The following is a 60,948-nucleotide window of genomic DNA, read 5'->3' on the forward strand; positions in this document are numbered from 1 at the left end:
CTTCATTCAGCTATCCTGGCTTTTCTTTGAGCTTTCTGTTGTTGAGAAAGGTCTGATTTTATTTTTATGCAACATAGGAAGATTATTTTAAATTATCTTTTTGGGGGGAAGGCAGGAAAACTGTTTTCCTTTCAATTTTAGTTTTTTAATATTGAACAGTAGCATGCAGAATAAAAATGTGCTTGAAATAACACATGCACTAGTGATTCCAAAGAATATAGCTAAGAAAAATGTCAAATGTCAGATGTGCTTTTTTTAAAAATGTATGTGCTTTGATTTGGTAAGGCAGGGAGAAAGTCCCAGTCTCCAGCGCAAGTGTATTAATACCAGGGATTTCTTTCTATGCAATATTATGGTGCACCTGGTTTTTTTTTAGGGATTAACTTGATTGGTGTAGTTGATGTATTGGCGTGTTCTGTAGAGATTGTTCTGTTAAAAGTGTCATTAAGGAAACTATGTCTTAAATAGTGTTATGTCTTTAGGCTCTTTTTTGTCCAATCTGACTTCACTAAATCATAATCGTGCTCCTTTGAATAACAGTAACAAGACAGTATTTCAAAAAGTTGTGTAATGAAGCCTCACGCATTATACTTTACTCTTTATCACCTTCTAGGACAAAAAGTTGTGTTACTGTTGTGAGTTTTAAAATTTTTGTATTTCTGTATCTTAAAAATAAGCCAAATTGTATTATACTTGTAAATTCAAAGAGCTAATATATATGTTTTTAAAGCTGATTAAAGTAGTAAAACTAAAGTTGGTTGGGATTACTCATAAGTCCAGTTTCTAAACTGTGGCATAACAAACGTTTGTGTGCATCCTGTAGCTGGCTCCGTGGAGGTGCACCCTGACGTGGAGGTCGTGCATTTTACGGTGGATACAAAATGAGCCCTTCCTGGGTGCAAAACCTACCTACATCTGGACGTGAGTCCATGTTGTAATGCAGGAAAATTGACTGCTGTGACAGAAAATTACTGTTCTTGGGATAGTTTAAACAAACCTAGCTCCTCCCTTATAATGTTACACAAATTATTTCTCTGTAATGGAGACGTTGTCTGTTGAAGACAGTGTTCTTTAACATGCAAGTTTTTATTACTGTTTCTTTGATTTACCTTGACTTTGCTTAAAAAAAAAAAAAAAATTGTTTCTTAACTATTTACTTGACTCGTAAATTACTTTTGGTTGTAGTTTCTTCTGCAATGTTTATATTTCACCAAGTAATGTTTGTTTCTAATGTTTGTAAAAAATAATGTAATATCACCAAAAGTTCAAAATCAATGTTTTCTAATAATGCCTTGTAATTTACCTAGCCTTACGGTATTTCAGACAATTTTCCACCAAAACCGCACCTAGTCACTGGTTGTCACAATTATGAAAAATATATATTTATAAACCTGTAGCTTCTAGCTGTCATTAAAGATTAATGATACAAATTGTGAGCACGTGGTGAATATAAACCTCCTTTTTTTTTTTTTTAACTGACAAACCATGAGTTCTTTTATTGAGAATCTGAAACAATTACGTTCCGATTCATCCATAGTGCATGTCTGAAGACATGTCGTGATGTACTCGCGCATCTGAAGACAAATATCTAATATTTGGGCCAGATTTTCCAGCCAACTTGTCTTCAGGCAGTCTCCATTAAGCGCGTTCTCTATGGCAGCTGCAGTGTACTGAGTTATGTTGGTCATCTGGTCTTCTGAAATGTAACCATCTTTCAAGAAGATAGGATGAGATTATCGGTGGGTGTAAATGTACGTAACTGGCCTTACAGTCTTGTGTCGTTAACACCTCTTCGGACGTAGTTTAGCAGTCTGTAGTTCGGAAGGGGATGCCTGTACTTCAGCTGTTTGTGACTTTCCTCCTTCCCGGCTTTGCATCGTTACGGTCACTAGTAACAGCTGAAACGTTCTCAAGTGCAATTCAACATTTAGCTGCCAAAAGCCTGTGCTAGGTGCTAGAAAGTACAGAAACACCAGCCTTTCAGGAGAGGAGAGAGTGGCTTTCATAGAGGGAAGAGATGAGATATGTGAAAAGAACTGTGATTTTTATTTTTTAAAAAATAACAGTTTACATTTTTCAATGCTACAGGATGAGGAGGAAGGTTTCTAAGCCCCATATATTCAGCAGTAACTGCAGTCAAGCTGTTTATTTAACCAGCACATGCCTTTTCTTCCAGTGGTGATGCCGAATTGAGGCTATCCAGGTATTAGCTAAATGAATCGGAAGGACTCTTCCAAATATTCTGTCTCTGTTAATTGCTGAGTTCAAAATACTTGTTTCTTGAACTGTTATAATGCATGAGTTTTCACAACCTTTCACTGCAGACAGCATCTATCTTACAATGCAAAGAACAGTTTTCAGCTTTCTTTAACCAACACTTTTTAAGCCTTCTTTATAATACAGATAAAAGCCGTATAGTCATAAGGAGAAAAAATGTTACATGTTCTCATGTAATTAGTACAACTTATTTTTCTATACTCTATCAGAAACATCTGCTTAGCTGTCTCATCATTATTATTATTTTCATGTGTTTCTTTGGAAGGGCAAAGTAATTAAAATGTAGCCCCAGGTTTCAGTTTTTTTCAGAGGGAATGTTTTCTGATTTAATGTCTATCTAATCTTTTTGTTCAAGTAAAAATGAACTCTTAGCTCACATAAATTACAGAATCCAGAGCTGTTTACTTAAGGTGCCATTATATAAATATTAGGCTGTGATAATTAGAATAATAGAGTGTAATTTCCCTTTTCTTTTTGGTAAGGCATATGTTTTGAATTTAAAACTGCTGTTATGCTTGAGTAATCCTGAAGTAATGAGATTACAGTTCTGGGTGAAGATTATGATGAAGTCATGGTGCTCTAAAATGGAAGAAAAAAAAAAAAAAGGAATAGCTTTACATTATTCTTTCGCCTTGGATTAATCTTTCTTTTTTTCACTCTTACATGGGACAAAACATGACTACAGCAATTCATCTGGTTATTGATCAGAATTACAGTAGATAGAGTCTTATTAATAATAAGTGTTGAAATGTATGAAGTATTTATATAGTAGTAGTACTATTAATAATGATGATAATGATCCCTATTTCTTAACGTCCCTCTCTGGGTGCTTCTGGGAGTCTACCAGCAGTTTTTGGTCTGAATGATGAGTTGAATTGGCTCAGGGGCCATACTGAATGCCATCATCTCAAACGGGGAGCCTCTCACCGGCAAGAGTGAGGAGGATCAGGTACGGAGAGGAGGGAGCGGGAGCAAGAGCCTGGTCTTCCAGCAGCAGGGAGCTGCGAGGTCAGCTCGGGTTCTCATGCAACCTCATCCCAAGAGCTCGTGCTGTTGTCATGATCTAGAGCCATGGTTCCCAGCCTTTTTTTGACCTCGGGATGGCTGCCTCTTCTTCCTTGCAACTCTCCATGTATACAGGGGCAGGTAGAAAGGATAAATAGGGGTTGTCTCTGCTACCTCTCAAGAGCAGCCCTTTGCAAGACTGTGTTAGATTCCCTATTAGAAATACTACTTTAGATCACGTAGAAGCAGGGCCATGCATGAAAGGACCACGTTGTCCTTCAGTTACTCTTTAAACCTATGGAAGATATGGGAAATAGACAAAAAAAATTCCTGTCCAATTTTTGACCGGCTGAATTTCCTTCTTTGTTGCCTAACACGTTTACCAGGCCAGCCTGATGTAAGAAATGTCCCTTAGCCTAATAGAAAGCTGCAAAAATGTTTCAGTTGTAGATGAGGATGATACACTGCAGGAAAAAAAAGAGCCACACAGGGGTGATATTACACCCGTTTTGTCACTGGCTTTGCCTTACCAGTTGTGGCACAAGTGAGGGGTTGTCAGCGCAGACAGGAGTTGCCAAGAATACTTCGTCCTGTCTCATTTTCTCCTGATCCAGACCTACGCAGCGAAGAGGAGAGAGGGGTGTTGGCTGAAAAACAGAAGTACTCTCGAGCCCTAAGAAGTGCAGGCTCATCCTCCTATCTTGTGGATTGATTTTTATGGTTAGAGAAAGGTGCAAGTGCTCGACCTCCATTAAAATACCTCTCTAAGCAAAATACATTCAATAACATAAATAATTCAACACTATAAACAAATGAAAAAGAAAACAGCCTAATAGCAGAGGATGTAGGACACTTGTACTGCATTAAAATAGATCAGGTCTGAAGTGACTGAATTATGCTTCCTCAGAGGGATATCGATATCGTGAGGCAAACTCTGCCCAATCCAGATACTACCGCCAAAATTCTCCTGCCAAGGACGGTTCCTCTGAGACTGTGTCTCAAGTAGGGCGGGGAAAGTGGAGAACATGACACTGAGGACACAACTAAGCTGCTCTCAAAGTTTGTCTGGGCCATCTGCAGCATATCTTGCTGGCAATTTACACTGATGGACGTCGCTCAAGAGTCTTTCAATATTGTCTTACATCCATGTATTGTCTTGCATCCCCCAGGAACGGCTTGCCAAAGGATGTTCAGCTTTCCATCGGTGCAGTCACATTTCATCCCATTAAAACACATTTGTCTGTGGAAAGGGCACTGCGTTGTGTAGGTGACTTTTGCAGCCTCTCTAAGACTGATGCAACTTCATTAATGTAAAAGCAGTTTCACCTGTGACTTTGGTGGAAGAACGTTTTTCCCAAAGCTCCAGGTCAGTCTCTGCTCTGTTACTGAAAGGCTCCTATTGACTTAATGGCTGGCGTCGTGTTTGGAACTTGGTGAAGCTTTAGGCTGTCCATGCACACCCCTTCCCCCCCAGGCCCGATTTTAGGCGTGCTGCAAGAAGGGGGAAGAGGAGACGGGGAGAAAGATGATGAGGTGATGGGTACAATAAAATGAGGTTTAAATGAATTCCTTTGTTACATATAGTGCTATGAGGAGTGGTTTTCAAACATTTTCAATGAAGCAAGATGTGCTTAATATTTTTTCTGATCTTGAGGTTGACCTAGGAAATTAAATTGCACCGAAGCTGAGATGTGACTGCGGTACCTTTTAGCGGCTAAGAGCTGAACTAGAAAACCTTCCTTCCCTCGCCATCTGTAACGTTTTGAGTGCCACCGCGTGGTGAAATTCTGCAATAATGTCTTTTTTAACTTGCAGTTATTTAAATCGGCATGTCACCATTTGATAACCTGGAGCTTTCCACCCACTGGTGAACTCGTGTTATTAATTAATTATGCACTCAGCTTAGGTTTTCTTTCTCTTCTCCAAAATGTGCAGCGTAGGTGGTGGCATTTCCTTTGCCTCCTGCTGGGTGAAGTCTCCCCACATCCCGACAGAAAAGCCTCGCGTGCTCAGTTGAGGAGCTGAGGGTCATTCTGCATTGATTTGTTGGTACAGGTCTGCTTATTCACATGACCAGGCTGACATGAAGATAGATGTTATGTCCTTTATGTGTCAGTTTGGCGTATTAAAACTCTGTGATGGGAGCCATTACTACAGGAAGATTGCAAATTCCCAGTCCATCGGTATGAAGAGACAGGAGAGAGGATCCTTATCCGCAGGACGTCAGCTGTCTGGAGACACCAGTAAAGGGGGGCATTAGAAACTCAGACCTGCTGCACTTCTGACCTTATAATCAGAGCTGCTTAGGTAATCGTCTTACTGCTAATTTAATGACAGTGAAGTCGACATTCCCCTTACTTCACGTTCATCAAAATACCAAGTGTTAATATTTATGTTTTTTTTCCCCCTGATCAGAAGTAACAATTACATGATTTGTATTTATATACATGATAGATCACGATTCACAGGGGGAGGCAGCACTTCATTAGTTGAAAAACCTGACAAAATTTTACGTATGCAATCTTTTCGGGACTGATGTTGATAAAAATCTTCAAAACTAGACATGGATTGAAAAAAACTAGCTCCGAGTTTAGTTTATATTATTCAGTTAGATAATTTGAAAGAGAAAGGGTTGGTACTTGTGGAACAGAAGGAAGTGTTGGCAAGAAAGAAGGTGATGATAATATAATTAACCCCTATGAGATAGACCTAATGAGTGGTTGTGGGAGAAGTATGGAAATCATAATTTGCCATAAACCCAATCTCTCTACTGAGTCTATAATGTTTAGTATCCAGTAACGATGAGTGTTAAATTCTTAAGCTAAGGATCAAGACTTAAGAGGTCACAGATAAAAAGTGGTTATTTATTTTGTAAAAAATCATTTCCTTTATTCATTTTCTGTAGGGAGCACACACTGGTGAACAAGTTTAATGTTTTCCCCTACGATTTATACAAAAGCATTTAAAATTGTGTCACAGACCAAAGCTAATACAGATTCATTGCATCTTTTATTTTGGCAGAAGGCATTCATTAGGGATTCCTGTTGGCAAGTTTTGCCTTCGTGCTCTTGCAGAGTCCGTCTCCAGCCTGTGCATGGTGGTCCTCTGAGGCCTCCTGCTGCTGCTGAAGGTAGTGCAGTTACGGGATTATTTGAAAGCCAGGAGCTCTGCTTGGGTAGCATACATCAAACAGGGAAGAATATGTTCCTTTTGCAGCGTAATTCAGGTAGTTGAGTGGACTGTAGAAAGATATAAGAATACTTACTCCAATAGACATCCTTTGGTCTAAATAACTGCAGAATACCAGAGCTCTCGGCATAAACCACACAAGAAAAGCACCCAAGTATTGTTGTTCCCATTTTAAGAACTGGGAAGTTTAATAAATCACTTTAAGGTCATAAAAGAACTAGGGATTGAGAGGTTTCTGGTCATCCTCTTTAAGCAAAAGAACATCCATTCTCCAACCATACACCATGAAAGAAAGGTTGACTTCTGTTTCAGATGGTTTCTCAAGAAAGTGGTCATTTATCCATACTTGTGTGTAACCTTATGAACACTGCTAATAATAATACACAGATGAGGGCAAAGCTTGAGGAAGAGATCAGATTTGCCAGTTTTTATTATTCCCCAGGTTCCTTAGGGGATTACAGAAATGACTATTATTTCAAATGTCATTGATGAAAAAGAAAGAATATAAACATCTTAATAAAATTTTTCCCTTAAAATGCATTATAATGCCCTGGACTAACCTTTAAAGGGAGATCCACAAGGGTCATATGTAACATGGCAGTGAATGAAGGGCCTATTACTTTCTAATGAAGTTGAAAAAAATAGGGTGGAAGAAACAATATCAAATTGAAACATTTTTATGCATTCCTATCGCCACTTGCCTGCACTCATTCTAATTTGAAGCAAACTTTCTCTTTCCCTTTGGCAAGTGCAGAGGGAGGTGGAAGACCCAGACTGACGCAGGGAGCCTGTAAGAGGCCAGGCTCAAGCTCCCGGCTCTCTGGGCCCTGAATGTTGTGACAATAAATACTGCACGATACCACGCATAACGGGTAAGTACCGACAGTTTGTGAAGCGTTGGCACTAGGTTTACTGGAGCCTTTTGTTTATCGGCCCCTGCCGGGTTAGGACTCCGGTGGAACAGCCAAACCCGCTCTTGCCTCTCAGTCACTTTGCAGTTTAACTCCTGTGGAGAAAAGAGTTTTATCTTAAGTACACAGTGGAGTTTATCTGTGACTTGTGTAGGAAGAGTTAGCTCCTAGGATTTAAAAGAAACCCACCAATTACTTTGACATCCCTTCAGATCTTAAAAGAAAGACCTACGTTTTTATACAGCGGAAAGGTTTCCGTATAGCCTGCAGTGTATTTCTGCCCTTTACAAGGGCTGTGCTTTTGAAAGTAACTTCCAAAGGAAGATGAATTTTGCCTTTGTCATCTTACATGGATTAAACGTTCCCCTGGTTCCTCTTAGGTCAACTTACAGATACTTGGGTTTCGCTCCTGTTTTGTGCTTAGCTTCTAATCACTATTTTAAAATTGTGGAAAAAAGTTTTAGACCAGAACTCTGCTGTACTATTATGTTTTTCTAACGTGCAGGTCTGTACAACTCAACCTTACCTGCAGATGTCACATCAACTTTGAGTGCACATTTGTGGAGTCATTAAATATGAAATCTAATGGCATCAGCTGCTTTACTTTACTGGTTTGCAAAGTGGAAGTTTTAGCTTCATTCCTGTGAAGTCATTACAGCAGCGTGCCTACTTGATCTTAAAGACAGAGACACGTGGATGCATTATTTGTCAAACTACTACTGATCACACAATTTTCAAAAGTATCTACTCTTCTGAAATCACCACAATTGCTAGGCACAGGAAGTAGAATTCCTTAATTACTTGACATAGGGAGTGTTTACCAAACAAAAAATACAGCCTAAACAATCCACTCGAGAACCTTGATGAACTCTCATAGCATGAGTTTTGCATACTAAGAAAGCATACAAATCAGAAGACAAGGACCATACCCTTCAGCCTCAAAGGCAGAACTATTTGATAGTAAAATGAAGAAGGAAAACATAAAGGATTAGTAAATTCTGTAACGAAGTAAAAACCATGCAAAGAGGTAGTTGAGGCTTCTCAAATCATGCAAAGAGGCTTCTCCTTTTTTAGTATCTTTGCAACTATCATCAGGAAAAATACTAGGAAGTTAGGGAGGCACTGCTTTTCAGTATCTTGGGAGCAATAGAGAAGTATTTCAGGGAAAGCTTAGTCCAGGTTACGGGAACAGTCACGTGCCTGCAACAGAATTACCATATTAAGGCCGTCGTTACTAAATTCGATTGTCAAATGAATCTTCAGAAGTATATATTTTGGCAAATAAATTTTGCCTCCCAAAATATCATACATAACATCCTGAAGTTACATAAATCAGACAATCTAGAATAAAAAACTCTTGCAGGTATGTAGATGTTAAACATTTTTATCACTGCAATTATTTATGGCCTTGTATATGTGATCATAAGTGGTATTTTTCAGGTTGCCAAAACTTGATATTCCCTATTTCAATGATTGATGACAAACTACACTGAAATATTTTATATGGATTTATTTCATTATTCCAGCTCAGTCCTCAATGGATTTTATGTATTTCTCATAGGCATCTTCATTCATCAGATCATCAAGTTCAGCAGGGTTTTCCACAGTCATCTTGATAAGCCAACCTGTAGCGAGGAAATTAAAAAGAAAAACAGTTGCTAATATCTGTCAAGAAGGATTCATTCACGTTACTCCCTCAGAACAGTACTTCCAGTATGCATACAAGCCCTGTAACACAGGTAGAATCAACAGGACTTCGTGTGCAGGCAAAACGATGTTTTGATGCTTTAAAAAAAAATGAATAAACAACCAACCTGTCATAAGAAATGGCCTTCTGAGTCAGACCAGCTATCTAATTTAGTACTGTCTCTGACAGTGGCATTAAGGAGACAGTGTCTAGAAAGAGTAAAAGAGCCTGATCTCTCAGTATCATGAGCTGTTACAAGATCAAAAAAGAGAAATGCAATCAAGGGAAATAGATTTAAATTCAACCAGTCTATGTCTGAAAAGAACACACTGTAAAGCAGCTGTCAGCAAAGACTGCAATAAGACTTTCATGTTAAATTTTATTGGGCTTGAACTATATTCAATATATTCCATTTAAGCCTCCCCACCATTAAACTGGAAGAACTAGGAATTGCAGAGCCATGTGTGATAGGATAGCGAGAGTCCAGGAGGTATTCATTACCGAAAGATAAAAATGATATCTTACCATCTTGATAACAAGATTTATTGACAAGCCCTGGATTATCTGCCAGGGCAGCATTAATCTCAGTCACTTCTCCTGAGAAAGGACAGTAGAGTTCACTAGCAGCTTTCACACTTTCCAAAGCTCCAAACTCATCTGAAACACGGAATATAATTGAACGCTTTTAAGAGGAAAATACAAAGTGCTGTAGGTTTTTTTAGTCAGACATTCTGGTGATGGCCTAGCCATTGAAGAACTGTCTTGATCTCGAGCAAGGAAAACTGTCAGAGATGGAAGTCACCAACTTTATGACAATGATCAGCAGTATTAAATTTGATTTTTATGCTCCTGAATTCTTCTGGGGAACTTGCATAACACTAGCTAGCTAGCTGGCTGCTACAGAAGGGACGGAAATTTCTTACATTTGGCTAATCCTTTGGCTAAAGCCCTACAGTATATGATATGATAAAGGGTTAGAAGGAACCACATCCAGCTCTTGCTGCAAGAGACATAAATATGCCTTCTATCCACAATTTATACCTTGTTATACATAATTTGGTTACAAAATAGACACAGCTACAATTTCAGGAATCCCAGTTTTTCTTCAAGTTAACATTTGCACTCACTGGAAAACACACATTAGTATTCAGAAGCACCGCACTGGAATCACCCAGCCGCTCTTCCCTTTTTTCTGTTTTGTAGGAAATGGTGCCTGGAGCAATGTTAGTCCAGAGTAACTCTAAGCCGCAAGCAAACAGGACAGAGGCTGGGGGAACACGGAGCTGTCAGAAGAGTAGATAGGCATCAGCACAAGGAATCAGAGAACAACATGTTCTGGGAAAGCTTGGAATTAGACTAAGGCCAGAACGGGTAGAAAAGAGAAGAACTAAACGGAAATGAAATTCCTTCAGATAAAACAAAACTACAAGTTGGTTAATTAAAACCCTAAAGAGAAAGACAACTTTTGTCTAACATTCACCCTTCAAAGTGATGTAATAATTTGGCCAAAACAGTTCAATATGGACCTATTCCACAAGAAGGATGGCAAAAGAAAGGCCTGCTACTTTACCTCAGTAAATCTACATTCTTGTTCTGCAACGTCTGAAGCTAATGACAATCTTCTCTTCATATACTAGCGAGACAGCTCTCCATGTAAAGGCTTTTCCTTTCTACCTATAAATGCTCACTCTTCTCGAACATGGAAAATTACAGAACTTAATCATTAAGAATGTAACAATTTGTACGTCACTAATGAGCAAAAACCTATGATTACAGTTGATACCCCAAAATTACTGAGTCTGTATATTCATAGAAAAATTAGAGCTTGACATCAATTAGATGTTTCACATCGTGCGACTCGTGAGGCGCGTAACTGCAGACTTACAAATAAGCTAGCCTAAACACTAGCAAGTCCAAATCAAAGCATAAATATTTTAAAAACAGCGTGTAGATAAAATTATTACAAAAAATAAATTTCAAATGTTTGGTTTTTAAATAAATGTCTTCACAGTTTAATAAGCAGGTATTTTCTGCTACCACACGTGGTCTGACAGTGAGATGTTGAAATTACAGCTGTCTCTTGTAAAAATACCCGAATTTATTCTGCATCCAGGAGATTTATAATGGTATTAATGAACATAGGGATTACTTCATAAAATTCATCTTTGCAAAGGGAGAGTGGGATGAGTAATCACTTAATTAGAAATTAGTGCTGAAACTTACCATGTTTATTCAATTTTGTCCCAACTTCTGGAAGACTACAGTAAACAATGTCTCCTAATGCTTCCTTAAAAGAAAAACAAAAGCATCATACATTAAAGAAACTATTCATGGGAGATATCTGATACAGTAACTCTAGTATCACTGTATATAAGTAATCTCAGTCTCTAAATTTGGTTCTCAGTCTTTAAGGACTGCATATTTTTCACTTTTTCTTTTTAAACATTTAAACTGAAAAAACTGTTTTGTTATCATGCCCCGAATGCCAAATTATTGTTTATCTGTTACAGTGTTAATAACCCTCAGGCTGAGTTACAAGGCTTATACACAGATTTCTTCAGGCAGAATGAGAAATAACATCCACTGATCTTCTTAGCATCAGCTAGAGTAACAACAGTTTTAAAGGGCAAAGTTCCCAATGATTTGAGGGATTTCTCTTTTTGTTACAAAGCACAGAGGACTTACTTCCAGTGCGATTTGAAAGAAAATGCAATGATTCCTCCCCAGAGACACGGACAACTGGAGAGCTGTTCGCATACAGTTTGTCCTTACTGATTTAATAAGGAGCCTTATCACCATGAGAATCGGCTCAGCCAGAATAGGCTTCTGCCTCCTCACTGACAAATGTACCCTGTCTCACAAAAGGCTAGGAATCTTACAAAGTACTAGTGTTATTCACAGAAAACTGAGATTACGGGAAATGCTGCTTGTCCGAAGAAACATTAATTCCACTTCACTGATAGCTTCTCACATTAGATTTTCTGAAGTTTCCCATACAGTGAATCTCTGTCCTGAATTTGCCTGTGACTATTCCAAATCAAGTACTTGCATGAGAACAAAAAAAACCCCAAAATCCAAAAGAATTCCTATCCTAGGGTAAGAAATATATGCCACGTTGTACTTCTGTTCACAATTGTTCTTTAGCCAGAGGGATTGCACTGTATTCATGTTCAAGGGAAATGTGGCCTAAAAAGTGCATGATATCCTCTTCATATAGCCGTGAACCCCTCACGCCTATAAGACCTGAAGTAATAAAGGAAGTTTTAAGTTCTGCTGAACCATTAAGTTTCTCATCAAGTTTAGCTCTCCACAGGCTCAATCTGAAGCGATGAAGAATTTATCAGAATGCTGAAGCAGCATTCCCTTCACAAATAATGTGATAGATCCAAGTCCAAAAATCATGCTTAGTGTATAGCATATGCAATTAGAACAATAAAAAACAGCAACTGTCCAAAGAGCAAGGACAAGAACAGGTATGCATAAATAAATATTGCAGACTTGGGTAAGGGGGGAAGGATCAATACCTGTGCAAAATTGCTGATTCCTACTGTTCCAATGCCGTTTTCAACAGATACCCATTCATGCTTGTCTGTGAATTTGCGGGCTAAAATGAAACAAACTTGATATTTCAGAAATAAGTGACATGTTGCTCACTTAAATACAGTAAGACAGTTGCAGGCTTAAACTGTGGGGTTTTTTTACTGAGGTTAGTTTTGTTTGTTTTTCTTGGAAAATATTTTAAACAGCAAATACAATTTACAGAAGCATTTTGTTCTGCTCATGACATGCTTAGTGACACGCTAGAAGCTCACTAGAGGTTCTGCTGAGAGCATTACTAGTTCCTGGGCAATCCTCTAGAGACTGTTAAAGCACAGGAGCAAAAGGAGTAGTTCTACTTCAAACAAAAGTGTAAATCTGAAGCATATATGCATACTTTACTCATAGTTATGCATTTCTATGATAGCTTAGCGGCTTTTCAAGCATATTTAGTGTTCGTTTCTGACAACCACTTTGTTATTCCCGGGAAGGCCGGTGTTAATGACCAGAAAGCGTGTCTGCGTTACAGCATCCCATTCAAAGTACTTCAACAGAGCCATCAGTTGAAGTAAAAAAAGATGCAACCTAGCTAAAGTGACTGATTCTCTTCCCTCCCCCTGACATCTCCGATAGAGTCTATTTCTCCCTGGTTAAGGTTGTCGCAGACCTATGTAAAATTAAGGCAAATTAATACAGGGCAAATTAAGTGACTCATACAGGTAACTGTTACCTAAGAGAATCTGCTCTCTGTTAATACTGTTACTGCAAGAAGAACACAGTAGTTATTCTGTATAGTTTTAAAATAAGCATATTTAAGACCCTGTTAAGTCTCTGCATAGAATCATAGAATGGTTTGGGTTGGAAGGGACCTTAAAGCTCACCTGGTTCCAACGCCCTGCCATGGGCAGGGACACCTTCCGCTAGACCGGGTTGCTCAAAGCCCCGTCCAGCCTGGCCTTGAACACTGCCAGGGATGGGGCATCCGCAGCCTCTCTGGGCAACCTGTGCCAGTGCCCCGCCACCCTCCCCACCCAAGATTTTCACAGCAATCTTACAATTCTACATATATTTTAGATCTGTAAGATTCAGGGCAGCTTGTACTAGCTTGTGTTAGAAGTAATTCCTTTTATAAAGTCATACGGAAAAACGTCAAAAGAAGTAATTGAAACAGGCAACATTTTTCTTGCTAACATTTTACCTGGAACTGTTCTTACTCTGAGCATTTTCAGCCTGCTTTATCTGTTTTCTCACTTCCATAGTTTCCCCATAGATACGTTCTCCCCCCACACTTTTTTTTTTTTTTTTTAATAATTTATTTTTAATTTTCACTTATAGCACCTATCCAATCAGGCAAGGGATGTTGCAGAAGCTGGAGAAGATAACTTCTTAAACAGAGCTCCCTGTGTGATTAGTGCCAGAGCAGTACAGCTGGACCTTCCTTTTGAGTTCGAAATTCTCATCTCGGGCTCCTCCTCTAGGCTGGACTCCTTATACCTGCTAGAGAAACTACACTTCTGCAAATCCTTATATATTTTCTAAACTTGTACATGAAGGAAAACAGAAGTTCTGACTGTACACCTGCTGAAAACTTTCCACTGTGAGTCAGTTGTATTTTAAGCCGTTTCAATTGTAGTGATCCTCTTATTTATGTCTGAACACGTATAAAAGAAGCAAGCCTCAGATAAAATGGTTTGTCTTTGAAGGTGGCCTCAGTTTTACAGACCTCAGTAGAGCAATGCATGATTTTGCAAGTACAGTACACAAAAAATTTTGAGTAATATGCAAATATGAAGTACTTTTCCATGAATTATCACTCAAAAAACCCAGAGAATTTCAGCTAGCATTATTTATACCTGCAAAAATCTCTCAGGACACATTCTAATGAACAGAAGAAATCAAATGTCTTAAATCATTTTAGGTCAAGACATTAAACCCATAGGAATTTCATTGGAAATGGAAAGAAGAACGGAGAATGACACACAATCTCAAACTCAAGCTGAACATTTGTGACATTACACATCACTAAGAAGCCAACCAGTATCTTTTTATGTAGGGTAATAATATTGTATAAGATTTGTTTACAAAACAAGGTTAAAAAAAAAGAAAAACAGAAGACTTCCATGATCAGTTTGGAACACAGCAGTAAAATGTTCTCAACAGTTAGAAGAGCACATAAGCTCCTTGTAGGACAAAAAAAAAAAAAAGTGAAAAATGAAGAATTCTAACCATGTAACAAAAAACACTGCAAATAAAGGTCAAATTAAAGAGAGTTAATAAGTAATCTCAACATTTGAACTTTGCACTTATGTGATCAGCTCATTAAATAAATCAAATTAACTGAATGTGAAATGTCAAAGCATACCAAATTTTTTTCTGTGAGCATTCTTTTTCAGAAGAGCAACTAAATTTACTCCAGCTTCATTCATTTCACCATGACTTTGGTTTCAGCTTAACTAGCACATTCTGAATTCATACCTTCATTTAGTTTAGCCTGCTTCTATTAAATATTTCATAAATATATACCTCAAGAGTGAAGGAAAACTCACACTTGCACAGAGGCATACAAAATTTTTCCTCTCTGCCTAAAACAAAAGCATAATTTATGTTATTCCTTCAAGTTATACCTACAGAAAAACAATGGGTATATTAAACAATTGGAATAGTGAAAAAAGCTTAGATCTTGACTCAATTTACAAATACTAACTAATAAATGTTATTTTGTTCGCTTGTAGCAGAAGGCAGCTAAACAGACAGGTTAAAAGACCTGGAAGGAAATTTATAATCTCTTCTTAGTGGTAGTCATTACTTTTATAGCATATTCTCCTCCCCTCCTATCTTTTCAACATTCCTGTCTTCTAAAGTACCACAGATTCTGTTTTTCAGACTTGCGTGGCTAACTTTCATTCAAAGAGAGCTTCAACAGCAGCAGATACTTTCTGAATTAACTCCATTAAGTGCAAAATCACGCCAAGCACCGAGGTGCAAGTCCATCTCCTGCCCTAACGCTTCCGTAGCGATACCGACAGGAGCTGGCGAGGCCCGGCCAAGCTCCTTCAGCACCAAGCAGGCCCTGAGCATCTGGCTGGGCTTTCCCGGCAGCCCAGGGCAACCCAAGCGCTGGGGCTGCCGCAGGCCTGCCTCCTCCATCCAGCCCTTTCTGCTGCTGCTGCTCCTTGCAGCTAGCGACAAGCTGCTCCAGTAGGACGATCCCAGGGAAAGCCATCCACTTGTTTCGCCAAGTTCGTTTTCTCCACGCTCGGCCCACACAGCGATGCCTGCGGCCGGGGCCAGAAGGGGACAGGGCCACTTTGCTGAAAAACTGCAGCGTGGAGAGGAGGTGAAAAGTTTTCTGCCGGTTAATGGAGATGAACCAGCTCCTCACGGGAGGAGGAACCGGGAGAGCGCCAGCGCCAGGCCAAGGGGCAGGTGGAACCCGCGCCGCCGAAAGCAAGGAGGCGTCAATTGCCTCCTGCAGCTCTAAGCCCTTGCAAGGCTTCAGCCATCTTGCGAGGCTTCTCCCCGGTTCCCGCGCCGGCAGCCCCGCACCGGCGGGCGGGGACCACCCGCCGCAGAGCAGCGGCAGCGCCCGGGGCCGCGGGGCAGCCGAGGCGCCCGCACGCCTCCCCACGGGGCGCTTCTGCGCGCCGGGGCCCGGCGGGCCGAGCCCCAAACCCCGCGGCTGCCCCCGCTCGCAGCGGGGCGATCGCTTCAGCCAGCGCCGCTCCTCCGCCGGCCGGGCCGGGCCGCCGGGCCCGCCCCCGCCCGCAGCACCGGCCCGGCTGCGGCAGCCCACGCTCCTCTCCCTCCCGGGAGCCCCGACAGGAGGGGAGCGACGACCCCCCGCAGAACCGGGCTTCCCTCCCGCCGCCGCCACTCACCGGACAGCACCAGCGAGCTGGTGGCCAACCTCCGGGCCGCGGGCACCCGCGGCGGCGGCGGCGAGAGGCGCGGGCAGCGCGGCGCCAGGACCGGCCCGACCCGCCGCAGCGCTCGCCACGCCATCTTTGCCGGGGGCGGGCGGCGCCGCGCCGAGCTCCCGCCTACGCGGGGGCGTCGTCAGGGGCGGCCGCTACCGGCGGCGGCCGTGGCCGGGGCTCCTCAGCGGGCGGCGCGGAGCCTGACGGGGGTTAACGGTCCCCGACGGGGGCGAGCGGTGCCTGACGGGGGTTAACGGTCCCCGAGGAGCCGCCCCGCAGCCGAGCTGCTCCGAGCCCCGCCGCAGGCCGCCGTGCCGGGGGCGGGAAGGAAGGCGGGCCCCGGGGGTCGCCATCTTCCCATGGCGCTTGCTTGGCGGAAAGCGAGGGGTTTTAGCCAAACGGTGCAAGGAACGCTCAGCGTTTATTGAATACAGATGCTAAGTCTACACGAAGTACGCGCGGGACACTTTGTCTCCGGTTTAGCGTTATTTCTTCTCTAATGCTCCGTACCATCAGTCAGCAACAGTTTACTGGTTGAATGCCGCAGCATTTTAGTCAGAAGCCACGGTAACCTAAGTCTAGCCACTGCACCTAATAGTTAAAAAGTAAATCTTTCACCCACAAAGTGACTTTTCATCGTGGTTATCATTTAATCATTGACGGGTTGTGTCGGTTAATCGTTAGTGACTGGCTTCTCCTCCTTCTTGCATTTAATCCCGAAGAAACTGAAAAGTTTCATTAGCATTAGATCAACAATCTCCTCTTCTTCTGAAGCCTAAAATAACGAGAAGCAGGATGTTACAGGGATGCGCAGACCAGGAGCGGATTCAGTCCCTGCTGAAGCCAGAGAAAGTTGCAAGAAAAAAATCTCTGCTTGAGGTGAAATAAGCCAACTTTCACTCTAAACAGCGTGAGTAACTGCCAAAGCAAAACAACACGCAAGTATTTTTATCAAGACAAAGGTCCCAGCCAGGTGAGCGTGGACATTATAGATGAAATTTTGGCTCTGTCAAAACCCATGGAAATCTTGCTACAGGAGCCTGGAGTTCACCTGCCAGCTACTAAACAGCTAGTGGTATATACAAGGAGCCACCCACCATTTCTAGATTAAGTCAATGAGAAAAACTAAATTTATCTTGTTTTCTATTGACCATATCCTTTGTTTTCATCTCCCTTGACTTTATTTAAAACGTAGAGGAAGTTTGGACAGTGCTGGAGTACTAAGCTGGATTTCACACCATGCTATCAATAGCTGGAATGGGTCAGGCACTCACGGCAGCATTTTTAAAAGGAGCTGTAAAGCCCTCATGGGCTTTAGTAGCAGTTTGGGCACTGATTTCAATGGAGCTGGGACACGAGCCTAAGACTTTTTTCCTGGATTTAGTATGTGAACAGAAGGCTACAAATCAGATCTTGTACTAAATCTGATCAGGGACTCGTCTGAACAGGAATGGACAGCGTAAATCTGGAAAATCTGAAGTGTGCTTGGTGAGTCGATGTTGACTTCTTAAGAGTTGGACTGAGTTTACGTGGGTTTCATCCAATGGTAGAATACCTAAATCATGAGTAAGCACTGCACAACAAATGTTAAAAACAGCAGGAGAGCTTAGATGAACACACCTGGTAGTGCTTCTGCTCCTCACTAAAAGCAACCAGAATCACCGAAATGAACAGATTCAGTACCACAAATGTCATGAAAATTATGCAGGATCCAATTAAGAAGGAGCCTAAAATTGGGTTGTAGTCCAAGACCTGTAGTGTTAATAAGGTAAGACATCATATTTTGATTTAAAAAAAAAAAAAAAAAAAAGCACATAGTACAAGCAGTTAACAGACAATGAGTTTGTCTCTCTGAAAATCCTTGTGGCTAATAAATTATGCTATATATGTTTTATATATATATTAATTTTCTCCTTTAGTCGCCTTCCTACATTGATGTGATATAGTGCAGAGATGATAGAATATTTTATATATGTGATATATGAATCTGGGCAATCTTTGGGGCTTTTTAAGTGTTTGCATTTGAATGTAATGGCATGAAAGTTTCACGTGAAAGTTGACAAGCCTGGAGATCTGTTTATCCACAGAACAGCTGAAGGTCCATCATGCCTCAGCTTTCAAAGTATAGATGAAATCTCTGTGTGCTTTTATTTAATAGTGTCTTTACAAAGAAGCCCAGTCAGACTGTCATGGACACATATCAACTAAGGGTTGTGCAGAAATCCAAACCCTTCATTTTCATGTAAGCTATAATGTAGGAATATATTTTCATGATTAACAGTAGACGTGAAAATCTTTATGCCCAATTACTGATCTTCAAAGCTACCCATACCCTGTTGGGGTGTGGGTGTGTGTTCAGAACAAATGCAGGGCATCGCTCACATTTCTTTCTGTAGCTTTCTAAGGAAAGTGCTCAAAACTCTCTGTAAACAATAAGTAACATATCCAGTTAAAATGTGAGCACCTTTCTCAATGAAAGGTTCCTTATGAGTCTACTGATGGTCAAAATGGGATGTGAGATATATTTCACTTGGTATCTCTTTCTTGTCTTGATGAGAAAAGGTGGCTGCTTTAGGAAGCTGTGGAGCTTGCAAAATAAGGTTAATCTCTAGCACTAATTGGAAGTCTTTCTATTTGCTGGTTCAAAGCATATTTGATAGCTGAGCTGCTAATTACACAGTGATAAACTCAAAATCAGAGGTGGTACCTCCTCATAGTTGAAGATTCCCAGCTGAAGACTGACCATGGTCTCTGCTGAATCAAAGAGTGTTTTGTAAGAGTAGAGCTTCCAGCCAAATATCAAGTTTGTCTGCAGAGGAAAGAAGGTGTATCTTGGGTCATGATCAGAGTACTTGCTGCAAAATCAGCTAATGACTGCTGTATTCAGAGAAAGCCCTCCTAGCTTGTCATCAGAGCCATGAAGCTTTTTTGTGTTTTGGGGTTTTTGTGTTTACAAACAGGAGAAACACCAAATGAGGTCACAGCAGAAGACTAACCCAGAGCTAAGAACTGGATTCACACTTTCTGAATGTGTTTAGCTGTAAGACCTTTTATCGCGGATACGAGAATGTCTTATATCTGCTCAGCTTGCCACTAGATATGTAAAAAATCTGCAAATACATGACAAAATCATGAAAGTAATTTAGCCCACCTCCAAGGAGCAGATTTATCCCTGCATAAGTGATCAAATTAATCATAGTCACAAACACTTGCCTTTCAGTGCACAGATCCTTCCCAATAGGCAACTTCTTTGTTTGCTCTCAGTAACCAAGGTGCTATTTTCTTCATTTATATCTTGTGGGCCTGCTGTGTCTGATTTAAATGGGGGCTGCTGCAGTCTCACCTTCTTCTCCATCCCTCTGCCTCTTTCTTTCACAGCTCCATCACTTGACAACAGGCTGGGTCATGGAACTGATCTCATCACTTATTTCACCTGTTAAGTTTGTGGCCACACCAGTGCCTAAAGCTACTCAGTTGCTAGAGTGTCAGTACTGGAGGGAGAGATGAGGAACGTGGAATCAGGCAGTGTGAGACTGCAGCAGGTCCCGTTTGTCACAGGGCTGCCCTTTACAGGACAGTTTGGATTTGGCTCAGATGGTTTCCACTTTTTCAGTGATTTTGCAATTGAGATGTGCTGAATTTCCCACATTACTCTGCCAGAAGATTTACACAAAAAGTGTCAGCCAAAACAGTAAATATAGTTAAATAGTTGCAGTCCAATAATTCTTTAGTCTCATTAGAATGAAAATATCATTTTATTTGCATAATAAGTATTCCTATGACAGGCAGAAAAATAATTATTTCCCACTTAAAAACTGGCCAAACAGAAAATGGCACTTGCTGCACTCTCCCCAATTTAAGCTTTATCCACAAAACAATTTTTCCTTTACTTTGTTCTTTGTCACACCTATTACACACAGAGAATCCATTTTTTCATCTCAGTGTTTGGTTTTTGTACTAAATTTCAATTTTCAAAGAACAGACAAGTGGATATTTTAAATTCTCTTTCACTTATACTGAAGAATTGGGCTCCAAGCTGCTAGCCCAAGATTTAGATAGGCAGCTTTATTCAGTTTTACATTTCAAAGCTATGTTGCTTTCAGCATTCAGAAATAATTCATTTAACCTGACAGTACCTGGATGCAGACTGCAGACAACAGAAACCACAGGGGTACTCACAGCAATGGAATAGGCGAGGAACATGATTGCAATAACGGTGATGAATCCAGAAATATCACCCCACGCCCTCCTTAGCGTTGAAGTGATCATGTTTAGTTTAGGGTTGAGCCTCAGGAGATGCCACAGTTTCACCGTGGAGAGAAGCACTAGGAACGCAATCAGGTAGCCAAGAACTGCATCAGCTCTTCCTGTTTCATTAAAGCTTACACAGCTGTTAGAAAAAAAGAAAAGATGTAATAGACCGTGCACACAGAAGCCGCTGAAGTGCATAAATGAGTCTGCTGGAAAAGCCAGTCACTCTGTCCTTGTTTTCAACGGAGAGCTAACTTGTGTTCTTGCTTGAATGTTCCCGTCCGCGCTTCCTGCTGTGCGCACACAAAAAGCTCAGCTGTACATGGCAGAGGTTTTTTATCAGCATTAGCTAGAGCCAAGAGAGGGTCTAGGCTGTAGCACAAATGCTGCTCATTTTTAGCAAGTCACAGTTTAAAGGCAGCTAATGCAAACTTACTATCAAATTCTGACCCTGAGAAAGGAAGACAGGTTCTGCTGTGCACGTGTAGTTGGAGAGGATGGGGTTACTGGTGCTGTGCAGCTGGCAGGATGCACCAGCTGTGGCAGGGTTAGCTAATTTCCAACAAGACGTGTGAGAAGGTACTGTAAGGCACGAAGTAAAAGATTGGAGGTCAGAACTGTGGTCTGTGACTGAGGCAAGTCAAGTCTTAACGTTAGCCGGAAAAACTTGGTAATACTTGTATTTACCATTTATAAAGGTAGCACATTGTTTGTACTTAGGATTTTGTTTACAACAGAGGTGACCACAAAAAGCTTTTATAAATTGTGCGTGCTAATATAGCACATGACATACACCTATATGATATATGCGTGCTGCATTAGCAAGAATGTAGCCGTCAGGTTAAAGGAAGCATTTGTTCTTTCCTCTCATTCAGCGCTTGCGAGGTTGCATCTGGAATACTGAGCCCAGTTTTGGGCTCCCCAGTGCGAGGAGGACATTGAGTCCGGTGAAGGGCCACTGAGATGGTTGGGAGTTGGGGTACAGGGCATACAAGAGAAGGATGTGGGAGCTGGGTTTGTTCAGCCTGGAGAAAAGAAAGCTAAGGAGGCCTCTAATTGCTGTCTCCAGCTACCTGGTTGGTGGTTGTAGAGAGGATGTAGTAAAACTCTTCCTGGAGGTGCACGATGAAAGGACAAGAGAAGACAGCCACAAGTTGCAGCAAGAGGAGTTCCAGCTGGACATGAAAAAACCAGTTTTTTTCTTTGACAGTGAGAGTGGTTCAGCACTGGCGCAGGGGTCCAGGGAGGCTGTGGAACCTCTGTCCTCGGAGATACTCAGAATTCAACCAAAGAGGGCCCAGAGCAACCTGATCTAACACCAAAGCAGGAGGTTGGAGCAGAGACCTCCAGAGGTCCTTTCCTTCCTAAATGATCCTGTGATTCTATGACCTCTTTCCTGTGTGACTGTTCTTTAACAGATGTTATCATTTTCCATTCTGTATAAAATAAGTCGTTATTGTCCTCTCACCAATGGCTTTTTACAACAAAGAATGAGGCAGATTATGTACTAGCTGGGTAGATGTCCCATAGCAGAAAGGCTTGTTGATTCAGAAGAGGGTGACGCAGATAGGGAGCTAGTGGCTAGGCTAGGGAACTTGGTGCTCAAGTCTGCTGGATTTTATTAGAGCAATATCAAAAGAAAATCCTATTGCTGACACACATCTAAGCCCTGAAATACTTACATGCTTCATGAATACAGCCATATAGGGTAGCATTACCTAGCACAGACAAGCTGCTGTCTGGGAAGAGGAAAAATAGATTGGTTTCTGCATAAGTATCACTGACAAAGGATGCACTGACTAGCATTAGTACTTACTCCTCTTTGTGGTCCTGGTAGTAGCTGATGTCTCGGGTCCCAAGGATTGTCCGTTTCACAAACACCGACAGGGCACTCCAGCTGATCAATATAATGGCCATCTCCAGGAGATTCCACTTGCTGTGGAAGTATCTCCATCTCAGAGTCTTCATCAGTTTTCCCTGTGAAAAGGAGAAGTTTTCTCTTTCAGTCTCGTGACTCTGTATCATATGGCACACCTCTAAAGATTAGGGCTATCCCCTCTGCAATAAGCAAACTACTGCACATCGATAAAACTTCATCTTGCACTAATTTCTCATTATCTTTCTCAAAAGAAGCATTCCGGCCAAATAAAATGTTGCCTTCCTATTATTTAATACAGATACAGTATCTGATTCAATCTTCCATCGGTGCAAGTCAGCAGCAGCACTACTGAAATCAAGTACAGTCCTAAAGTTTTTGTAAGTGAAATCAAAACCAGACACAAGGTGATGCTGTCAGCCGAGTTTGCGTTGGGTCTCACCTGCACTATCATGTAGTACACAATAAAGACGAAATAAATTACTTCTGCTGCAACCACAAAGATGTGGAGACTGTTGGTGTATGGGTAAAGCCGGACACTTTGCAGCTCTGTGCTTGTGAAGAAGGCCCCTAAAAAGCAAACGATTTTTCACCTCAGTGCTCTGTTAATTACATCTTTCTGTTTTCATTCAAACAATTTAGTTCACCGGTAAGACTTCTGTACTCGCACTCACATCAATGTGAGACTGAATCCAACTATCAAACTAAGATTTAGATTTGATTATGTGAGTAGCCTTATAAGTATTCTTTGAAATAGGAATTTCAGGCAGTCGATGGCTTTTAGAGTGCTTCTGCTCTCTTGTATGATAGTATGATATTAATCCCAGCAGGGCTGAGTTTGGATTGGACTACAAATGCAGAAATGTAGCAGGAGGACCTGAAGATGTAAATCTGAATCTCATTCTAAAAAGAAAATGAGCTCAGCTTTGTGGTCTGGTTTGAGCATTTTCCAATACTGGGGCAGACCTGAGGGAGGCTACTGCTCAGATTAAATGTTTTTCTATGTCCTTCAAACCAGAATCTAGTTTCACTATTTTCTTTGTTGTATCCAGATTATGTATTATATGATTGCACAGCTATATGTTAGAAGTCTTCTGGAACAAAAAAAGACAGACTCTGTTATTTGTAGTTTTTGTCTTAATATTGTATTGATAAGCTGAAATTATTAGGAAACATCATTTTTCTTGTTCCTGTTGTATAAATTCTGGAGATTAAGTTTCGGTACCATGTTTTCTTCATCAGCAGAAGATCACAGCATAAGCAAAGATATTCCATTATGGTCTGTATTACTGTGATGCTACATTTTTCCTGAATGGTTTATAAATTTTGCATTGATTCTGTCATTATTAGATTTATTAAAACACTTCTGTTTACTGAACCAAGAGCTAGGTAAACACTGACAGCATGTAAATCTGCACTCTGAAGGTGCATTGCTTGCTCTCTTCAGAAATGCGTAACTTAAAAAAAGGTTCTCACCTAAAGCATTGGTTTCAAATATCAGGTTTATAATGCAGAACAGGTTCACGTTGGCATTGTAGACTGTAAATTCAACAAACACTGCTCTTGTGAAGGTGTCTAGCCAGACATTGTCGAAAAGGTACTGGAGAATTCTGCCAAAAAATGTATAGCCAGTGATCTAACTCATACAGGAGAGAGACAGTATCACATGGAGGATAGGAGTGTTTGGATATTGTCATAGCGAAGGAGTAAACCAGGGGTAAGACGTTCAAGAGGACATCTGGTCTGTCAAGTCTGGAGACAGGGATATTTGTGCTATTAGTCTAGGTGGTAAGTTTCTTTTTGGCTGCTCTGGAGAAGCAGGTATCAGATATTGGCCAGTGCTAAACCTGAGATGCCTCAGGTGTCTGATCATTTACCTCATATATGTTCCTGTGCCAATATGGATATCTCTGGCAACATGTAAGTTATCTGTAAGTTTGGATCTCCACCCCTGTGGGATACTGCTTCCTGCTCATTTATTTCGGGTCCCTTATTTGCCAAATTCTTTTTGAGTCCTGGGTTTCAAGGCCTCATTTTCTATTATTTCACCTTAAAAGGTATTCCCTGTTACTATTCATATTCACACACAGGAGATTACTTGCAGTACAATTTCAGTAATTCTCCTCTTTTAAGGCAGATACAAAATTGTCTGCAAGGATCTAGGGAGTATAAACACTAAAGAGAGATAAAGAAGCTTCACAGATCTTACTATGATATGAAAACAGGCAAATATATCTGTTCAAGCATAGTAACAAGATAACATAAGATTAACATAACAAGATTTAGGTTAAATTATTTTCTCACAACCATTGACATCCCCGTAGAAAATTCAGTATTTTAGAAGGCTAGACTAGATCCAACACTGGATTAATACATTGATGGGATTGTTTTACTAGTTTATCAACATTACGTATTTCTGCAGCTATGTAGGTCTGGAATCCATGCATGTAAGTTAGGAGAAAAAGGTTCTAATTTTGGATCCTGGTTGTTACCTAGCATGGAGCAAGATGATAGGAACATAAACTACAATGATGGCACCACAGTAATAGCTACAATACCCACACAATGCACAGCCGGAAACCTTAGGATGCGATCTGAAATGAATCTTAAATAGGGTAGAGGAAAGCGCATCATTGACACTGCAGCAGATGATACACTAATTATTTACAAGGATAGAGGTGGTACCTGGAGGTGTTCTTGGGATCAGTTCCCAGGTGAATCACGTATCCCCCTCCCCTGTAGATGGCAAGTTTGCCCCAGGTGGGGTGCCCTCTCAGCTTGGACTGACTCTGGTACTGCCATGCTGAGCTCAGGTCAGAGGAGTTATCGAAGACCGAAGTATTCCAGTGTTTCCCATAATCTGACGTATCTTCTGTTTGTAGGGAATATGGAGTATGGCATTCCTGAATCACATGCTGGAGGCTGGGAGAAATAGGGCAGGTGTCTCCTTTCACTCTTACTTGGCGAATTCGAGCACTACCTACCAGCTTGGAATTGCCATCCGTAATGAATCCTAAACGGGAGATGGAAAAGAGCAGCACTGGCAATATGACAGAAATACTAATAATATTTCTTCATCTTATTTATGATTCACTGATGCGTTAATATTTTGCTATAGATTCTTTTCTAAAAAACACTGTAAGCAAAATAGTCATGAAAATTAGGCCCTCGTGTTGATTTGAACTGAATTCGTAGATAACAACCATAGATAACAGAGTTCAGTATCACTACAGAAGGAAACTGAGGCCTGGAGGAGAAAAGTGACTTGCTTCGAGACACACAGCAGAGTAGCTGCGTGTAGTGTTCGCTTGGCCGCCGTTAGTCAGTGCCTGTCACGTCCAGTGAACAACTCGGCTAATGTATTCCCATATTTACTCTTAAATGTGAGCTGCAACATGGGTCATATTTATTACTGGATATGGCTGCATAGAAACCTGGTGATACTGCATAATTAGCCTTCGGATTGACCTAGGGCATGATGCAAACAGAGCTCTCCTGAGGAAAACCTTAATAATGCCACCTACCTGCCATTCTCTTTTTGAAAGATGGAAAAAACCTTGTGTAAAACTGAGGCATATATCTGAATATCTGGAATAAGTAATGCAAAATGTGAAAAATGTAAAATTACAGTGCAGAACATTCAGTTTATATTAAAGATAAGGAAAATATCAGGGCACATTAAACTTGGGGCCAGGCTGTGGGGTTTTTGTTACCCACTAGTATTCCTATTATAAGAATCCACACCAGCCTTATGCACTCACAGCCTCTTTCTCCGGTCAAATATGCATGTGCAAGTTAGGGAGATGTATAAAAGATAATGTTTCAGAATCTGGCAAGCTGAAGTGAAACAATGTGACTCTGCACCTTTGTATGATCCATAAAGATTTTTGACTAAGGTAGTGTTTGCCCACGTGAAAAAATCCCGATAACTGTAGACATCATGGAATCCATCTGTAAAGCTGTTCTCAATGTGTTTGTTCAAGTAGTAGGAATTGGGATCTCTCTGCCCATAGGCGACCAGTAACAGCATCCATAAAAACCCCAGATAGGCTGGAAAAAACAAGAAGAAACAGCACTCATGAGCTCAGAATTAACACTGCTGTTCAAAATAGATTGCATGAATGATTACTGCTCTCATCACTTATTAGGTTAAGGAGATGCTTTGCTAGACTCTGACTGACCAGTGCTAATGAATTTACACAAGCTACTTCAACGTGCTGCAGTTTCAGCGTATCACATTTGGAATACAAGTAGCAGTCGAGAAAACAAGTGGGAAGGCTGGCTGAACACCAGTAGTTATGACAGCTCTAAATAAAATGAGTAGTCTAACTTTGTTCCAAGTGAAGTTGAGGTAATTTTTTCCATTGTTTTTAGAGGAAATAAAACTGGGATATAAATCATTATCTATAGATACTGTCTGCTTTTGGAAAGGTGGCCTCCATCTGCTCTTTTGATTTCAACTTCATTTAACTGTTGACCTCCTCCTTCTACCCATTCTAACTTTTCTTTAACCTCTCATGTGTCTGTAATGTGTTGCTTTACCATAAAATCAAGCCTTAGCCGCACTTTTATCTCCAGCTAACATTCCCACCTCCTTTCAGCTCCAGCTGCCACTGAACAGCCTGTCTCTACAGCATAATGGCTGGCAGAAAGCTAAAGATATGCCAAAACTTTTTCACCCAAGAGAACAATATTTTCACTGATGTAAAAATACTGAAGAATACTACTGAATAAAACAAGATAATCTACACATGGATAATACCCAGGATTTCTCTGATGAGGGCAAATGCTTTCTGCTCCTTCATGCAGCTGATTTTCATTTTCTCCACATCAGCTGCAGGAGGTGGCCGGTAAATATTGCTTCTACTGTCCCTTCGGGCTCCAAAGAGAGGGTTTGAATCACCTGTGAGTGAGAGCAGTAAACCCTGGAATTAGTCAGCAGATCATCTATGCCCTGCTTTTTGTTTCTTTGGACATTATAAGGAAACATTTCTATTTAACACTTTCCGTTAGGAAGACAGTGGATGTGATTTTAACAATTAGTATAGTAAGAAAGACAAACAGTGGGGAGGGAAGTTGCTTACAAACACAGTGTATTAGGTGTGGGCCCGGGTATAGTCCAGGTGTCTCTCTCTAGGCTGAGCATCTCAGAAAGTGATGTGTTCAGAGCCTGAGACTGATCAGGGAGGAGGCTGTTGGTCAGGATTCTTTGCTGTGCCCTAGGGCTCCTGTCTGCTGCTGTCAGCATTTTTTTAGACACAATTGTGATTGATTGCAGAAGCCACCATTTGGTTTATGGGAGTAATACAAATAATTGTGGTTGTGGAAAACTATGTATACTGAGGACTTTCATATCATAAGACTTAAATGAGGTGGGAAATTTCCTTGAGAGAGGACTTGAGTTTTAGGTATGCTTGTCAGATAAAGATCTACCAATCTAGATGAAGAGTGCATTTTGCACTGGGTCATGTGTTTATTTTCACTAGGTTGTGGAATAGTTACAGGTTTTGTTGCAAGCCATGCCATGACACGGAGCTAAAACAAGCCTCCTTGTATATCTGATTTTTCTTATATCTGATGTGAGAGCTAAAATATTTAAGCATGGTTACTGCGTATTAGTAGCACTAATTCATTAATTTTGATTATAATGGCTTCAGTCAGTTTGCCACATTTTATTGTTTTCTTTTCTAGATGTTCCTTGAATGTTGACAGACTGAAAAGTGACTGGCTATCCACTTGTACAATTCTTGATCTACTATGAATCAATATAAGAGAATACTTTTTTCCCTGACATAGGCAAGCCAGGGATGGAGGGAAGGAAGGTATCAAATATAAGTATCCTGGCAGCAAGTAGATCCTCCAGTAACAGAGGCAATCTTACAACAGGGCTAGGGGAGATTGTACACCTATTTATATTTGCAGGGGTAAAAATATATGGAAAAAGATAAACAAGGAAGTATTATTCTTTTGATCCAGATTTCTTATCTTTTATCTTTTTGATCTTGTGGTCTCTTTCATTAAATGTTCTGCAAGATTTATCCAACCTAAACATACACCGGTCTTTATATTTTCTCCAACTGGCACAAAATCAGTTATTTAGGTTTGTTTCCACTTCCACCTTGATCTTGGGAATGTTAATGGGTAGGCACATAGTCACAGCACCTGTGGATTTAGTGATTTCTGCTAACCTTGTCAGCTAAGATTCAGGTTTATAAAGACAACCAGGGAAGTTCTCAGTTGAGCTGAGTCACGTATTTGTGCATAAAGCACTCCAAAAGCCTGGAGAACACTTCACGTTCTTTAATAATTTCTCACTTTACAGACAGTTACCTGGTGCAGATAAAGGCCCATCAATAGCTGTGTTTTCTTCATCCTCATGTTCCACCTTCTTCAGAACCAGAGCAAAAAAAGCAGCAAATCCCAGCACCTGGAAAGAATTAGCTACAGACTCACCATATGCCCATTTCATATAAAGAAGCTCGGGCTGTGACCTCGATCCCTTTGGATCCAGGGACTGCAGGACAACAACTGTGCTTTGGCTTTGTTGAACTCACGCAGCTGAAGCTCATAAACAAGAGAACAGTGCACAGTGCTGGGGTCGATCCAGCTAAACTGATTTTGCCATATGACACATCTTCCCTGGTCAGAAACCTCATCACCTATTAAACTCGGACAAAACAAGGGAGATGAAACTAATGGAGTTAATGTCAACAACAGACAACAGAACTCTGTAAACCACCTGCTAGCTCTTGTTTTAAGGGCAAAGACTTCTCATTTTACATGTTCTTTAGAACACATTGCATTGTCTTCCTGAAATCATAGTAGAATGAGTTCATATTGGCCAGTGGTTATATTTCCGAGGATCTCACCTTTAAGGGCTGTGTGATGAAAAGACTTTCCAAGAAGGAGATGGCCATGGAGATCAGCCACTTGATGGAGTTCTCCTTGCCATAATGCAGCCCATAGAGCATGGTAAAGAACCCAGATACACCACTGGTGGCTGCAACAAGGAACCAAGCAATGAACACAAACCACCAGGGCAGTCCTTTGGAAGAAGAACTTTTCTTGCCGTCACCAGAGAAGCTTGGAGTAAGAGACCACCTTGAGAGTCAACCAGAAGAGAAAAAATCAGTCTGAAGTGGAACAGAAGCCAAAATCACAGTCTTCGGGTTCAGTGGGGATAGGCAACATCTTATGATTTAAAATCTCAATCAAAATATTCTAAATTCTTTTAACTAACGCAATTATATAGGGTATATGGATAGCAAAAAGTACAGTGAGCAAAAATATGAGGAAGTGTGCAGAGATCAGTTAAAATCAAAACAAATACGATGGACTTATTTACTCCTCAGTTCATGCATAATTGAACCTCCAGTAGAAATACTGACAAATAAAACCATGAGTGCATTTTAGCTGCTGGATACATCTCTTGTGATCACCATAAAGGCCAGAGAGATAATTAGTGGAATTGTTTTCAGTACTTCCAACTTAATTATATTTCACTGAAATATTTTTGTCTGCTTATTAATTTTTCTTGATCCATCCATTTTAAGAGATGTCTGAGACTTTGGAGCTCAGTGATTATCTTAGCCCTTTACTATCATGTGGCACTGTATTGCGACATTCAGTTTTGGAGGCAAAAATGACAAAAAGAGCGATGATCTGTCATTATTGGTTTTGTGTGCAGTTTGCAGTGCCTGGCAATTTCTTTGTTGGTCCTACAATAATCTAAAAGTAAAACACGTTTCTACGGCTATAATAATGGTTATCTAGCACATATTAAGCAGTAATTATTTGGGCTCCATCATGCTGACCAGTTTTGAATTCACGACCTGAATTTACTTATATTGAGAACGAGATGAGAACTAGGTTACCTCTCACTGATGGGTGCTGATGAGCGGATGCGGTTCTCCAGGAGGTTCTTCATGTGCTGAACCTGACGAACAGCTCGTGTGTAACTCTGAGGCATCTGAAATTTATGGGGCCCCAGTAATTCCAGCTCCATCTCTACACGCTGGAGTTGCATGTACAAGCAGCGATTGTAATCACTGTATTTCAGTCGCTCACATATTCCCTTCTCTGGAGTTGGGTTTCTTGTTTTTTCTGCAAGTAAAGAATTATTTAATTTTTTTAAAAGAAAATCAGCATAGCTATCCCTAGATTAAAATACTGTTCAGTACAAAAGTTAGCAGAACTGGAGCTCAAGCTTATGAATGTGACAAAGTGAAAAGTAACACTGGAAGGGACATGTAAAAGCAACTTTAGTACTAGAGCTTTAATGCTTTTCTGCTGGAATGAGCTGGAATTGTTGCCAGGAGGCAACTTAGTAAGACAAAGGTCCTAAAACCTTAATAGAGAAGTCAGATAAGATCAAGTGCTAATTTGTTCATAGTTTACCTGTGCAATTAGTAGCTTGGTACACTCATTGGAAAAGCCAAATGCAAGTCTTAATGAAATCAGTGGGATTGTTTACTCATATGTTATTGTTTAATTGAAAAGAAATGAATGCCTAAGTCAAGAGTCAGACTGAAAGGAACAAAAGCACCAGGCCAAGAAAACATGGGAAATTCTGTCTGAACATAAGGAAAAACTTCTGTATTGTGAGGGTGGTTGGACACCGGAACAGGTTGCTCAGAGAATTTGCAGAGTCTCCATCCCTGGAGATATTCAGCATCCGACTGTGATCCTGGGCAACCTGCTCCAGCTGACTCTGCTCTGAGCAGGGTGGTGGACTAGACAATCTCCAGAGATCCCTTCCAACCTCAACTGTTCTGTGATTCTGTAATTGCCTTTGAGTCAGAATGTAAGAAGAACTTGGGTCATCACATCCAGCGTTACCATCATTTTCACTACAAAGGTTTCAGTAGGCATGTCCATTATGTTGTTTACCTTGTATATCCATAGCACCTAATGTGACGATTATAGGGTCATCGTTCTTTTTGCTCTCATCGTAAAACTCTTGCCTGGCTCTGTTCTGCTGGCAGATGATGTCTTCAACCAGTGCCAAAAGTGTGTTGATGTTAGTTGATTTCCCAAGATCTGATACTGAAGTGAGAGATGGAGTCTTCAGGACTTTAAAGAGTGAGTTGGCAATTCTTCTTATATCCTAGAAAAGACAGCAGCAACACAGCAGTGACTCTGGCTGCACTGACTTAAGCTGATGTGATCTGAAGGCACCGCTGGCTGGGAGCTGCACCAATTGCTAAAATCTCCAGAATGGATAAGGATAGCACATCTTACAGTGCTGCGTGCGACAGGCAGATTTCAGTGAGTTCAGTGAGACAGTTTTCAGGATTCAAAAATGCAGCTTACCTCCCTGAGGACCTAAGCTGAGACAGACGGGGTCTATGATACCTTTTATCTTCACTGACTTGCTTAATGTTTGCTTTAACCCTCGAACACAGTGATTTTGGTCACACATAATAATTGGGCGAGGGCTGGGATGTACATAGGCAGATCTTAATGAAGTTGGGGATTCCATGTAGATGGGTAAATGAGTGCTTTGCACCAGTGCGCAATTGGCTTTTTGCTTCAGACAAGCTGAAGGGCATCTGACAGGGCAGATTGCTGCTGTTAAGCTGAGGAGGTCGGTAGTGCATGGCAGCAGAGGGCAGTGCAGGACTCACTGGGGAGCAGCCTCAGGGACTTGCCTTTATCACAGCCTCTGGAGTGAGTGAGACAGCCTGGGTGACCTGTGGGGTGGGAGGTAGGCTTGGGGACACTCGACCATTCTTTCCTGGCTTCTTCTCTTTCCCCTGTATGGCTGGCCGGGGTCGTATGTTCCTGAAGATCTGCACGATGAGCAGGTTGATGGGGAACATAAGGAGGGAGCTCTCAAAGCCAATCATCACTTCCTGCCATGTGAACTCGATCTTACCTGTCAAGATCAGAGGGGAGGAGTAAAAATAACCCCAGGAACCATCAGACCTCTCTCCTGTGAAAAAGCCCATTTGTTCAACTGTCCTGCTGCTAGATTGTGCTGTCTCCCTCCCCAAGCAATGGTGAAGATTGTTACCCAAATCCATTTTCTGCTCAGCTGGATCCTTTGGCACTCCCCAGAACATGATGCTGGTCAGCATGGTGCAGAGAAGCAGTGAGAAGCAACATGACACGCGCTGGGCTCGTGTGAAGGAGCTTCGTGGGGAGCGGCTGAAAACCGAGTACCAGATGTGCCCGTCCTGGAATCCCTTGGAGGTCTTCATGAAAAACAGATTGCTGGGAAGGAGGAGAGGGAAATCAAATGGATACTTAGAGAGGAAAGGGAAGAATAAAGCTGGAGTTCAGGGTCTTGACCTGTTTGTGCTTCTAGGCACTGTCAGAAGAAATAGCTATGACAAATTACCAAATATCATGGCTTGATTTGCATGGAATGGCCATAGCTATTTATGTCCTTTCTATCCAGCCACACCATGGAGGGAAAGCTAATCATGAGCAGTTTCTGTATAAATTGTTAGGGAAATTACACATAAGAGAAGATGCTTGGGTTTCTGTAGGTCTTGTCAGGCTATCCTTTAACACTAATATTTCCACTGTGGTATTACTGTTACAACGATTAGACTTACTTAACCGGTCTTCCTCTTTTCCATGCTCAGAGCCCTTTGAGGGCAATGGAAAGACCTCCCTTGTTTTCATTTTTGTCTAGGGGTTTGATCTTTTTTTGCATACTTCCTTTTCTAGACTGATTGCTATAGAGAGTAAAAAAGTCCATAAAATGGAAGGTACCTGAACTGCTTCATGTCCTGTTCAGTAGCTACTGGGAACACTTTATCTAGGACACATTCTCCAATATCAACAGCTAGCCAAGAGTTACAGAGGAAGTACCATTTCTGATCCCATGCCAGATCATGGACCATTACTCGATTCACATACCTGTCGGAAAAACACACAGGGCACATTCACATGTAACTGAGTGTTATGAAATTTAGGATTCGACGGGACTATGGAGGACAAACTCTGGCCTTCTCTATGGGGGACTATGGAGGACAAACTCTGGCTTCTTAGGTTGTGTCTAAACTGTAAGGCACAGAACACATCCCATCCTGTACTGGACACAGGATATGGGAAGCGTTCCTGGTCCTGCAGTTTAATTTGATCTATTCCTCTGCAAAAATGAGAAACTAACAAACACTTCTTTCCATCCTGAACTGTAGAAAGGATAATTTTCAAGTGCTAGAAAAGGAAAACTGTTAGCATTATTAAAAAATACTTCTGGATCTTTACTTCCTAGGATCTCCAGGTCTCCACTTACCAGGATGGACTGTCCCCTGAATTATCATGCCACAACCTAATACTCTGCAGTTCTCCAAGAGGGAAGAAGGTACAGAGTAGGAAAACATCCACTCCTCCACGTTCAAAGACTGGTGTATCAGGATCAGTTAGATGGTGTGGCTCACTCTCTCCTTCCAGTCCATAGAGGGTGAGAGTCACCTGGAGAATAAGATGGCAAAATGAAGACTGGCACATTTTGATCCTATGTATGATTATTCCTCTGGCATACTCTTCCTGCTTTCATCAAATCTAAGGACTTTCTGGCTTAGACATTGCATTTAAGCCATCCTGTTTAATAGGCGCAGGGGCTCCGTTATTCATCCAGTTCTCTAAATAAGTGCATAAACTGTCTTACCACACAGTGCCATTGATACCTTGGAGGTTGTGGCTGCCCCGCGGCGGTGGCCTGTAAAAACTGTCACAAGATAACGGTACTGAGCAAAGGGGTCATTGTCTTCCAGTACTGTGACTTTCACCTGCAGAGTGACACAATACAAGCAGTCTGTTAGCTGTTCTGTAAGTATGGATTCCTTAAAGCTGTGGATAGGAATTTATCATCTTGTGAACGATGCACATACTTACCAGTAAACAGAGAGTTACAGGGAAGGGAGTAGGATTGGTTGAAGACTTCCTATTAAAACAGGCTAGGCAAAGTGGGAATTGGCCTAAATACTTTCAGTCTTTATTAGCTGAAGACTTACTTTGGCATCATCCTGGATGTCTTTCCTTCGAGCCCAAATAACTACAAGCACATATATCAGAAAGATGCATCCTACAGTTGTCACCACCACGGGGTTGTCCACAAATGTACCAAAGAGCTGTGCAGTTTTGCTAACATCTATGGCATTGGGTATGACGAAGAAGGAGCTCCCAAAGAAGGTCAGATGGTTGCAGAGGCACTGTGTGCCTCTAGGAGTTGTTTTTGGTCCTACCTGAAAACCAGAAAAATTTCCTAATAAAACATTTGGCTTCAAAGTATTAGATAACTTACCAAGCAAATGAAAAGACAGCGCCGAGACTGGTAAGCTAGTGTGGAGGGCTGCTCTACAGAAAAGAATTGTTGAAGTTCCAATAAGGAATATTAATTCTAATGTCTAGCCAGCAACAGGCATTATAATATAATACAGCCTTGTCAGAATGATTCCATTTCTTCTTATATAGAAGCTCATCCCAAGAAATTGAAATGGAAGTGTAATTTGAAGCTTAGTCCGGTATGACTAAACTTGAGTTTATTAAAACATCTCAGAGTTATCTTGTTTTATGGTGTGAGTTCAATGCTATCATTTTACTACAAGATGGTGGTTATAAGGGCTAGCTTTGAAGTATATAATATAAACATTGCTTTGTTTCTCTCTACTTACACGACATCCGTAGCTGTTCCAGTTCCCCTGGTGCTCATCCCAAAATACACAGCGGGATGCGAAGCAAGTGACAGCTATAGTTAGCCTGTCATAGACTGTGGAATCCATTCCCATGTCTTGTAAAACCATGAAATAGTAGGTTCCCTCTCCAAAAAGGAGTTCTTCCGGGCTAAGAACCCAGGTGTTTGTCTCACCTTGAAGATAAATATTTTAGTTTCAATGTATATATAGAAATGCTAATTCAGAAGTACACAGCTGTATTGCATATAATCAAATAAGCAAACTGAAGAAACATGAAATCATGGTATGAAATCATTCTTAGCAACTCCCTGTTCAAAGCATCCCACTCTTTGCTCCTGTTAGTGAACACTGTATACTAGAGATTGGAACCCTGAAGCACGACAAATTGAAACTCGGGAGATTTCTTTCCAGTTAGACGGCTGAACTGATGGTCAAGGCTCATTCTGCAAATACGCAGGTGCTGTAAAGCTGTGGATGAGCCCTCCCCAGACTGACTGCCCTGGACTTGCTATGGGTGGGGAAAGTCTTTTGCTTACGTAAGCCCAGAATGCGCAAGTTCGTGGGTCACTAACAAGTTGTCTTACCTCCAGCAGTTTTCTTACAGAACAGATGATTTTTCATATCATAGTTAGTTTCATTTGGACGATAACCGTACCCTAAGTAAAGTATTAGTGGAATGTCATGTTCAGATTCCAGGTGGATCACTATAGATGTGTTTTCTGAGGTGACATTGACTTGGAAAGTGCTAAAATTGCCCAGATTCAGCAGAATCTTATCTTCCTGAGTTGCTGAAAGCCTTGGTAACATTATCTGTTTTTAAACAGAAAGACATAGCTTTAAATACAGCAAAGCATCTTGCTTCTATTATCTATAAGCACAATATAGCCACGTGCTAGATAATCTTTTTTCATAACATAGGGAAAGCATGGCCAGCGAAAATATTGGCATCATAGTAATGTTCTTGATACTGTCAGCTAACCTCTGAGAAGTTCATTTGAAACCTATGTAAACTCATCACAAAGTCTGTGATCCTTGGTGCATTTCTGAACGAAGAGCTGAGACTCTAACTGAAGCACTGGCTACCTGAAGTGCAGATATGAACGATTTAGATGTCAGCTTATACATGGGCTAGGAAGCCCAAACAGTAGTAATACGAACATACAGTTTTTGGATGATGAAATCAGACATTACATTGTGTTTCGGGATGACTGTAATCTGGAGTCTTTTTCCACAACCATTAGCATTCTCACATCCATTTAAAGAAGATTAAGATACCTCTTTTTTAAGAAAAGACAGAAATGTTTGTTATTTCATTCTTCACATGATACAAATCCCTCCATCGCAAATGCAGACACCATGATCCCACTACATAACGTAATGAACACTACCACCATTTGCAGTCACCTCAGAAGATGATGTTCAAATGACAAATGACAGTTCGTTAATAGAGAAAGAAAAAATGGAAAAAGAGGGAGAGGGATAGAAAATAGTGGGTTTACCTCAATGTTTTCTATGAGATTGCTGACTGGTATGATCGACCCATCCAGACCAGTGAGACTTAGACCTCCCACTGTTCCACTGATGTCAAAACTGGTGTCACTGGAGAAAAAGGGATTCACGGCAAAGCTCACCATCTATTAGCAAGACATTATCAATCAGTTTTGAGCTATTGTCAATATTTAATTACATTCACACTCTAAGTTGCTGAATAGTGAAAGCTTGAGCTCAGACCCAAACAGTGCTCGACTTACTTACTTAAAAGAAGCCTGCATCCAGGTTTAAATAAGAAAGCTGCCTTATCCCTAAGGTAGGTCAAACACAAACCTTGAAAGTGATTTTGATTCTGAAATGCAATATGTGTACAACAAGGTTTATTGTTTCCACTCATTGTAACCCTTTTTCCTTTTAGACACCAGATATCAAAATGCAATTGCATAAGCCTCTTTCAAAGTAACTCCACCAAAGCTAGGCTGTGGCACCCCCCTTGGAATTAGGAGCAGAAGTCTATTTCTACTATGATAGCAGTGCACTGAAGAGTATGTCTGAGGCGTCAGTCCAATGAGAGGATTCAGAAGCCTCTGCTGACGCGCAGGTAAGAAAATGGATGTGTTTCCACTGTTTTCAGTGGGCTCTGGACATTTTTTGGCAGAGCTGGAAAAGACACAATGAAATAAACAATATATATTGTGCAGTTATTGTAGGGGTTTCTTGAGAGTATCAAATCAACCAGAGAGGCCTTTAGAAAATTTATTATACGAATATGACAATAATATGGAATCTGTTGTTCTGAGGGAAAAAACACTACATCCTAATTCAGATGAGGGATGTGTTACCATCAGGACATTCACAGGCCTTTTGTCTCCTGCAGGATCTGAGTGCCTCAAACTCATTTATTTCTAGCTGGGATGAAACAGGACTGCTGCAGGTTAGTTTTAATGGTGATATGGACTCTGAGTTGTTGCATCCTCCTCAGACTGTTAGGTGTACACAAACAGCAAACAGATTTATAGGTATTGATTCATTCTATTGCCTTCTCTAGCCATGCAAGTATGAATCAGCAGTGTATGTGAGGGGCTGATGGTATGGGGAATTTAAGCTTTCAGTCCTCCTTAGCTTGCTGAACCAATCTCATGCAATTAAGATAAGTGAAGGCTTCTTTGAACAAAAATATTTCAAATAATTATTTTCTTGGCGTGACAGGAGGGATGACTTGTATGCTTGTGTATTCATTGTAAAAGGAGAAAAGATTCTAAAACCACTAGACCAAGAATGTAAGTTGTATATGAGATCGAGTCAGATAGAAGCTGTTTACTTGCCCTTATATCCACTGTTTCATCATCAGCTCCTGAAACACTGAGAGAGGAAGCAGGTGGGAGAGTAAAGCTGGCAGAGCTGGAATTGGAGATATTAATGGATGTGCCATCCATGTTTTCTGTTTGTAATCTGTCCAGTTAGGGTCGGACACAAGCGGATCAGAATAAAAGAGAAATAGGAAAAAAAAAACAACAAACAGAAAAAAAACCATCAATAGCGTGGACTTCATATCTAGAGAAAAAGCTTTCTCACTTCACAAGTATAACTTAGCTGGAAAACTATTTCTAACTCTGCCACTAAACTTGTAAACTGTGTACATTATCTGTTCCTGACGTAGTACTCCACACAACACTACCATAGAATCATGAAAAAAGGGGTGGAATTGGTGTATCTGGATAGGAAGTTGTACCCAACGAGGTGTACTTATGTGAAAGATATACCTGGTTTCTGTGTGAACGTGTTCTTGATTTGAACGCACAGTTAAATGTGGATGAAAACCAGGCTCTCAGGGAACAATTTAGGGATGATTATAGGGAATGGAGAATGCTCATGAGGCTCCTCATGGTTATATTTGCTTCTGCCAAGCTGGTTACAATTCTATATAATATGTCATTATTGGCGACTTGGAAAAGAAAAAAGTCCCTTAACTGGCATGACATGAGTTTTCCACCTAATTTCAGAGGTAAGCAGCTACTGCTTCATCCAGAAAATAGGAGTAAATTCTCCGTTGGTCAAAGAAGACACAGCATGAGAATTTCTAGAGTGGCTTTATTGAAGCTAATTGGAGTCCAAGCTGTTCTTGCTGTCAGTTAGTAATGACAGCCTCATTGCACTGTTAAAGTTGTCGTTATGCTACAATATTTAGTTCGGTGGTTCCATTTAAGGACAATGTAATGAATAGCTGGGGCAAATTTGATTAACTATCGGGAGCCTAGCTGGGAGACACCGTTACTTTTACCTGTGTATATACATTGTGGCGGAAGGAGCGGTAAGGACGGTTGGTTCATCATCTGGTTCTTTCCCAAACAGAAGGGCACTCTGTAGATTTTCAACTGTATTCAGGAGCTGGTGCGACACTGAACTCTGGAAAAGGATTAGAGGAGGAAACTTGCAACAAAGCTCCTCATAATCATCAAGATGCACGTTATTTGCCTTTACTTCCTTTTCAGAACAATACTAATTTTCAGTGTCTTATAAAGCTGGCAAACTTGGTGATGTGCTTCTGAATCTCAGAGAAACTTATTCTAATCAGCAATTCAATTTCTGTGATTCTCATTAAAACACTGCAGACAGCAAATAAATATATCTTACAGCTTTTACTTTTGTATTCTATTGAAGCACTACAAACATGACATCAATTTAATGCAATATATTCCTGCACTTCTGTACATTAATGCCCTTTAGCTGCACACTTTAGTGTTTAGTTACTTGCAAAAGCAAGACCTAATTACATACTAATTGTGTGTTATTAGTGTGCTATCTTGGGGGAGTTCGAACAGTTCATAGCCTTTTCTCTCAGGTTAGGTTTATTTCATGCCCTGCTCCCTTGAGGTGATGAAAGTTCAAGTATGTTCAGCCCAGGAAGCACACAAAGGCAACTGTGACAATTCACATACAGATAGGAAAGGATAGGACAAAATAAACACGCTGCATAATTCTGAACAGAAAATCAGAGTGGGCTTTCTGAAAAAGTATAAGCATCAACCAGAGCTGATTCCAGCTTTGAAGTAGTGGAGCCAATCAGGAATATTGAATACATGTGGCTTCCTTGAATTACGGGGCAAAAGGAGGGGATAGAATCAGATCCGAAAAAAATCTCTGCGTGCTTGTCATCCATTAGAGGTTGCACGCTGATGCTGTGTTCTCCAGTGCTCTGTCCTGTTCAGCTTTAAATGTAACAAATCTTAAGAGGCTTCTATCATCTTCATTAGCAGACCGTTCAGTCTAGCAGGTCTAACTGGAGAGAAGTTTCCTTTGATATTCGCGTTCATCGCGGTGTCACAATGAACCCTACCCAATGCCAATTTAAAAATACGAGAGGCAGCAGAACTCTTAAAAACCTTCCAAAGCAAGCAGATGTTCACACACAGTCCACTGCAAACTGGACCAAACCAAAGTTACCTGTTCTGCCTCTGGCACTGAAGTGTTCGTAGCTCTGATTTCTACAGAAGCTTTAAGGACATTGCTCACTGCATTAAATAGATAGTTGGCTGCATCTTTTAACTTCTGATCATCTCTGCTGTCCTCTGTGTTTACAGTGAGCAAGGAAGCACTGACATCTTTTAGAGTGTTGCTAGCTTCCACCTGCATGGGAGGCAAGGGGAAAAGTTTCTATGTGTTGGTACTACAAATGACAGAAGTGACACTTGTGTCATTTACTGAATATTGCAACATAAGTAATCTCATGGGACTACTTGTGGCTAACGCTGTTTTTACTGTAATTATTTGTGCTGGGGTAATACCTCAAACACCAATAAAGATGACAGACTAGATGATGGTATACTAACATGTAATACAGGCCTGAAAAATGCAGCCTGTTTCTACAGATTTAATCCGTAAAAAAGATGAATAACATCTGAAGGAAGCTTGTCTGTCAAACACTGGGCAAGGATACAGTTTAGATGTACAGTAATGCAGTAAATCAGGTTATACCTTGGGTGGTGTGTCCAAAAAATACCACCGTATTGTCAAGCGCACATGCATGTCAATCTTAGTTTCCACAAACCCTATTGGAATACCACCTTTGGCCTTGTGCTGTGTTAAGTGCCAAAGGAGAATGAGTTTTACAACTTTTGTTTTGTGCCCAAATGCAGCCAGTGATTGCTTTGTGATTGTGAAAGCACTGGCCAGCTTTTAGCCCAGGCTGGTGAGGCAGCCAAGCAAATTCATTGCAAGCTTGGACATATCCATTCCCGCAGTCTGCAAACGTTTAGCAGCCTTACTGTAGGGTGAGTGCTGAATCTGAGCTATCTTCTTGTCTTGCCAAAGTTAACCACGTACTGCTGAAATGCTCCCAAGCCATTGTCTGGCTGCAACTGTATAATACATCAGAAATCAGGACAGCTCTTTTTATTGCCAGCATATTTGGGAAACTTCCCCCGTGACAGTTTGTTCTGTCCTCCCATGTGCTCGCTCCTTATGCATAAATAGCATCACCTACTAATAATGTCATGTTGCCAGATAAGATTCAAGAAATACTTTTGTGAGGCCAGTCTCAACATTTGTGCTCAGTTCCACTGGGTGCTGTCATGTTCCTGCCTCACTGACGGGTTGCCTGCATGCATTTTGTGACAGCGCATGGATCAGGGACCAATGGATCTGGACAATTCTAGAAACACCCTCCTGGGCCGTTTTTTTTCAGGATTCTAAGAGTACTTTACAACATAAAATATACATCCTAACATGTCTGACTGAAAGTTAAAGTTTCCGTCTTAAAGATGCATCATAAAATGTAGCTGGCCAGCTGGTCATAGCCTGGATTGTAGTGGTTGCTGAGATGTTGTCTGTGAGTCAAAATTCATTTACTCTAAACAGCAAAATGTATTCCCTTCTGGTCAAAATACACATGCTGGTACAGCTGACAAAATGGGTAAAGAACAGATAACTGTAAGGCACCAGAACTTTTCCAAGGTCAGTGGGGTGCAATAGAGTCTGTATTGTTCGCATGAGGAGATAGCAGATGAATTGCTTCTTACCTGTGCTGAGACAGACAGCTCTTCACTTCTGTAAGTGATTTCTTTCAATACTTCTGACATCTTAAGAGCAGTCTGCACTGATGTTACGTTCACAGCAGAGAGAGTTGTCAGCATCAGCCCTCGGAGCTTGGGATGAAAAGGGATAATTAGGCAAAGGAGTAAGATGCTAATTAGGACTGTGCAAGTAGTGCTGTATATTGACAGCCAGGCTTGCTGTAAATTATGTGGTAGAGTAAGACTCCACAACAAGGATCATTTGAACTGATATTAGGTCTACTGACAAGATGCCACTTGCCTTAGTAACAGTATAATCACAAGTTTTATGATACCTTCCAACACAGAGAATTTATACGCTTAACATCCATTAATAGCAAGAAGAGTTACTTGTGAGGATTTGTACTAATGTATGTGAATTACCGTATAAATGCTACTTCCAGAGAAAGCAGAGCCATGTACGATTGATGTTACTCAAATAGTGAATCATAATTGAAGGATACATTGCATTTCTCTAGATCTTTTCATCTGAGGCACTGAAAGCACTGTACAAATATAAGCTTATAACTGAAACATAAGCTGGTAGCTGAAAGGAACTAAAATTACCTGCCATCTAGTACTTTTTGGGAAAATTAGATAGGATATTTCTCCCGCAGGAGAGGCTATTTTATTATTTTATTAATATTTAAATTGTTTGTGGAAAATCAGGTTGATTTTAAGTTTAAAAAGACCATCCAAATTAGTTTAAGTTAATGCATTAACAATTGAGAATGAATTCTTTTACTGGTGAATGATAAAACAAATTATTTATGTGGGCAAATAGTGACAAATAGCTGAAACCTGTGCCAAACACTTAAGACGGATGCTAGAAACTTGAAACCTCCATTGATTTCAGGTGGTGATATATAAGCTTTTTATTACTTAAGACCTGTCAAAGAGTATGAAGAGTCCATTATATTGCATTGTACTGCAAGAAAACAAGTGTCTGGTTGACCTCTTTTCGTGCGTCCATCTGTAAAGATACGTTAAAGCTTTCCTCTTGCGTCTCCTGATTAAGGACTGATGTCACTGACTTATACAGCTGGAAAAGACTCATGCTGTTGTTCCCATCTTTTAGGATGGTGTTTGCCTTCTCAGATACAATATCCTGCAGGGTCAGGTTCCCATCGATCATATCTGCGTGTCCAACCTGGTGAAGAAATCAGATAGGCTCTTAACGTTGGTAACGCTGTTATAACTATCTTTGAACTGCTTCCACCATCATCTTATTGACAGCCTAGCTAGAGTGGGACAGAAAACTTGGTGTTCCCCATTTTTAATGTTTCATTTTTAGTGGCCTGATAAGGATGTCCTTACTGGGACACTGGGGCAGAAGCAGGAGTTTTCTGGGGCCTACACAGGGTAACTCCAGACTCACAAAATACAGCTTATGCTGCCCAATGTCCAAATAGATCACCTTTTAAACTTCTATCCTAGAGAAAGGACAGTGGAAGATTCTTTTGACTACCTTGAGTCCACAGAGAATAGTCTCTTTTAGATAGGAAAATGGTGATTATAGCACATTCAGACGGAAGCAATAAGCATAAAATGGGAAGAAGCTCCAAAAGTGAATCGCAGATTAGGTATCAACTTGAGAGATCTTGAAATAAAGTAATTCTACTGTGTACCTTCACTGAAGCATTAGTTTGAACCGTATCACCATAGTTGTTGCTAACAGTGATTGTCATATGTAAAACAAAATTATTTTCCTCTTCTCCAAGTGGTAAATAAACTGGAAAGAGTTCAGGATCCGGGCCACAGTGCAGGAGAGAATCTGAAATAGGAAAGAGGGGGTCACCTACCAGACACTATGCAGACACCTCCTGTTCTCTAAGAACAGGACTCTGGGCTTGCTCTGTGTGGGCCTGATTGACTCAGTCTCCCTGGGGAGCAGAAGCAGGTCGTACCTTTACTTTTGTCAGCAACAGTAACAGTGCTTGCTAGAACCACAGAGAACCAGTTAGCCAAACAGTTCGCCTCAGGACTTACTCGATTTCAGATAGAAGCAGTATGTGAGCTGCCTGTTCTGACTGGATTGGCATGAATCCGCCAAGCAAGGAGCGCTGCAGGAGACTGCGAACGTGGTGAGCACTGATCCCTGCTTGGGAGACACGGCACAACTGGGGGTCTCGGGCGGAGGCACGGTGCTGACGAGGTACGTTTCCTCCCCATAGCCACGCTGAGACATCGCTGGGAGCGGAGGGAGCAGAACATCAGCGATAATCGAGCCCCAGCAGCACTGATCTTCAGCCATTAATCTTGCCTACTCTACCAATGGTGCTGTTTGTTCAGGCACCAGAAACATCAGGGTAGGCCTAATCAGAAATGAATCCTGCTACTGAATAAGCCATAAGAGGAAAAGAACTATTAAAACCATGGTGGTGTTTGCATTATAAAGCAAAGCTGTATTATTTGACCAAGTATTTAGCATAACTTCATTTCCAGATGAGCCTTAACAAAGTTATTAACAGCTTGGAGTAAGATAACTGAACTTGTTCTACTGTGCAACAGCCCAGAACAAACTTAGCTCTTAATTATTTTAAAGAACCCACGTATATCTCTCAACCTGTGGAATGATTTAACTTATTTGTCAGTGAGGCTATGTGTGTGTAACGTCAGCGGGATGTCATGATGGCAGAAACTATCTCAAAGGAGTCTGAAAAACCCTGCTTGCCCTTACCTGTTACTTTAATCTGAAAAGCTTCTCCCTGTATCTGCAAGAAAGAGCTGTTCATTTTCAACGTGGATGTGTTGCTTTGAAGCAAATTCAGAGAGTTATGCCGGAAACCAGTCAGGCCACAGGCTAGAGGGAGGGGTGTAGGCTGGAAAATCAGACAGAAAAGAAAACATGACAGTAGAGGCCCTTTGCTATGATTTCTGTTGTGATTTATCAGGAGCAGGGTGGCAGTTTGGTGCCCTTCGTTATAACCCCTCCCAAACCCAGCACCCCCGTGTCTCGGTCTTCACTATTATTTCCAAAGCGTCCGTTTGACAAAGTATCACTCTGAGGCCCCGTGGCATTCCCTCAGGATGGATGCTTATTTTTGTGTGTGCAGTGTTTCTGACAAATCTGATGCTCTCACCTTGGTTTGGAACGCGTTATCTAAATACCAGTTATAATATATGGCCTGGGAGTCCTTCTGTCCAGAGACACTCAAAACAACTTCATCACTAGCATTCACTGGCTTGCAGTTTGCCTCACACCTGTAAGGAATTAAGATGGTAGTTACAAGTAGTAACTGTGTGAGATGTCATAGTCCTTGATGTTGATTGTTTTACTCTCGTTTGATGAAAATCTGCAAAAGCCCTGCAATATGAGACAGGTGACACAACTCACAAATAGCGAAATACTTGATTTGAAAGCAAGAGATTTGGGAACCTTCATCTCCATTTTCAACATGACTGAGGCCCAGAACCCACAAACTATTTATGTTGCAAAACTGATTCAGGCTCTCAAACGAAGCCTGCCTCTATTTAAGCTCCTGAATGATTATATTAACAGATCATTGAAATGCCACTGCTCTTTAATGAGGCACTAGACTCTTGAAGAACAGATTTTTTAAATCAGTAATGTGTATCTGGGTGTCTAGTATGAATTTCAGACATATTTTATGGCTTTTATTCCCATTGTTTCAATGAGGTTTGCACATGAAAATCTCCAACATTGAAAGGATGTACTGGGGTCAAAAACCCTAAATGGTTTTGGGAAGAATATTACTCAGTTTATAAGAGGATTATGTTCAGAAATGTGGACTGGAAAATGTAGCAAGACCCATTTTGTCTGTGATTCCTATGATGGTAAGGTATAAATAAATTTGCATCAATAAGTATTTTATCACTTTATATCATTATTATTGAAAACTGTGGCCTCACACTATGTTTGTGTAGTAATAATATTAACCAGTGAACACTGTGGTTTAAAATCGACCTGATTTCTAGTTGCAGTTCTTGTTTTGCAGTCACGTAGAGACATTGCTCGTCCTGCCTCTCTTCATTGCCATGGTTTCGGACTGTAACCCTGACAGTCACTGCTGACTTTGGAGGAGGAAGGCAGGAAGGTGGGATTTGCACCTCAGTTTGGTTGGTTAGGATTATCTGTTGGTGCACACATTTGTTCCACTCAGGCCAGCAAGCTCCTGCAAAACATATCCTTTATAATTAGAACAGTCATAACATCCCATGTCTCTTACAAAGGACTTCCCTGCCGTAGGTTTCAAAGAGCTTTATAGAGAAAACAAGTTTCCTGAGCGCAATTTAAAGAGTGGGTAATCGGAGTTCAGAGTACAGACTGACTTCTTCAAAGCAATATATGAGGCCAGGGATAAATATGGGGACAGAACAAAGATGTCCTGAATCTCAATCCAGTTTTTAGCCATAAATGTTTTTGCATCATATTTGATGCTAATTATTGCTGTTTTATTGAGACATATGTACCTTGCAAATGCCTAACTAGGTAAGTCACTTGGGATTAGTTCTTGGCTATGAGAGTGAGGGCTTAGGACAGGCAGATCTTGAAAAATTGAGACGTAGGAGTAGCCACCTTTGGGAAAAGACAAAAACTGAGTACTATGCCATATTATATACCAGAATTAGTTCAGTGTTAAAACCAGGGTAAGGTAGAAGGACATTCTTCATGTACAGTGAGTGGCAAACTTTAAAGCCAGAGAGTAAACCATCCGTTAGTCAGATTTTCACCACTTGATGTGACATGACAGTGAGTTTGTCACTCATCAAATAGAAGTTGGTGGAAAAGTTGAAGAAATGCACATACCACAGGACCAGAGAAAACTGGAATTATTGTTGTTGTCCGGCCAGCCAAGCGTAACAGTTGTGAAAGGATCCACATGGCGACTCGGTTTAATATATATTTTGTTTTTTCTTTTGTGATCCTAAATAACAGGTAAATGTATCAGTTAGGACAGGAGCATGTATAAACACGTACGTATCTTGCTTCTTTATAATGAAAAACGTCTGAAAGTTTAGACCCCAAATCACTGTATGCAGATCTGTGGTTTAAATGATCTTTCCCTGATCAGTGATAGTATGGAAGTAGAAACTATGGGAATAGAAGCAGATAGCACAGAGAAATTGTGTGGCAAAATACTCCCGAACTCATAAGTCGCTTAGGAGCCCAGCTCCCATTTTCAAAACTAATGCAGGTGCTTAGGAAACTAATTCTCATTAATTTTCCACTTCTGGACCAAGACTTTTAACCCTTGGACAATCATTTGTCTTCTAGTACATCATCTAGTACATTCCTTTTTTATCTGAATTGGATACATTATGGCTATAGATGATAAAGAGAAGAAGGAGGTAGCTGAATTTGTCTTTCTGTGCAACAAACTGTGATTGATAAACTTAGTTTTGAATTAGATTTATATTCCTCTGATGCAATATACTCTTACAGGCAATCTGTAAACCTTGATGCCTTCTTCTGAAGGAGCACATCTCCTATAGCAGACATCTGGCTGCTAGTGTTACAGGTAAAAACTAGACTTTTTAGATGATAACAAAACATTATATCTGGCAATTTTATTATTTAAATTTGCGCAGCTGCTAGCAATTGGTGTATCATTAGTTTCTCAGTTTGCCATAAACTGGTAATTTCTTCTTTGCAAAGTAACTTAAACATTCTGATACAGAAGTAGGAAACACTTAGAAACAATATAAAAATATATTAAACTCTGCTTGAAGGATAGCACCTCAGAGAGGTTTCCACTAGTCAAGTAGATAATTTAAAAACTCATCTAAGCACATTTCAACTTCCAAAACTGAATCATTGTGAAAAGTTCATTTTCTCTAATCTTGTAATTTTTACTTGCAGGCTTTTACAAATTGTAGATTGAATGCCTGTAAACACATTCGTCTCAGAGCCTTTTGGTGTAGATTTTATGTTAAACCATATGGGGCACAGAAAATCTAGTCCATAATCTAGTTTGCTACGAATACTTTTTTTCAATATCTTATGCAGCACTTTTACTGGTAAGAAAAATTTCTAAGCATTTCAATTTTAAAGAAAGATCCTTAAATAATACTTACATTTGTCTTTTGGGTATTTGTTTTGGAGCTGCCTTCTTCCTTAGCAGAATCTGTTTAATACAAAAAAGAGCAGAATATTTTAGGGCTACCTGTGAAGCTTTCAGACATCCTCAGTGACTATGACTTAAATACAGGGGATTTGACTACCGACAGGGTGAAAGACAGGGCTATGAGAATCAGACTCTAGAACTGTGATAAACAGTCTAGTTACAATAGGGAAAACTGTAACAACAAGCCAGTCACATACAATAAAGAAGATGATCCTGATTCTTCAAACATAACGGTGTAAATCAAAATAAATTCACAGAAGGTGATGGAGTTTTATCGATGTACAAAGAGAAATTGAGGGAAAGCGCTGGAAGTCTCAATAGGATTAGTACTAAAGTCACTTTATTCCTGGTATAATCTGCTTTTGTAAATGTAAGGATGAGCCATCTACAAGCATTTATTGACAGCAATTTATGAGACTGCTGTGATGCAAATTTTTCCTGGTTTCAGAGGTATGTCCCAAGCCATAAACTTCACTAACTATTTCTAGCACAAATAGTAAATGTGCAATGTATAACATATAGTGATGCTAATTTATGACTGCTTCAAAGCCTGGGTATCTGCCTTCATCAGGAAGAAGCCCCCACAAATGTTTTCAGCACTGTTGCTGGAAGGAAAGCAATTACTAGATGCAAACCATAAACACTCCATGAAATGCTCTGATTGCAAAAAGACGTGTGGTCAAAACCAGCACTGTCAGATTAATGCAATTACCTTCTTTATGAGAACTGTTTGCCAACACGGTGATGAACCCAAGATCCAGGCTCATGTTTGAGAAGGCATTCATGGCCACCACTTTCACTAGGAAAGTACCTAGAGAAGACAAATGGCCAGTTAAGAATAGAAGTGGGACCAGTTCCTCATGTTTGGGATAGAAAATCCAATTCATACAGAAAATCCTGTTGTTTTCTGTTAAGAGCTTTGGGGATTTTCTGATGAGTTTCCACTGCTGAAAGGCTTTTCAAGAAATGTTCTTCCCCTTTATCTCAGCTTTTTAATAACTCAGCTGCCTTTGTCCTAGCACTTGCAATGCTATTCTGTGTCAGCTGGCTATGGTATTGCCACACGGGAAACTAGAGGTGTGCTAATACTGGCGTCCAAATGAGTTTAGGCATCTTGAGAGACCAGCTGTCTTGTTTGAAAATTTCTGCCTGAAGGGAAGGGATGTTCAAATGGGTATAGGGAGACCCAATAAAACTTTTAATATTGAATCATTTTAAAACATAAAATGAAATCATAATTAGCTTCTAGTGTTCCAGCTTTGGCTTGGGATTTGAATAGTTCATTAGAGGAGGAAACATTTTTATCTTCTGCCACTGAATTAACTCTTAACGACAATCTCCCTAATCCCACATTTTAAAGGCTTTGATTTCTTAATAATAGAAAGAAAAAATTACTAAAAAGCTTATTCATAAGTCCAACAAAAACTACATGTTGGAGACCGACGCACAGAAAAGCTCCCCTTTTCTTTGTCATCTCTACTGAGAACTCCTCAGATTATTAATTACTGCAGTGTAAAATGCAGAGGAGTGTAAAATTGAGAAGTTATACATGTGAACAAACAGGAGGAAAACACTTTGTGATTCAGGAAAATGTCATCATTTGTACTTGAATCAGATCGTGTCGTGAAAAAATAAACCCTCATTCACTGTGTCTTTTTTATTGCAAAACTCAGGTGAAGCCTTGCTTTCAGTCTCCGCGTGGAGAACCCAGTTGCCAATTCAATTTTTTTAGCTCACTTACAAGTCAATTAGACCGTGCTGTTCATGCTGTTCATAGTGTTCTGCAGACCGAGTTTGAGCAGCTGGAAGAGCTACCAAATTCAGCTGTACATTATTGTCCCCTACGCCAGGGTTCTGTGACTGTTTATGTGAACTCTGCTACTCAGCTGTGCGTGTCTGCGAAATACAGGAGATGTCAGCATGCTGTACCTTCAGACTGCACAGGAATGATGTGGGCTCGAGGTTCCCCATGAGGGCCGTCTTCTTCGTGAGAGTGAGTTTCATTAGATCCAATCACCTCAAACTTCAACTTATCTGGGGCACCATGAGACACAGAGACATTTATCTCCAAATTCTCCCCCAGCTGCAGAGTGTGGGAAGCTAATGCAGCCTGAAGACCAGATACTGGCTCAATTAAGTGAACAGCAATGCTCTCAGAGATCTCTGATGCGGTTGTGTTGCTGGATGCTCGGATTTCCAGCTGATGTATCCCTGGGCCTAGCAGCTCTTGAGAGACACTGTCGAGTGTCAGATTGTGAGGGACAATTCCTTCCTTTGCACTGGATTCAGCGAGTGTCCTGTTATCTGCTAATATAATGTAGGTCACTCCGTTGCCTGCAAAAAGACAGTTCAAAATTTCTCACAGCTTGTGTAAAAGGCCATCCAATTCTAGCTGCTTTGTGCAGCATTCAGGTATTTATAAAGCAGTCTTAAGAACACTGCAGCAATGCAGGCTCTTGTGCCCCTGTAGGCTCCCTATGGAAGTCTATCATCACATGTGTTTTCTGCTGGGAGTGTTAGGGCAGTCAAGAGAATTAAAACATATACTACTGAACATGTTTTAAGCATATATGTGGATTCCAGGAACTTGAAGTGAGAACAAAATATACATCGGCAAATGTGAGCGGCTCAGCGTGGAATCCTCTTACCCTCAATCAGAGAAGTATTTCTGCGGATTCCTAACTTGCAATATGGAAATATTTCTACTGGCTTCATGGGGATTCATGTGACTAAAGTTATGCTCTTGCTTTGTCAGCTTTGTGTAGAGGGAAAAAGTGTTTATACTTATGTTTAAGATGGTATAATAGCTCTGAGAAAGAACGCCTCCAATGGAGCTGAGAGCATTTAGTTGCAGGAATGCAATGATTAGAGGGAAAGCATTCACTAAAAGGAAGTATTGTTTTGCATAATGAAAATCCTGCTTCTATCCCATGGGTAGCATAATATTTAGCCTGCCATTTAAATCACACAGAGTAATTACCCTCACCTCCATTGAGTTCAACTTGAATCCACAACAACTCCCCATACAGTGTACGGCAGCAAGAGCTGTTCCCAGATTCGTACTGGCTATAGCACCCAGTAATGCTTAGTTGATCCATCTTATCTTGAACAGTGACCCGCTTCTGTGCCGTCACGTGCCATTCGCTGGTGGTGCATTCCACAAAAACAGTAAATTCTCCAGGCGATGAATATCTATATGTGACATTGCTGACCAGTCTGGAACAGAAAGAGAACAGCTGCTTGTTGTGGAAGACTGTCCTGGGAAGTCCTTACCCTTACCTGGTAACAGTGGTCACGGTTCCCAAATTTCTGACCTGACTGAGCCCTCCTGCAATCACTGTAATCCCTCGTTTATTTACATAGAATTTTATGGTTGAAGATTGTTCCTTTGTTCCAGCTATGGTGTCATTAAGGATACATATCAGGGGTGGTCATTCTCAAAGCATGTCTATAAGGATGGATACATTTTGCTGTAAAGTAGGTAGGTTACAGTTCAATAACATGTGGCATTAGATCTGGTTTGTGTCTTGTTGGCTTTGAGCACAGACGTGTGACTATGCACATTAGAACATGTAATGGTGCCCTTAATTTCTCTATTCTTTATTTTATTCCCAATTGACCATCTCTTAGATATAACAGTGGAAGCTGAGATTGCTCAGCATTTTGTCAGAGTACTCCCTTGCTCTTTTTCTTTTTTTTCATATGCAGCTGCTTCTATACTTGCCCACGCTGGCAAAAATGTCTCTTCACTCCTGAGTCTGGTGCAGCTCCGGTCATGATAGCAATAGGAGATGAATGGATATGAAGAAGTCTGCGGTAGCTGCTATTATTACTAACAAGCACAGGGAGATGGTGAAAAGAACCTAAGGATATCCTTCTTGAATGACATACACCAGGGAAGGCAAATAAGTAATATTCCTGACACTATTCTCTCTGAACTATTTATATTCTTATCATGGTACCACCAAGCAAATGCAAACAAAGATCAGGACATACCATTCTTGACAATGCATATGTTTCATTAGCTGTTTTAATGAAGAAAAAGGTTTCATTCTAACTGGACTTCAAAAAAATGCCAGTGACAAGACCAGAAAAGGCAATCCCTGTAAGAGTGGGTATCAAACTGGGCACAGATAACAGATGAGAATGACTGTGAGCCATTTAGTAGGGGGGTAAAAGGGCTTCCCATAAAAACAGCCAGCCTCTGCTTGCAGCTAGCAAACGTATTTCACTTCACCATTCACTAGCAAAGATTTTTTTCAAGTTCTTTACAGCTACAGGCCTGTGTCTGTAGCTCTGAAAGAATGTTTACTATTTCTAGTATGTTACTACTTTTTCGTTTTCATTCTTCTACTCTTGTTTTTCTATTTGACTCAAATAGGATTCCATTAGTAGACAAATAAATTTCTAGAGCCATTCTCTGTCATTCCTAGCACTAGGACAAAATCTGATTTTTAAATCCAGCAGAAAAATGTTTGAGCCTTTAAAGACACAATTTTTATGCAATTAAAATAAAAGAAAAACTCCAGAATGCCATTGTATTATTTTAAATGTTATTAAAAAATACTCCTCAAACTTAAGAAAATAATGCTTGCCTGTTTCTTTGGCAATTACTGACATGTTTTCAGTAATTTTGTGTGCTTAGGGTCGGGAATAAATTCCCTTAGTAAGAAATAGGAATTATATTAAACAGAAGAAAGACTGTGGTTGGCAGCTTGACATAAAATTTTGTATTAATTTCAGAACAAGTTTCTGCAGAATCCAAATGTCTTGCATGTATAGTCTATTATTAATCTAGTTGATTTTTAACATCTCATTTAAGAGTCTTGAAGCATTCAACAAAATGCAAGCAGTGAAATGTACTGGGTGTCTGATGATAGATGAAGGATATATCTTACGTTAGAGGGTAGTAAGGATCAATAGTGTGGCCATCTCCAGTGCTAATGATACAGGAAAGGTTGCCAGAGTATGGAGAGAGCAGCCAGTTCAAACTGACCATGATATTTTCAAAGACAAAGCATGTATCTGTTACAAGAAGCTGCAGACCTGTAAAACATAATGACAGAATTCAGTGCCATTGTTTGCCTACATTTCTTACATAATCCAATTAATTTTCATGTATTGAGAGCAGGCCTTCTCCAAAACAGAGTTGATACTGCTGCTAATTTGAGTGCATTAGTGGTGTGACAGGGAGCTGATTCTCTTCCATACCTAGTGGTCCAGATTCTTGGTGGAACATCATAATTTCATTTAAGTGTGTTTTATGTGTCTGAATTTCCTGGCTTTGTATCCTATCAAAACCCCCAGTTAGGACAGGGAACCTACATTTGTATGCCTATTTTTAGTGGTCACCGCTTTTCCAGGTTCTTCCCCGAGGATGGAGCAGTGATTTTTAAGATAAATATCAATGGTCACAGTGTTACAGCACAGAGCAGAGCAGGCTTTTTGCGTTGACAGCCCCCTCCCGCTTACCTTCCTTGCAGTGGTACTGAATAGACAAATAGCTTCCAGAAGCTGGACAAGGATCTCCAAAGAAAGCGCCGTCCGCTGCCACCTGGCAGGCCTGAAGACCATGACACTGGCCTGGAAAGAAGGACCATCTTTGACTGACATAACAGCTCAGATGAGAGATGATTCCAGAAACAAAAAGGAGAGGGGGAGCAATATCACGTCACTGATTTCTAGACAAAAACTCCCACATCTCTTTGACTTTAGTGTGTTGCTTATTGCCTGGTATTTCTTAGCACCGTTCCACTTTATTGGCATAAAGCTGAATTAGAGAGGGTTTAATTTTGGCTGGAAGCCCAAAGAATCACCAGAGGGACAGGCCACAGTCACTGTTTAGTCTGGCAAGCCTGGAGCCCTGTAGCTCCAGCAGGCTGTGTGCTTGGCACACGGCAGGCAGCAGCAGATCCCGCCTGCCCTCCCGTCCCCGTGGGTGCCAGCCTCTTCACCCCTCCTGCTTTGGAGTTAGGTTTGTCTGGATGTGTTCTCTTCCATCTCTGTCAAACCTAGGGTCTCCCATGGAGTTCATCAGGGAATTGGTGTGCCCACATGTTTTCTTCACGCAGTGAGAGGAGCCCTGTTCGCCATTTGCTCCCCCTCTCCTTCTCTGAATCTTTGCTCCTTGCAAAATCCCTCCTTTCCATCCAGCCTCCTGTGGGAACCTCCTCCATGTCAGTTCTCTGTGATTCCCTTCATTTTAGGAATAATCCACTTTCCTAGTCACTAACTCTACTGAAATTCAAGATAAAATATTTTAGGGACAGGGAACTTTGGCATGTACTCTGTGCTTCCGACAAGCAATGCCATAAGGTACTACCTGCTACTTCGTCTTTGACACTGATCCAGCTACAGTCTTCATCTGTGTCATACTGGAGAGGAGCCTCCGATACACAGTAGTGAGGGGTCTTCCGTCCATAGAAGCTCTCTCCAATTTGAATAACTTCTCCTGATCCACATTGTACAGTGGCATTGTAATTATCACAAGCAATGCTCTGGCCAGATTCTGATAAGGGAAAAAAAGTCAGATTTAACTTTTTGAATTTCTGAAAAATCTTGCTACAACTCTCCTCCTCTTTTTTTGTTTCTCTCTTTTAAGCAAAGCAATTAAGAAAATGGAAAAAAGAACAAAGAATAAAATATTTTTGCTTTTAAAAATCCAAAAGAATAGATTTATGGCTTTTACTGTCTTAAATAAAAATTTGAGAACATTTTAAAAATTATTTATTTTATTACATTTTAAAATTATTTTTATAATATAATAATAAATAATTATATTATATAATTATTATATTATTTAATTATTTGTTATTTAAGAACATATTTTTAATTTAAAAAATAAACATTTTTATGGAAAACACTTAGCATTTATTTGACCTGCAGTACTGGAATGTTTAAAGTTACTGCTTACTTCCGAAAGAGCCTTGTGGGGGTGTGTGATTTGCATGATATTCAGGTAATTGCTCTGGAGAATAGTTTGCATGTTAAGTATGGGACCTGATCCCATTTCTGCTATAGAAACACCTTTGTTCCTGTGTGATATTTGACTGACTTCATTCAGCAGGACTGCTCAAATGAGGAAGGTCGTATCTCTAAATGCATACACCTCATTCTTTGATTAATCTGGGACAGTTAATGATCTTTCAGAATTCTTAGTATCCTGTAGTAATCAGGATACTTAATACCCTGAAGAGGAGGACGAGAAAGACTGCTCTCCTATGGGAGTGTTGCAAAAGAATGTTTTTGTTTCAGCTGTCTCAGGTTTAAATACATCCTCCTCCAGTTGCTGTTTTGATCATTCCCCTTAAGTACCTTGATTAACAGTGCCAGTGTGTGCACACCGCAGTAATTGTGGGCTATTGTTATTTAAAGGCTAAATCTAAGCCTGGCTGTAACTATAGCAACATGATCAGTTTACAGATTAGAGCTCTCTAAATAAGCTTGAAAAATAATTTGCTGTTGAATTCTAATACGGACTATCATCTCATGCATTTTTTTTGTTTTTTACTTTGTATAGAGAGTTCCCATAGTATTTGCTGTCTCAGCAACTTTTAAATGGAAAAATGTACAGAACACGGTTTGTGTTCCTAGGTACAAACCCTAGTTCAAAACGTGTGTTTTTACCACAAGGAATTGCTAATCTACAGAGCACCAAATGGTAGGATAGAAATAATAAGAAATAATAATACAGGAAGTTTTTACTTGCATTGAGAAACACAAATAATGCTAGGATAGATGACCAAAGAAAGGATGAAGGCAGAACACTGTCTGGTTAGTTGTTTGTACACTTATACCTATCTCAGATGATCAAGTAGATAAGTTATCTATCTGTTTCGTTTGAAGTTTCAAAGTCAATGTGAACCAAGCCTCACCGTAGCTGTGTGTGAAGGTGTTAAGTATCACTATGCCCATTTTACAGAGAGACAAACTTAAGCACTGTCAGGTTGCAGGAACGTCCAAACATTCAATGCCCAGGGAAACTAATGAAAATATTGCCTCTGTTTCTTTGAGATATTAGATCTAACTCCTTGCGTGCAAAGCTGGTAAAAGAGGAGTCTACACTATTATTGAAATAGGGATGTGTATTAATGGACATGGGCTGCAGATACTGAAAACAAGGCTATGATTGCCTCAATCTGTTCTCGGTTTCCTGGGTAATGGAATGATGGATGTAGTGTAGGACATTGTTGCTCAATAATGCAAGCACTCTTTGAATTTAATGGGCTTTAAGTCAGATCCTATGGTAACAGATGATAGTTTCCTTACAAACAGACAGTTGTCTACTGTAGTTGTAATGGAAAAATAATTTTAGCCTGTTTTTGCAAGGAAAATAAGCTTAAGGGATTGTGCTGTCTGCCAATTTCCTCTCCCCCAATCATTTTTAACGTTAGTCATCTTCAGCCAAATTTGATGTATAGATATAAACCTCAAAACACCCTAAAATTTAATGCAAATCAATAGCTAGGCAGAAGAGAAAGAGCTACATCACTGCCTCTATTAGGGGTAGGCGTTATAACCCCATGCTTATCTGTTCCACCATGTGGGATTCAACTGGCCAGCACGTACAGCTGGGGCTCTGAGGCGGCTGCAGAACTGCAGGGGAGGGAAAAGTATTTGCAGAAGTGGGACGTGCTGGGGATATGGGAGTGAACTGGGAGCGCTGAGGAGGAGGGTAGGGAGGGAAAATCAGGACGGGAAACAAAACGTTATTAGTTTTGCTGATCGTGGGATGACTTGTTAGTTATGTCAGAAGCAGTACAGTACTGGACCAGGGCAGTAGCACTGCTAGGGCTTGTGGTAACCTGTACTTGCATATTGGATTCGAAAACTTTTTTTTATATATATATATATATTTTTTTTTTTTTTTTTTTATATTTTATATAGTGAGCCTACATCCAGACTGTCCTTCCAGTGCTTGTGACCTTAGTACTAGTTACAGTTCAAAATGCTTGGCTAATGTGCAAAGTGTGAGGAACACAAATTCCCCTCATATCTATATGTTGAATGGGATGATACTGCCAGCATTCCTTTCTGGGACTGTTTGTTCCAAGTCACAATTTAAGGGACACAATGTCTGTAGATTTTCTGTCTGAGCACTAAAATGCCACCAGGACAGGTCCCCGTCTGCTTCCTTATCCTGGAGAAGCCCTTGAACTTCACCTGATGGAAGGGTCTGAGAAGAAACAAGAAAAACTTGCTCTCACTTTTGCTTACTCCAGGCTGCTAGGAGTGGTGTCTCTGGAAACCTGGCCGTATTTTTGCTTCAGTTACAAATGGAAATTATTTTGGCACGTATTTATGATTAAGAGTATGTTTACAGGGCAGTCATACAGGTCCTACCTAGCTCAGGTACTATGGTATTGTGGGAGTTTAGTCTTGCAACCATGCTATTATGCACTACTCAAAGTGGCTTTAAACTACCTAGCTTATGTCTGCTGTAGACATGGACTGCTACCCATTTAGATTCACTCCTGGATCCATTTCTATTTTACTCGCCCTCTATTGGAAACCTGGACCTTAATGGCTAGTTGCTGAGCACCTACATCTCCCAGGGATTTCAGGGTTCGTCCTTTCTTTGGATCAGATCTTACCTCAGCACGTTGGAAAAAGAGCACCTGCTGGGGTTATATGGCTTTTTGCTTGTTCACTTTTAATAAGCTTTATTAAGTTATTGCACAGCCACTATGAAAGCAACAAGGCAAGTTATGCACAGTTGTGAACGTGGCATGCTCACTTCTCCCTTCCAGCTGTTTGTTGTGTATCTTACCAAACTCGCAAATGAAGTCAAATTCCTGGCTGCAATTTTCAGTCACGCCCCACTGATACTTGGCATTCTTCAGGATGTACCCACATGTGGATGAGAAGGGAGACGGCTGATCCTTGTACCAGTTACTGTAGCTTATATTTGAAGTGTCCAGCCAAATCATTGACCCTGTGAACAAAGTAATCATGTCCTGAATGTTTATTTTCCACAGTAACACAATTACAGAGTCAGAGCCTGCAGTGCAGGACTGTAGCCCTGCTCCTACTGCGGCAGAGGTGGTTTAGTCTGCGTAGGGATCTTCAATTACATTTTGTATTTACCGGACATAATCGCTAAGACACTGCCCCTTCCCCCTGAGCTCCTGGCCTCAAGATTCCACCATTTCCCTTGCATCAGATCTTGCAGCAGTTCCTAGCGTGATGAGTTGGCTCAGCTTGCTCTGCTGCTGGAGAACTAACCCAGCACATTCTTTTCACTGGGTCAGCAAGCTGATCTAATTCACCACCACAAGATCTGATGGAAAGGGTGACAAATGCAACTGGGAAGCGAAGCAGGCAATTAAAACATCTTAATATAAATCTGAAGTTACAGCAACAAAAGACAGTGGCTTTTCAGCAGATATCTACAGAGGGACAGATTGCATTTGTTGTCACATTAAGTAAGCATCATGGGCTGATACAGTTTTAAAGAAGACATGATTTCAAAATCACCTACCGTCAGTAGTTTCATTCAGCAAGGAGTTTGAGATCAGTCCTATCCACCATTCCTGATCCTCAGCAATATGTTTTTGCAAGAACTCTTGAGTTTCCTCATTTTCAATAAAGACAAGGTGCCCCCCTCCTCTCTCACACCAGCTCTGGGCACTTGTGAAGGTACGCTGGAGTCTAACAAACTCATAGCATGAACGGTCGAAAGCTAGCTGGTACTTCGAGCAAGGGATTCCTTCATCAACGGTTGCCTCCTCCACAGCCAAGCATACAGCGAGAGAAATTAGAACTGCGATCCCAAGCCACATTCTCAGCTCAGTGCCCCGTGTGGTACTGGTCTTGCTTATCACATCACCACTCTTTTTGCTGCCTTCTTCAAAAGCCTGAGATATCATCCTTGTCATATCATCAGCATTTCTCCTTCCTCTTTGCTGCTTGCAACAATAGCAGCAATAGAACGTGGAACAGATTGCTTCTAATATATAACGGTGATTGCATCTGAGGATACACACAACAAGTGTTGATGCTAAATCACTGCAATGGCCATTGTGAGGCCTGTTGCATAAATGTCTCATTCCATGTGAAGTCAGTTTGAAGAGAAGACATTAGAGTAGTGCTTTCCTCATGAGCAGAGGAGATAAAGTTGATATATGCTGCTATTGGACACATGGGAAAGTGAGATAAAGCACCTACATCAAAGGCACGATTGTGTGAACATTAAAGCTGGAGGTCTTTACAACAACAACAACAAAGAGATACAATAGTAAGAATGAGAGGAGAGTGAGGAAAAGGAGAAACACGAGGAGTTAGGAGATAGGAAAACACACAGTGCTCCTCTAGATGCATTCAATTGTTTTGGATTGCTTTATTTTTAATAATTATTATTTGAGGTGCTTCTTTTGCATGCTAATTATTTGAGGTGCTTCTTTTGGATGCTAATGCAATGTCTACAATTATTGTGTTGTATTCATCCTGTCCACCTGTTTACACATACGCAGGTCCATCTCAGCTGTCCCAAGTAAGCTCCATTTTGAAGCCTTGTGTCTGTTTAGAATTCCACATGCCAAGTGAAATGCTCCCATCATCCCTTAAAAGCTAAGCTGCTTAACTATATAGAGCTACAGTATTCATACCTGTTAGGAGGTAGAAGGGAAGGCCAGAAGTTAAAATAGTGATTTAGAAAAGATTAAAGTATTGCCTTAATCATCAGAGCTGCTTGGGAGCCCTGTGTGCACATTCCAAAGGCTGCTGATGGACTTTGGGAAGCCAGCCCAGCAACATTTAGGAGCTGAAATCCCTAAGTGCTTCTGAACTTCCTTACAAAAGATAGATACCCATCAGGTTTACAAGGCCACTGGATTAGCAGAAATAAAGTACAAATAAGGATCTTTAGCTATTGCAGTCCTCCTGTCCTTGGCATTAACTCCATTGAATTTGATGCAATTATCATTAATTTATACCACCATAACCTGACACTGAAAGAACATGCACTTATATTTAGACATGGATCAGCGAGCCAGATACTGCGTCAGAGGGGCGCAGGAAGCAGGGATGTTTGGTTGAATTCCCGCATTGCAGAAATGCCACTTGCATTGCACTATTGAGCTGAAAGTAATGCACATATCGCACAGTACGCCAGTCCAGCTCTAACTCTCTAAAGCTTTCTTGCAAAGTAAAGTATGTGTACTGCATCCAGTAAGCATTTAAGAGTGATCTTCAATCCCAAGACCTTTCTGGACCTCCAGTTCATAGTCACCTTGCTCAGCTAGATAAAGCAGGACTATGATCAGGGTTTTCAAGATAAAGTCTACAGAAGTGTTTAATGGGTAGGACAATTGTGGGGGAGGAGAGGAAAGGGGAAGAAAATGCACTGTGATGGAGGGATGGACACTATGCTGGACATCCCCTTTCCCACCACACTTGAAAATCAAGACCTACCTCAGCTATGGAACCCTTGGAGCAGATCCCACATTAATTTCTGACTGATTAATAGGGAAGGCTGATGGAGCAGCTGAGATGTGAATATTCAGACTGGGTTTCCCAGCTCTGGGGAAGGCCAATCCATATTCTAATTAGCTGATGGGTCTGGCCCAGTCATTGCCCAGACATCCATCCCCTTCCTGGAAGAGACCATATAACTATGATTATCAGCTGGTTCTGTTGCAGATGTCTGCAAATTAGGAGACCCTTTTGAGCTGCATACAAAACTTCATAGGCTTCAGTTTGGGAACCCCCAGCCCAACTGTTTTATATTCAAGCTATTGCAGAAGTCAGAGCTGAGGGCAGCTGCTGTTCAGTTAGCCGACCACTATATTTTCATGACATTTCCTTCAGAGTCCTTGCTTCTTCTTGGGCCGTGCTGACTTCCCAGGCTTGGGGGAACTGGCAGCCAGCCCTCCCATTTTGTCCTCTTAGATATGAGAAATACAGCCTGTTTCTTGAAAACACAGGTGTGATGAAGGAGACTGTACTTAAATGTATCTGGCTCAGTGATACAGACTATGCATTTCCAGTAGGTGCCATTGACTCACATTTGTGATAAAC

General features: G+C 40.8%; 2 protein-coding genes across 2 annotated transcripts; both read right to left on the bottom strand.

The window, feature by feature from the left end:
• Positions 1-8,888: 8,888 nt before the first annotated feature.
• Positions 8,889-16,608, bottom strand: GCSH (glycine cleavage system protein H; the record flags this gene model as incomplete). Its single annotated transcript, XM_082319598.1, has 5 exons — positions 8,889-9,007; positions 9,595-9,726; positions 11,293-11,356; positions 12,594-12,673; positions 16,485-16,608. The coding sequence occupies 5 exons, from the start codon at positions 16,606-16,608 to the stop codon at positions 8,910-8,912; spliced, it is 498 nt and encodes a 165-aa protein (XP_082175724.1). The 3' UTR covers positions 8,889-8,909.
• Positions 16,609-17,196: 588 nt separating this feature from the next.
• Positions 17,197-58,799, bottom strand: LOC309594295 (polycystin-1-like protein 2; the record flags this gene model as incomplete). Its single annotated transcript, XM_082319846.1, has 39 exons — positions 17,197-17,298; positions 18,144-18,275; positions 19,231-19,332; positions 20,703-20,913; positions 22,591-22,751; positions 23,093-23,220; positions 24,127-24,260; positions 25,336-25,663; positions 26,515-26,700; positions 27,413-27,553; positions 28,981-29,077; positions 29,520-29,751; positions 30,525-30,753; positions 31,540-31,756; positions 32,301-32,527; positions 32,666-32,865; positions 33,373-33,519; positions 33,899-34,077; positions 34,293-34,394; positions 34,620-34,850; positions 35,280-35,473; positions 35,885-36,110; positions 36,800-36,899; positions 39,073-39,197; positions 40,236-40,418; positions 41,810-41,935; positions 42,828-42,992; positions 43,471-43,616; positions 44,523-44,664; positions 44,926-45,046; positions 45,744-45,978; positions 48,644-48,742; positions 49,861-50,265; positions 50,918-51,138; positions 52,830-52,977; positions 53,404-53,514; positions 54,254-54,439; positions 57,701-57,865; positions 58,412-58,799. The coding sequence occupies 39 exons, from the start codon at positions 58,797-58,799 to the stop codon at positions 17,197-17,199; spliced, it is 6,972 nt and encodes a 2,323-aa protein (XP_082175972.1).
• Positions 58,800-60,948: the final 2,149 nt, after the last annotated feature.

Source organism: Platalea leucorodia, assembly GCF_965183815.1.
Source record: "Platalea leucorodia genome assembly, chromosome: 8".
NCBI lineage: Eukaryota > Metazoa > Chordata > Aves > Pelecaniformes > Threskiornithidae > Platalea > Platalea leucorodia.